The 55,125-nt window shown below is 46.7% G+C and overlaps 1 protein-coding gene and 1 long non-coding RNA gene across 19 annotated transcripts; one reads left to right on the top strand and one right to left on the bottom strand.

Annotated features, from left to right (window-relative positions):
• Window positions 1–12,797: 12,797 nt before the first annotated feature.
• On the bottom strand, window positions 12,798–43,958 carry LOC125742439 (zinc finger protein 438-like). 18 transcript variants are annotated; one of them, XM_049014456.1, is made up of 8 exons: window positions 43,658–43,810; window positions 42,832–42,915; window positions 37,722–37,793; window positions 37,587–37,609; window positions 37,280–37,339; window positions 20,896–20,968; window positions 16,871–18,542; window positions 12,798–14,342 (listed from the first exon to the last, which is right to left on the bottom strand). In XM_049014456.1, exons 6-8 carry the CDS (start codon window positions 20,927–20,929, stop codon window positions 13,754–13,756), a joined length of 2,295 nt encoding a protein of 764 aa, XP_048870413.1. In that variant the 5' UTR covers window positions 20,930–20,968; window positions 37,280–37,339; window positions 37,587–37,609; window positions 37,722–37,793; window positions 42,832–42,915; window positions 43,658–43,810; the 3' UTR covers window positions 12,798–13,753. The 18 variants fall into 18 exon arrangements, 16 of the variants coding, with proteins under 16 accessions (XP_048870413.1, XP_048870488.1, XP_048870401.1 ...); XM_049014531.1 differs by lacking the exons at window positions 37,280–37,339; window positions 37,587–37,609 and adding an exon at window positions 20,181–20,331; XM_049014444.1 differs by lacking the exons at window positions 37,280–37,339; window positions 37,587–37,609.
• Window positions 43,959–44,097: 139 nt separating this feature from the next.
• LOC125742498 (uncharacterized) lies at window positions 44,098–49,152 on the top strand. The gene is made up of 2 exons (XR_007398123.1): window positions 44,098–46,517; window positions 47,544–49,152. It is a non-coding gene; the product is annotated as an uncharacterized LOC125742498 (long non-coding RNA).
• The last annotated feature ends 5,973 nt before the right edge of the window (window positions 49,153–55,125 follow it).

Below are 55,125 nucleotides of genomic sequence, written 5' to 3'. Positions count from 1 at the left end.
TCTCCCAGTTCAAAAATGATGATTAATTGCCCAGGGCAGGCCTAGCGGTTCCAAGGGTGACCTGGCTGGCTTCATATCACTGTTCTATGTATTTTCTTACATATTTTTATTAATTTAGTAGACACTTATCAAAAGTGACCTACATTTTTGAGATTGCAGGGTCTGGAATAATTAGTGGGGCCCAATGCTGAAATCACTCTGCCTGGCCATGGGATTTGAACTGATAACCTTGTGATCATGGACACAGCATCCTAACCTACTGAGCCACATCCCATCCCCATCATCTCTGATTATGATGGACAGCAGTGTTACAGGGTAAGTAAAGGCGCTTGGAAAGTAATTTTTCTGATGACTTAACTTTTCTTCACGATAATCTCTCCCCTAGCATCCCCTGATGTCATGGCGTAATGCAGGGTTGGCGCAGGAAGAGCGAGCTGAGAGGAGCATGCCCAGAAGCCTGACAGCTTACTCCTGAGGCTCACCCTGGCAGGAGAAGCGCTGGGTGTCTCCTTCTGAGATGAAAACCATGAACGGAGGTTATTTCACTGGGAAACGGCGTGCCAAGCGGTGTGTTTCCAATCTTACCACTAAAGTGGCAGCAGATGGACACTCACCCTCCACCAGATAAATCGTCCGACATGGACCCCCCCCCCCCCCCAAAAAAAAAAAAAAAATAACAGGCCTCCTTACCCAGTCATACAGCTGAATGTTCTACTGGGGCAGTTCATGGTGAGTCTCTCGCTGGTAATTATCAGGATTTGAATCCTTAACCTCTGCACAACCAGTAACAGTGTGCATAGTGAGATGGCAGAAGTAAACAGTCCCTGGAGAAATTGAAGATAAAGGGTCTTTTTCAGGGGCCCAATGATGACATCACTATGCTGACCCAGGGATTTGAACCGGTCACCTTCCATCATAGCCACACACCACCTAGCAGGCAGGCAAAGACCTTCTGTGGCAACTGGTCTCACCGATATATGAGCTCCAGGTTTAGAGACCGGTTAGCATTCCAGTTTTACTGTAATCCCTGGTGTAGCATTTGCAGCAGCGATTTGCATTGATATCCATGCTAAGAACCACTGGGGAAATAAGAACTAGTCTGATGAGTACTGAGAGTAGTTTGATTATTTCCTACAGATTTCCTTATCACAAATGCTAAAAGTCTAACAGCCGCAATCAGAATGTAATGATTGGATGCATTTCGGGGCGTGTTATAAGCACAGGCCAAACACACTGCTGTTTGCCAATGGACTGCTTTGTTGCTGGCTGCTGTGGTCCCTCATGAGTGAAAATAATAACCATTCCTTAGTCAGACAGCCAATCTGCATGGACCTTTCCAAACCAGAACATGGGAAACCATGTTCTGTCCTCTGTATCTACGCCGTCGGTTCCTTAGTAACGTAGGAAGATAAGAGGCTCTCCTCTGAAGCACGATAAGTGTTTATTTCTTCAGAACTAAGTAAGATATTGATGTATTGATCTACTTCTCCAACTAACTATTTAGTCAAATGCTAAAGCCAGCAATGTGATTGCAGTCACACACCAAACCCTTTAACAGTAGCAGGAACGCAACGCGCTCGTTACACGATGCAATGTGTTAGCACAGCTTGTGTGGCACCTGTCAGCAAGACGTCAAGATGACTCACTGGGGGTGAAGGACTGGCGTGGACCCACCAGGACCCAGTCAGTACTGCCTTCAGTAGCCTGGCCACTGACTCTGCACCTAATTTATATCAGCTGGGAGCCAAAAGAACGGAAATGGTGTTTGTCCATGAGTAACAGCAGCTGGTATCCCGCACCCGGCACTTTCGAATCTCTTTAGACTCAAACTGGACAGGAACCTAGAGAAGCCAATGGACAGATGGGGCATCCTGGACATCTGTCTGCCTTTTATGTTCCACTTATCACATCAAATTTTTTTAGCAGACACTTTTGACCACAGTAACGTGCAGTTGCAAAAGCAGGGTCAGGCAGTCGCTGGGGCAATTGCAGAGGGAAGGGCCTTGATCAGGGACTAACAGTGAGATCACTCTCCAATCCTCAAGATCTGAACCGGTGACTTTCCCATCACCAGCACAACCAAAGCTGCTGAACCCCACACCGCCCCATGGAGGACACCCACTGACCTCTCAGTCCAGCTAGTAACAGTTTTATTCCTATCATGTTCTCATAGCATGACGCCGAAGGCTTCCATAGCGTGTGGTATTTTGATGATATGAAAGTAAAGGTGGCAGGCAAGGAGGCCTCATCTTAACTTTTTTAAGTAAGTGTGAAGTGATTTAAGAATCTGCTTCAGGGAGAAACGTACAATTAACTGCATTGCGTTTTTGGCAAAAACAAGGGGTCTCTGTTGAGCTCTGCCCTCTCCCCAGAGCATATTTCTCTTATGTCACACTTGGCCCACAGCAGCCTTTTCGATGCGCACATGCAGACAGGAGACCCAGACCCTGGGAGCGTGTCTTTGTTTGGCTACAGCTGTGAGCGGCCGCTGAAAGGTCTGATGTCATGTTTCACAGCGGCCATTGGAGATGAACCCAGAGGAGAAACCATATCCTCTCCCCCCCACTGCTGAGAGCAGAGAGAGCAGCACATCATTGCTGAGCCCACCTGCCTGGCTCCCCTGGGGGAATGTGAGACGGAGAGGAGGAGAAGGGGAGGGGGGTATGTGAGATGGAGAGGAGGAAAAGAAGTGGGCATGTGAGATGGAGAGGAGGACCAGGTGGGAGTGGAGGAGGAGGGGGTATGTGAGAAGGAGAGGAAGACCATATGGGGGTGGAGGAAGAGGGGGTATGTGAGATGGAGAGGAGGATCAGGTGGGGGTGGAGGAGAAGGACGGTATGTGAGATGGAGAGGAGGACCAGGTGGGGGTGGAGGAAGAGGGGGTATGTGAGATGGAGAGGAGGACCAGGTGTGGGTAGAGGAAGGTGGGGTATGTGAGATGGAGAGGAGGACCAGGTGGGGGTGGAGGAAGAGGGGGTCTGTGAGATGGAGAGGAGGACCAGGTGGAGGTGGAGGAAGGTGGGGTATGTGAGATGGAGAGGAGAACCAGGTGGGGGTGGAGGAAGAGGTGGTCTGTGAGATGGAGAGGAGGACCAGGTGTGGGTAGAGGAAGGTGGGGTATGTGAGATGGAGAGGAGGACCAGGTGGGGGTGGAGGAAGAGGGGGTATGTGAGAGGGAGAGGAGAACCAGGTGGGGGTGGAGGAAGAGGGGGTATGTGAGAGGGAGAGGAGGACCAGGTGTGGGTAGAGGAAGGTGGGGTCTGTGAGATGGAGAGGAGGACCAGGTGGGGGTGGAGGAAGAGGGGGTATGTGAGATGGAGAGGAGGACCAGGTGTGGGTAGAGGAAGGTGGGGTCTGTGAGATGGAGAGGAGGACCAGGTGGGGGTGGAGGAAGAGGGGGTATGTGAGAGGGAGAGGAGAACCAGGTGGGGGTGGAGGAAGAGGGGGTATGTGAGAGGGAGAGGAGAACCAGGTGGAGGAGGAGGGAGTATGTGAGATGGAGAGGTGGACCAGGTGGGGGTGGAGGAGGAGGGGGTCTGTGAGATGGAGAGGAGGACCAGGTGGGGGTGGAAGAAGAGGGGTCTGTGAGATGGAGAGGAGGACCAGGTGGGGGTGGAGGAAGAGGGGGTATGTGAGATGGAGAGGAGGACCAGGTGGGGGTGGAGGAAGAGGGGGTATGTGAGAGGGAGAGGAGAACCAGGTGGGGGTGGAGGAAGAGGGGGTATGTGAGAGGGAGAGGAGAACCAGGTGGAGGAGGATGGAGTATGTGAGATGGAGAGGAGGATCAGGTGGGGGTGGAGGAGAAGGACGGAGATGCAGTGGAGGAAGGGAGGTGAAGATAGAGGGGTGGTAAGGATATGAGGTGAAATGTTTGTGCTTCTACCTTTTGGCAGAAGGTGTATTCATGGGACTAAATGATTTAAAGACTTGTTTCTTAGTACTGAAATTAGGGTAAATTCACATATATCATGGTACCAGACATTGTTTTGCACTCTGCAACTTGGCTCATGTTTTATCTTCACATGAAGTGATCTTGTACTGTATTGTGCTGTACGGTTGTCCTTGTGTCCTATCTTGCTTTTATGTTGTATTTATGATGGCTTGCTTATGTTTTTAACACCTGTCTGCAACTAAATTTCCCCAAGTGGGATAAATTTGACATTACTTGATTTGACTTGACTAGAGTGTTGACAGGAACTAAGGCAGTAAAATATCTGGGGTGGAGGTAGAGGTGACCATTGAGGAGAGGGGAGAAGAATGGATGAGCAGTGAACAGCGATGAATGGACAGATGGATAAAAATAGAAGGAAAAGCTACATGGAGACACAATATCTGTCAGAAGAGAGGAATGGAAAGCAGATATGTCAAGCAGGAGAGGATTTAGCCCACAGATAGTAGGGAGGGGCTGGGGGCAGACTTGGGGGATAGCGAGGAGAGCTGGAGCAGTGACATGGCGAGACCTGAGAGGCAGCTACGGGGCCGGGAGGGGTCCTCAGGAGACTTCTAGAGGAAAAGCCAAGCCCCCGCTGTAAGGTGACCCTCACAAGCAGATGGCAAGGCCTGATGTGCGCCCTGAGATTGGCGGAATGCAATTACACTACACCCCAGTGCTGGGTGCAGCAGGAAGAGAAGACTCACGTCGACAGAAATCAGTGTCAGGTTCCCCGCTAATGGATACAGGCTTTTTCCTTTCAGTTCGAGATGTTTTTGTGTGCGTATAAATCTTTTTTTTCCCTCCGTGTAAACAGAACAGGGAGCCTCCAGAAGTAGCTCCAGACTGAAGATTGTTTTCACAACCTGGGGATTTTGAGCCATTACAAATGTGCTGAAGGGCTCTAGTTGCTAGTCGCATCTTTTAAGGGGCCAGTCGTCCTGCCTTGCCGGCAGCAGGCACCATGATCGTGACGGAAGCAGAAACGTCACGGCAGCGTGCGCATAGCGGGTGGGTGCTCACCCACGCTACGTGAATCACTGTGAGAAATGTGCTGCCAAATGCCTCTGAGGTATTTTCCCCTTGCGGTGAGTAAGTGGGCCGCTTTGACCAGCTAATAACATCCCCTGAAAAGTGCTGATGCCGATGACGTTGCCATAAACAAAAGCCGACACCAGACTGCGGTTTGTCCTCACGCTCAGATAAACGACGGCCTGCATGAGGCCCTCTTCCTCCCTCACCTTCCTAAGGCATAGCGCTTGCTTTGTGTGCGACTTAGCAGATTGGGAGGCTGTGTCTGCGATCAGAAAGTTGCTGGTTCAAATCCATGGCTCATCATAGGTCATTTCACCATTGGGCCCTTGAACAAAACCCTTTAACCTCCAGTTGTTCCAGGGACAGTCTGACCCTGATTTCTAAGAAGACCAATATATCGCTATAGACCAGAATGTCTGCTAACTAAATGGAAAATCACATCCTGTTTTGGGATTTCTCCACCTTCACTACACCCGGCATCAGACCCTCGTGGCTCCTCCCTGCCTCACACCTACCTCCCACCGTTTTTTATGCCTGTTGTGTGTTTTGAATTTGATGAGGAGATGAATGCTGGGCTGAGCCTCCCGTAGATCCCCAGGATATCAAAGATGGACTCACATGGATACACTGCTGGCATCTGGAGGTGCTTGATTATGAAAGGCTCAAGTTTCAGCTCCTCAGTTAGAAGATGTGTGAAGTGGGGGGGTGGCCGGTGTCGGCCATGCGGGTAGGAGAACAGCAGGGAGGTGCTGAGGGGAGCACTCACAGTGGAGGACCGGTAACGTTGCTGTCACAATCCCGTCCTCATGGCCACAACCAACGTTTCTGAGCGGTAGTTTACTTCTGGCGTAAATCTGAAAAGTACAAGACTCTGGTCCGAATATGTGAACCATCTAGTCTGGAACCTGTAATGTAACGTTTCATGACAGCAGTCAGAATATAAGTTAATCCATATACAACCCAGTCTAAAATGGACAGGTCTCCTCAAAGTGTGTGAAACGAACTCCCCTGTCAAAACAAAACTGCTTGCAATATGTAGTATTTTCCTGGGTTTACCTCTTCAATATAGCTCAAGGCGCATGTCCCTATCAGCTTGTGGGTGACCTTGCTCTACGTGAAGAAGGATCGGGGCCGTTCCACTCCTACACAAGCCCCCCCTCGCCCCCACCCCCTTAATGAAATGCTGGTCATGTAGCAAGGTCTGCAAGGGGATAAATCAGACAGCGACATCGCACTTTTACTGGTCAGCTGATCCAGCAAGCCCACGTGCTGGGGGTCGTCATGCTTAGTCAGCCCCTTTTCACACCCCCACCCTTACGGAACCTTCCTATCCATTCTGTGCCCCCCCCCACTTTGCCTCACCGTGACAGGTCCGTTTAAATATTTAAACCACTGGAGTGCTTTTACTGGCATCAGGTGTAGCACAGTGCTGTAATGTCAGACAGCGTGGAGCGTGGTAATTATACCGGAGTTAACGGCCCGCGGGGGGGGGGGGCTCAGATACTCAGATCTCAGCGCTCTGTTTTCGGCAAGCTCCAGAGTCTGCGGCCTCACATCAAAGGTAGCAGTTAAAAATAAGAAAATAACGCTGAGGCGACGGCCGTTATAATGCTGCTGTAATATTCTGGGGATTGCTGAGGTCAGTGCTGTGTGCCCCCACCCCCATAAATCACCAGGATCATGGATCCATACTCCACTGCATTCTGATGGCGGTTTGAGTTTCTCTGAATGTAAATGTGCTTCTCCTCCTGTTTAACTTTCCTCTCCACTTTGGTAATGTGTTCACTCTTTGTCAGGCTGCGTTAAACACCCCCACCTCACAGCAGCCATATTATTCTTAACGGGAATGTAATAATTCCATATAATACTGTGGTAGTCCCTGCTGATGGGACTGTGTCTGTGAGGGATGTAATTTGAATTTTTCATGTTTAATGGCGGGGCAGCACGGCGGTGCAGTGGGATTGGGGTTCGAGTCTCTGCCCTGTTTCTATTTGTGGAGTTTGCATGTTCTCCCCGGGTCATCATGGGGTGACCTCTGGATACTCCGGTTTCCCCCCACGGTCCAAATATATGCTAAGGTGAACTGGTGTTGCCAGATTGTACATAGGTGTGAATGGTACCTATCCCCTGCGATGGGTTGGTGCCCGTAGTTTCCGGGTTAGGTTCTGGACCCTCGCGACAGATGGATGATTGCAAGGACCTCAGTCAGCCATTCGCTATAACCAATACTGCCTTCCTCCTGTTTGGTGGTGCTCTGCTAATTATATGATGATTCCTCAATTAACACTAGATAGCGCTAGACCGCATCGGTAGATCTGGGGGGATATGCACAATCATTTCACATTTGCCGATGCCTTCACTTTTTTCACTCATGCTAACGTGACAAAAAGCGCTGCTCAATGGGAATGAACTGTTCTGCAGAATTTAAGTGTTCAGTGAAAATGTATTTGGACGTGGTTAGGACAGCCATCAATGAAAGTGCTGTTTTTAAAGTAATCAAGGGTGTGTTTGCGTTCCCTCTAGCTGGTTCAGTATCCCTCTCCTTGCACTCACGATCCTGATTGGAGTCTATTGAAGCTGCCAAATGAATAACTTATAATTCTAGTTTTACAAGTCCACTTGTAAAAAGGAAGAAGGATTTTTATTTGCCATTGTGCAAATGAGTTACACAAGTACAACATAAATAACATTAAACAACTCAACTATACTGTTCAATACTGTTCTGTACTGTACTATACAGATGAAAACTATACTATATTAAACAAACATATTATAGAATATTAATCTGTGGTAATTCACTGAGAGGATTCTACTACAGAAAACTCCTTTTCAGGTGTTTTCGAGTTAATATAAACTGTTCAGTCCATGACAGCTTGCAGGCTGACACAGATTCACTTGAAATTCAAAAGAAGTTCTGACAAACAAACATCAGTTCCAGAGAATGATGTTTCTGAAATCATATAAAATATATGGTGGTAAAACAAAATGAGGAACTGACAACCCTGGATATTTGTTAAGCCAAAAAACAGGCATTACACAGCTCTGCACTGTAGGTGTGAAGGTCCACGGGGGTTACTCATTTCCATAGAAACAGCCCACGTTGATGGAGCATATATTGATGTGTATGTACCCACACATGTCAGCTTGTACCAAAAACTTTGACCTCTCTTCTCTTCTTTAGTTTGTCCTTATGCTTTAGCTCTCTAGTTCTTGTGCTGTACGCTTCTGCGAGGACCTGTAATCAAAGAGGGAGGCTTACACACCTCTTCAGCTGAATGCCTCCTCTTTCTGCCTTAGTATTTTTACTACACAAGTTAACCACTCGCATTTCTAAAGATGAAGGGAATTTGCTTATCCACTCGCCCTTTCGATCAGTATTATTGATTCTGACTTAAGGCAACACGGTCTAAGGTACATATAGTGCAAATGGGATCTGACAATCAGGGGTGGCTTTGCAAAAAAGTCGAGTGTTGTTCTCTTTTCTGCGTTACCCTGGTACTTCATAAACTTACATTTTGGGCTGTCAGAAACAAGCTGCTATAAGGAGCAGCGACCTGTAATCCGCACGAGCAGGAGGGTGCTGCCTCGTTGTCTAGAGTCATGTGTAAACATCAGGCTAAATCTGAATGTGAATCGGCATAACAAAAAGTGAAAATGTATATGTAATCCACACAAACACACACACAGACCTTTTAAACATGTGACATGTCCTGTGAAGGTCTCAGCCTAATCAGAGGTGGCTTCTTCTGAGGCGGACTGATTTTGGCAGCTTTTTGGTGCTTCTTTTTTTTTTTTGTTTGTGTTTTTGTCTTCCAGGGATACGCAATTTCCAAAAGCCAGAGAGTGCAGTATTTCCTCCAGTACCATTCCGGCCATATCCTGTGTACCACTATCCCGAGGCGGTGGGAGCTGCCAGCACCGAGGACATCCAGCGGGCAGATGAGGCCTCAGGTGAAGGTGATGGATCTGCCTGGAGTCCCCGGCAGACAAACGTTCTTGCTTTTTTTCAGCCTGGAAGCAGTTGAGACCTTGGGTAAGCGATTCAAGGCTCCCACTGGGTGGGGGCGGCGCTCTACGGCCGAATGTTCAAGAACGGCAGGTTGGCACTGGAACGGTCCGGGGTGGACCAGCTGTTCCCGGCCACAGCAACTATGCAGGAAACAGGCGAGGCCAAACGGGGTTATGCAATCGGCCCAGAGTTCGATCCGAGGTTGACCGCAGCGTCTGAGCAAACTTGAGCGCTGTGATCGGGCCGCTCCAAGGACGCTGAGAACTCGATGGAACTGTGCAATACATCATCTGCGTTGCAATCGACACATTTCTTTCTAATACCGGGAATTAAATAATGAAACACAAATGCATGATTTCCCGGGGGGAGTCAGTAAATGCGATACAGGCCTTTCTCTACGAGGGGTCTGTACCCTGAACTGAACAGGCTTAAAGCACATTGCAGTAAACTGCAGCCTGTTCACACCAGCAGACTGACCACAAGCACTGCATATTCGGGTCTCTCACTGGCTTCAGTGTGATTTTTCCATGAATATGGACATGAGCACAACAGTATAAAATCAGCCTGAGGATAAATCTTCTCTGTGGGCAGTTAAAACCATTGAGGCATTTAATTTGAGAAGTATTTTTTATACATAATGTTTTTTTTTTCTATGCAGCTTACAGCGAACACGTGGCATTGATTATGATGGTGGGGGGGGGGGTGTTGAACATGACACGTAGGTGCGTTAAGGGCACATGCACAGCTGGCCCAGCTCGCGTGGCAGTGTTCTTCGCTTCCTGTAGTGTGAGCCGCTTTTACTGTTAATCCCTCATTCTCTATAGGCGCTCCAGGGATGGAGGCAGTCTGGGACATCGTGTTGGGGGGGGGGTGGGGGATGGGTTTGCGGGTGTTCTCTTGCATACCGTGTCATGTCCCCTTTTAACTGCGTCCTCAGTGCTGAGCACGCTGGTCTCCGTCCCTCCTGGCTCCCTCCTCTTCCATATATCTTTCTCTGTTTTATTTCTCAGAATTTATCACCCCTCCATTTTCCTTCTGAGAGCTGCAAAAGAGGAGAATTACTCCTGGGTACTGACGGTCTGCCTGCGAAGCCTAGGGGGTTGGGAGGGGGTGTGGGGGTATGAAAAGGGAGGGGGTGACCTGTCTGCCTGAACTGTGCCTGAAAAATGGGACTCATCTAAATGCAGCAGAGGGCTTAAAAAATGACTTTAATTGATTCTGACTCTACAAGTCAGATCCAAGATCTCCCTGGGGAGACCTGGAGCAGGGATGCCTGTCAGGACTCACCGGGTTGGGGGAAGGTGGGTGGGGGTGGGAGGAGATGAAGGAGCCCCTTTAATTGAGCTACACGATCATTCATTAGCTGCACACCAAGCAACAGGGAGAATTCCAGAAGAGGGAGAACATTCATCTGTACGGGAGAATATTGTCTGAGACACCATACCACTTACGGAAATTAATACCAAAGGATTAACCTAATGTTCGGCTGGGTGGAGAAAAAAATTGAAAGGTAGAATCGATGAGTCTCTCCCTATCTCTGCCAGCTTACCGAATCACCGCTCTATGCCTTATCGCGTGAGGATCGACCATTTGCGCAAGCGAATCATATTACTGAGGTGGAGATGGGAATTTCAAAGCCTGAATACAACACTGCAACACGTGAGGCAAATGTGGAAGTGTGTGCAAGAGTTAGCCTCAGACACTGTCCAAACTGAATGGTTCTCCTCCAGAGGACCTTGGAGAAACTACTAACAGCCCTATATGCCATCCGGTAGGGTGCCTCGTTGCACAGGCTGAACATTGGGCAGCCAACCCTGTTAGTTGTCTGTCTTGGCAGACAGCGTACTCTACATGGCTGGAAGGCTTCTTTCATTAACCTTATTTGTGAGGTTGCTCTGTAAATATAGGTTACCACTCAGGCAAATGTAATTCCCCGAGGGAGGCATTAACATCCTGTTATCCAGCATCTCGCTGACGAGTCACCAGACTGGAATGGACACAGCAACAGTGTTTTGGTTAGTTTGGATACAGCTGGATTTCTCTATGGTCAAGCTGTCTGCTGCTAAGAGCGACCTCATCTTTTAGCCGGGGGGTGGTGACCCCAGAAGAGGTAGTGACTTGTTGGGATATGGATGAAGATGTCTTCTGAAGGCAGGAGAGTGCACTGAATTCTACAGTGGTGCTGATCACGCTGTGGCCTGTAACAGATGGCCCATGTCCCTCAGGGGGGAGCCTGTCTCCTGTGCACCGTATTGAGGCTGTCGACCATCTGGGCTGCAGCCTGATGAAGATCTTCAGAATTTACACCCCAGTGATTTGCAAGGTTTTGCATGCTCGTACTCTACAGAGACGTGCTCCAGCCTGTCTAAGGATAGGTCCGGTCCTGTTCTGTCCAACATCAAGGTTTTGCTTGGACAGGCACAAGAGGATAGACAAGGGTGATTAGATGTCCTGTCCCGTACAAAACTGAGATCTAGCTGAGATCTAGATGGCAAAGAGGATGATAAGATAGTTGGTGAGTTGGCGCCCAACTGTGTGTCAATATCATCATGAGTCCAATAACCATCAGCATTTAAATGCTGTCACTAGCGCACCATCAGGACTTTTCTGGCCAGATCCCATGTTGCAATCCCACACTTACGTCTGGGACCTCTGTATTTCATCTTGATATTCATTCCCCTCAGCGCTAAGAATGGAGCTCCATGTTGGCTAATTGACGATGAGCATTACAGCCCTTCTGTCCATCTGCCAATGCCCCCGTAAACACCATTACATCCCTGCCTCGCCCCGTACCGCCTCCATTAAGGAGCGGTGCCGATCGATACCGTTTCCACCTAATGGTGATTAATTATTTACCCAATCATTTTGGTTCCGCGGTGTTCCATTAGCCAGCCCGTGCTTATGGTAGGCGGTGAGTAGGGCTCGTTGGTGCTGAAACCCAAATTGTAGATGGGGAGGGTGAGAATGGGGAGGGAACCAGTCCTGCAGAAATGCGAGGGTCCAGCACAGCGCCATCTCTGCAAAGTTAAACGATGATTTATGGCTCGGAAGTGATTGCCGGCGCCCATCCGCCGGAGATGTTCTCATCAATACTGTGGCTGAGAGGAAACTGTAAAGAATAAACCAAAAAAGACGCTGACTTGGCTACAAGACTCAGCAACACAGAGTGTGAGTGATCCAGAACTCGTGAACCCAGGATATAGTCTCTTTAACATCGGCGCTTTGTGGTCTGCCAGTACTGTCATACGCCGCAGGGAAGGCACCATTAATAAAAGGCAGAGCGGGTTGGAGACCAAGCTGCCATGACCTGACCCAACTGCATACTTCATGAGGGTCAAAAGGTGCCACCACCGTCTGGACCAGGTTCTGTCCATCAGTGTACCCAGCTGTTTAAGTGACATTTTTATATGATGTTATAATTAAAACTGCCAGTCAGTGCCTTTCTTCCCTGAAAGCAGAACAGACCTTCAAAGCACTGAAGATGCTAGAAGGAAGTTGCACAGAAAACCCAAATTAAGGCACATAGAGTGTATCATTGGCCAAGGAACCCTGAGCCAAATGAGATCTCCATCCCCTCGTCCAGCGCCGCCTTTGATTGAACCTCACCTGCAAATATTTAGCACAGAAGTCGTGCTGTGCTAATTAAGGAGTCTGTGACAGTGCTCCACATGCATCGGGCTGGTAAACACATACTTCATCCATGAACCCCATTCCAGAAACAATGTTTTTCTGTTGAATAATCTTCCACCCCATTAGTCACTTGCTGCCACCATGGTGTAACAGATTCACAAGAGATTAACAGATGCCAGGGGTATTGCCTGATAATTCCACATTCATGTTTTATTGGTTAAACATAGCAGGGAATGGTGAAGGTCTTTAAAAATACACGTTATTTATATTTAAATATATATGCATGTGCTTGTCAGTCTATTAAAAACTATATTACATCAATTAAATATTATACCATTTAGTTACCCTGTCTTTCTCAGATAGGCTTTAAGTTATAGCTACATAAACAAACATACAACTAATTAAAGCTCTTTCACCCACTAAAACGGAATTTTCTCACATTTCCTATGTACTGAAATCATCGACAACCTCTGCTAGTTTAACATCCAAGTCACAACAGTTGCTGGATGCTCCAACCTTCTATTCATTGAAGATCTGGTGAGGCACAATGCGATCTAATTGGTTGGAACCAATAGTGAAGGACAATGACATCTGATTGGCTGGAGCTACAGTAAGCAGGTGCATGAGGTTCTGTGAATTTGGCAGAGGATTGGGCACCCATGTGGCAAATTCCTTGCGAACTGGAAAATGACTCTCTGCTAGTGGTTACACTGGGTTGAACGCTTGGCGTGCCTCTGTTGATTGCAAGAAAAATATTAAACTATCAGTGCTTCCCTGCAACAACTCAACATTATCCCCAGGTTCTTTCAGCTGTAGAGATGAAAATTTCCACACAATGAAAATTCATGAGAATACAACAAGTCATGTGACCACTGGACTTATTACACATTTGCTCTCTTGGTCAAAATAAGAGTAATATGAAACTTTCTCATGCCCTTTTCTATGAATTCAAACAAATTCTTTTCTGTGATAAAGTTAGAATTTTGGTGAATTGGTTGAAATTAAAAGAAGAGTGAACCTGTGTACTTACAGCCAATATAATCATAACCTGAACATGAGTCATTTAAAAGAAAAAAAAATTAACATTTCTGTTATGTATCTGAGTAAAGGAACGTGGGCGTGTTCATTTGGCCAGGTGCATTGTGGGATCAGACAGGCCCCAGCTGTGAGGGACCCTCGGTGGAAAGGTTAGCACCATCAAGTTTTACCAGCAAGCTGAGCATGGTCCATAGGGAGGGCGGATCCTCGCAATTGTGCTGTCCCCCCCAGTGTGCTAGGAGCTCCTCCTTGCTGTCTAGGGAGGCTGAGCATAGCACACAGTGGTAGGCATCACCAGTCTGGAGTGTCACACTTTTAGGAGGCAACATGTCACCAGCAGGCTCCCCAATAGGTTCCTCATACTCCACTGTCACCTCTGGCTCCCCCCGGTGGTGGGAGTAGATGTGCCTCTTCAACTTGGAGAAAGAGAAAAATTCCTCCCCACAGCTACCACACTTGACCCGACTCCTGCGCTCGTTAGTGGCGTGTTTGACCAGCTCGTCCTCAGCCTGCTGGCACCCTCTTGTACCAACTTCCCTTAGGTTTGCCTGAACCTCCTCACCGTGTACATATAGCAGGTGCAGCTTTATGTCAGCGAAGGTGGGCTCGACAGTGTGGCAGCGGCTACACTTTATCTGCAGCTCTGTGGGATCCTCCTTCTCCTGAGTCTGCTCGTCCGTCGAGTGGGGGGGCATCACACTGCAGGAAAAAGTGGGATATGGAAAGATAATGTTCAGCCCCTGTGACAAGCAGAATTACGGGGTATGTAACAAAATAGAGAGTTGTGAGTAATGAGGGTAGCATACTGCTTGTAACAAAAGCACAGAGCATTGTATGAAAAGTACAGTACTATAAGTGTTAAAATGGTAGAATGTTGTGAGTAATGAGGGTAGAGCATTGAGTAATGAAGGCAGAGTACTGTATTTAACAAAAGCGTAGAGCATCATAAGTAAAAAAGTTACTGTATGTGATCAAAAGGCAGAAAATGAGTAAGGGTAGTATACTGTGTATAACAAAAGCATAGTGCATTGTGAGTACGGAGAATAGAGTACTGTATGTGTCAAAAGGGCAGAATGTTGTGAGTAATGAGGGTAAGCATACTGCAACAAAAGCAGAGAACATTATGAGTAAGGATGGTACTGTATACGACAAAAAGGGCAGAATGTTATGTATAATGAGGGAAGCGTACTGTATGTAAAGAAAGGGCAGAGCATTGTGAGTAATGACGGTAGAATACTTCATGTAATAAAAGGGCAGAGCATTGTGAGTAATGAGGGTAGAGTACTTCATGTAATAAAAGGGCAGAGCATTGTGAGTAATGAGGGTAGAGTACTTCATGTAATGAAAGGGCAGAGCATTGTGAGTAATGAGGGTAGAGTACTGTATGTAATAAAAGGGCAGAGCATTGTGAGTAATGACGGTAGAGTACTTCATGTAACAAAAGGAAAGGGCAGAGCATTGTGAGTAATAAGGGTAGAGTACTTCATGTAATAAAAGGGCAGAGCATTGTGAGTAATGAGGGTAGAGTACTTCATGTAATAAAAGGGCAGGGCATTGTGAGTAATGAGGGTAGAGTACTTCATGTAATGAAAGGGCAGAGCATTGTGAGTAATGAGGGTAGAGTACTGTATGTAATAAAAGGGCAGAGCATTGTGAGTAATGACGGTAGAGTACTTCATGTAATGAAAGGGCAGAGCATTGTGAGTAATGAGGGTAGAGTACTGTATGTAAAGAAAGGGCAGAGCATTGTGAGTAATGATGGTAGAGTACTTCATGTAATAAAAGGGCAGAGCATTGTGTGCAATAGAGGTGTAACGGTATAGTTTTCCCACGGTTCGTTATGTGTTACGGTTTTTGACCACGGTAACTACAGTTTCGGTATCTTTGTATATAAGAAGAAAATAAAAACACAACATCCTTTAATTAAACTATGGCTCATTTTTGACAAAAAAATGGCAGCATGACTAATTAGACCTAGTTTGTGATTCTACTGTATAAAGTCAAGCTCCGTAACTTGGTGCTTTGTCTATTCTATTTTAAATTGACAGTGTACATAATATGTACAGTACCAGTACAGGCAATATTAAATTAAAATATAATTAAGTGTAACATCAAGTGAGCTACCTGTCTAAGCTTCGACAATCTGGAAGTGATTCGCCTTTCTCTATTTTATATAAACAGGGTACATACTTGTATATCACTGTTAAAAAGCAACCACAGGAAATCGCAGCACAGTTAGTGTAGATGGACAGATAATCAATATTACAAACTCCACAACCCAAGACAGCGCAGAATGTTTTCGATGCAGCAGACCCACATAAGTCCGCACTACCATGTGCAGCTCAAAAGCACACATGGAGAACTAATGCATGAATTGGCTTTAATGGGGGCGAAAAAACTTATAGTGGCGAGTGGTCAAGCCATGTTAATAAAGGAGATGACAGCTCTTTTAAAATGAAATACTCTCTTTATTAACAGCCACTATGGGTCTAATACTAATAGTAGAAGAAACAAGGAAACCAAGAGTTTACATGAAATGGTTACACGCTGATGAAATGCACGCATTTCATGGCAAACTTTACACAGCTACCACATTTACAATTAACTACACGGATATACTTATAAATTTACACCGTTTAAAGATAAGTGCGGTGCAGTACAAAGCACTACGGCTGCTGACCAACCCCGCAATGTCACATTATGTCAATATTGTTGACAGTGGGTGGGATCACCGCTCATACAATGTCGTATTGCTAAAACGACGTCGATTACGTTTGAGGCATGTGGCTGCCTTTAGACAGGAGGCGGATAATTTACATCATCTGTCGCATAATGACGTTTAAATTCTAGCCCTAGAAAATAAGATGACCCCAGTTTTTTATAAGTATTTTTTGGGAAAAAAACACCATCTTATATTCGCGCCAGTATGTATAGGAAAATCACAGGCATATCATAATACTGTGTATATACTGAACCATCAGGGATGTACTGAACCGTTCGATAATATACCGTATACTGTTACAACCCTAGTGTGTCATGAGGGGAGAATGCTGCATGTATGACATGGACAGAGTATTGTGTGTGCTGAGGGGAGAATGATGTATGTAACAAAAGCACAGATAATTGTGAGAAATGAGAGTACAGTACTGTATTTAACAAAATGACAGAGCGTTGTAAGTAATGAGTGTAGAGGATTTTTTTTCTATAATTAAAGGTAACACCATTACCCTTCGACAGGGACGTCTTCCTCCTGCTGGCTGGCAGATGGCTGCATGGTGAGAATGACCTTATGAGCCTCCCTCAGGTGGCTGAGGTACACCCCCGTGTAGCTGAAGACCCTGTTGCACAGCTCGCAGGACTGGCCCCTGCGGGGTCGGCCCTCGGCATGGTGCAGCTTCATGTGGGTGCTGAGGCTCCCTGAGTGGGCGTAGGCCTTGCGGCACACGGGGCAGGCATGGGGCCGCCGGTTGGTGTGGCTGTTCATGTGACTCTGCAGGTGGTGCTTGAATTGGAAGCAGCGGCTGCAGGTGGGGCACCGGTGAAGCTGCCTGGCAGACAGGTACCCACTCTCAGCGCCAGGCCGCTCAACTACAGGCTCTAAATCCCCCACATCAAGTGTGTTGCTGGGGAGCTGGCGGCCCAAGGGAAGGTCTAGTTCCAGCCGCTTCGTGCTGGAGTGGGGTGGTAGACCCAGCAGCTGTGGCACGGTATCCAGAACTAGCACCGGCTTTGGCCTGATACTCCGGTACTTTTTGGAAATGTCCAGAGTCTTCTCCTTGGGCCCAGTCGCTACTGGGTGCAACTTGTCTGGTACTCTCCTCCGAAAAAAGGACAGAGACCTCTTTTTCCTAGCCTCAAAAGCCAAGATGTCCTCGATGGTTTTCTTTTTCCTGCCCCTCTTCTTGCCAGCCGACTTCTGTAAGGTGCCGAGCCCTACGCCTGGCAAGCAAGTCCCTTTTGCCTGTAGCTGGCTCTGTTGTGATATGTTTGGCACTTGCTTTTGGCACACTGCATCAGTGTCCACAGGAGTCCGGTGAGCCAGACTGGTGGAATTTGCAAGGCCACAGTGAGGTCCAGCAAAGCCCTTCTCAGCGGACTTTGCACTCGTCTTGGCTGGAGGTAAGAGGGAGTTCTTCATCTTGGAGTATGGCAGGATGGGCAGCTTCCCCTTGGGCAGTGAGGGAATGACCTGGACCACTTTGCTGAAGACGGCTGGCGAGAGGACAGTGATGGCACCAGACTTTGAGATACAGGGAGCATCTTGGTTACACTCTTCCTGTACTTTATCCACAGAGGTGAGAGTTTCCCCAGTCGTATGATACAGGTCCCCATCCACCTTGGCGACACTCTCCACCCTGGAGCTAGAGCACAGGAATCTGCTGTCGGACAGTAGGGCGGTGACAGAGATTTCGGAGGAGCCAGAGTCTATTAGCATGACCTGATCTGATGACTCTGCCTTGGAGGGACTCTCCAGAGATTCGGGGGGCCATGTGTTCAAGGTGGCCGCCCCTGTAGTCGGGCTCTGCACCTGCACCGCGGGGGCCTGACCCACTTTCTCAGGAATGCTCCTGCTCTGTGCGGGCTGGTACCTTGGAATTGGCAGTTTTGGAGTTTTGGTGAAGGATGGACATTTCTGAGCCTGCTGCTGTGGTGCAGGAGGTGACACCGACGGGGGCAAGGCAACCAGAGAGAAGGCACCCCCCTGCCCAGCCATTTGCATCAGGGCATAGTTCTGGGCTGGCATCACGATGGACTTGGGGCCGACAGTGGGTGTGGCGTCAGATGGGGTGGAGGGCGTGTGGCAGGAGAGGATGGCAGGAGCAGACACCCCCGATGGGACTTTCGGGGCAATGCTTCGGAATTGCAGGGCCCTCATCTGGTGAAGTGGTCTCAGATCTTCTGCCAAAACAACTGCCGGTGTGAGAAATGGGTCTGCCATCCTATACATCAGATAAAGTCTACACACGCATTGGCTGATTATGAAGAGTGTTTACACCCATTGAGCTGTAATGTAACTTGAGGGGCCCCTATTATTTCCCGCACAGCTGGAAGCCAGGCCTTTGCTGAGACTATGGGAGTTTTCTTAGTAACCTGAAGGACCATTCTCCTTCAGTCCCCTTTACCTAAGAACTCTTAAGGTGACCCTGAAACGCTGGCTAAGCGGTAACACCTCTTGCCTTGCTCATCGGCCGATTCCTCTAAACTAACCTTTATCGTTTAATGCATGCGTCAGCCTCCTGCTGGGAACACACAAACAAAGCATTATATTTGCTGCATTATTTCTCTCAGAACTATTTTGCTTCGTTGTTTATTTGATATTTATAATTGTCATTATTTAATGATAATTTTATTCCTGTATACAACATATTTCTGTGCTCTGTGTATTTCACAACAAATGATGACTGAATCACCGTAACCCCTGTGGAATTGCAAATTCCGGTCCAGGTCATGACCGGATGTCACCAGCATACTGGCATGTTCCTCATAACACAGCGTTTTGGGCACTATCAAAATCAATGCGGCCATCGCTGAACTAGAGAGCACTATGTTTTACATGCATGTAAAGAATATGTACATACAAAAACAAGGAGAATAACAGAGAAAAATCAGAAAACTGATAATTACTCATCGACGAGGAATATCAGTAATTATGCAGTTCCGGAATGAAAGTGTATTTGCCTGGGACAACATCTGTAGATGGAGGACTTTCACTGTGTGTGTGTGTGTGTGTGTGTGTGTGTGTGTGTGTGTGTGTGTGTGTGTGTGTGTGTGAGAGACGATGGAGCACTCAAGCTCAGTCACTCCAGACGATTGGAATTGATCTCGATCACGAAGTACATTATTCTAGGCCCCGGGCAGTTGGGAGGGGGGGTTGTCTGGGCAATCACTGTGGACCACATTAAAAAGACCAACAGATGTTCGCATCTGAACCAAAGCCCATCTCTGTCAGCCATGGAAATACACTCCTCTTATGTCAGAAGGGCTGGGAAAACCTTTATGGTCTAGGTGCACATTAACAAACACCCACATCGTTTCCCGCCTTTCGAAACTCCATGGATACTCCAGTGAGGAGTGATGGTGCGGCACACCTCACCCCACAACAGCCCCCCGCCCCCAGGGCACTTTATAGTGAGGGCCAAAGATGTTCCATCTCCCAGAGAGATGAAGATGTGAAATACACAGGATTCCTGATCCATTAGCAGCGGGGGAGGCGTTATGTAACTTGGCAGGTATGTGATAGTTTTGATTTGCAGCCAAACTTATGCTGTATTCAAATGGAGGCCTATGACCAGTGTATCCCAAAACATCCCTTTGAAAAGTCGGTACAGATGTAGGCTGACTGATAAGATGCTAACCAGAGATACAGTTAGCTTGAAATGACAGTGACAGGATTTCGTAAAGGAGGGCATTTTCAAAGAGAGACGCTGTTTAGCCAGATATTGCTCTATCATCTGCCTTAAAGTGGCCCTTTCTGGGATCCTGGTCACACAGAGATTAGCACTGGACAGGGCTGTAGGGTACGGCAGATGCAAGTACCGGCATCATGGTCGGGCCTGTATCACTCGGGACCAGAGCACGTGGGCTGCACCTCCTCCTCATGGCAGCCATTGCGGTACGTGGCCTAGATCAGTTCCCAACCGCTAGTCTGTAGACTATTCAACCGGGTCACTGAACACTGGGCAGAGGTCTGTTTAAAAAAAAACAATATATTTTCAAGCCATATCTGTTTTATGACCCTTTACGTTTGTAGGTTATGACCCCCCCCCTCCCTCCCTTCGGTAAAATGGAACAAATGTTCCATCATCACCACGACTGAAAGGCTGCGGACCCCCAGCCTATATCGTTTTTCAGGTTGGATCTAGGTCGTCCCCCAACATCCCTTCCTGAGAGTCTGGGATGTTTAAACTTTCGGACAGGATGTGAGGCATTGTTAGACGGTGATGGCTTTCAAGTGCCGCAGCAGACAGGACCTGTGCCTCGCCGGCTCGGACGCTGTGTTCCGTTTCCGCTCCCTTAGGAGGGAAGACTGCCCCTATGCAGCTGGCCTGGGTAACTTTCTACATACTGGTGACAGGCATATTTGCACACAGAAACGCACATCGGTGCATTTCCTGTGCTGCTCTTAAGGCCCGAACCTGCTGGTCCTGATCGATAGCTTTGACACCGTAGACTCTGCCCCCACACATTGTGTAATTCCCCGGCGATCTCGCCACGCCGCCACCGGCATCACTTTTCCGGGACTCGTACTCACTCTGTGCTTGCATCTTTGGCCCGGTGTGATTCATTTCCAGCTTGGCCTTTCCAGTTCGGTCACGCCAGACTTCCTGCAGAAAGAGGGACGCACACAACAGGATGCAGGAACCTTTAAATGCCACTCATATTTCTGCTTTAAATAAACTGACTTAAAACTCCGTTAAAAAACTGATCACACTGCTTGCAGTTTAAGTGAACTAATGGCAGCCTTGTGGAGCACCTGCTGGTGGATAGGGAATGTGCTGTCCAGGTAGTGTCCTGCGGGTGATGTCCTGTCCAGGTAATGTCCTGTGCAGATGTCTGGATCAATTGTAAGACTTGATCAGTAGACATTTACTTTTACATATATTTAGCAACATGTGCCGTACAAGTGAGGCAAACAGCACAATATCAACATATGTGCTGTTGAGTGCATAAGTGTAACCAGGCTGTTCTTCAAAACAATGCCCAGGTGTACGTGGTACTGGACCAAGAGAAGTGCCACAAGTCTTCCAAAACGGGAAGGGAAGACATACACAATCCACATTCTCCATAAACCACAATAATTCCTTTGTCTGATTCACGTCTGATTCTATGACAGCCAGTAATTTTTAGTGGGATAATGATGGTCTGGGTTCATGGGTGGGGATGGGGTGTGAAAAGACCCCCTACCCCACAGTAACATGGCTGTTTGCCCTCCATGGTTGTTGTTATGTGTTCCAGGTGTTCCAATCATCCTGCAGATGAGCTGTCAGAGGCCACCCCACCCCCATCCCCTCTCCACTGAGACAAGCATGGGAGGATGGGGTCCTGCCCCACCCCAGCCTGTGTAAGTGTGAGCGCATGCAGCCAACGAACAGCTCTCCTGGGTTCTGCTCCACCCTTCATATGTAGGCACACTGAATCTATCAGTCCTGTGGTTTAACAAGAATAATCACCCACCTACAAACACAGACATACATTTTTATTGCTTCAGTCAAACACAGAAGGTTTATCTTCTCCCTCTGCCGTGGGACGTTATGTTTTTCAGTGAGCTCAGACTTTATCTGCTTTTGATTGCTTTTCCTGTATGCGGACAACCTGCTCCCATCCATCCAGCTCCACCCCCTGGGAGGGTATGTGGTGCGTGGATGGGCTGATGCATTTTGTGGGAGGTGAGTCACTGTGAGGGGGGGGTGCAGTCTCATCCCTCAGCCGTGATAGATTGGGGGGGAGGGGGATGAACCCTATCAGGCCAAAGACATACAGGTCAATAGCAGACAAAGCTAACCTCTCGTTCACGGTGCTGGACATGAGGAAACATCCTGCCGTGCCTACAACCGCCCCCCCCGCCGTGCCTACAACCCCCCCACAAAGGTGATCTGCTGATGAGTCTGCTGCTTATCGGGACATTTCCTCTGTCTCAGGAGGCAGGATGCCAGTAAGTCTGGTGATGAAGGTGGAATTTGAGCTCTGTTTATGAGGATATGGGTGGACCTGGATGACACTGACTCAAGAGTCCCGTTTGTGGTCACTGGGAAGACGCCTTCTGGGGTATCTCGACTTCACCGTGGGCTCTGAGGACACGGAGTGTGGGTTCGGCACACCGTCCCGTAAAGTGAGGCTGGATTATCGTAATGGGCTGCAGCCCACATACAGGAAATATCTGCACACGGCAGCGCTAACGAGAGCGGTGGCACATAGCTGGCCTTCCTCCAGGCCCCACGCTGAGGACCAGCCCTTCTGCCCCACGCATGATGTGGCCTAAACCAATGTACAGAGAAGGTGCTCTTAGAAGCTGTGAAAAGCAAGGGATAGTGAAAGAGTGAGAACACGGGAGGGATGGTGGTAGAGTGGTTACGGCTGTGGACTGGTAACCTTAAGGGCGGGGGTGGGTTTGTTCTTTCATGGGCCCACTCAAAAGTCATTTTGGGGCCTCTGGTCCCTACTAGTGTAGTGACTATTTGTGGCCACATGGAAGGGCCCCACCACATATGCACACTTTCCGTGTGGTAAGTACCGCTGCTGCTTAATGCTAGAACTGCCCGTTTCCCATACCAATGAATTTCAAACTCCTTTAATCGCCAAGCAGTTCTAGTGTTAAGGATGCTGTATCGAATCATTTGACATCTTTCTATGGTACGTTTGAGGGAAGTAATAAACTGCTTAAGTGAAAACCCAGCAGGATATATTGGTTATATCTGTAAATGCTAAAATCTGACCCCCATCACCCAGTGTTTACAGCTCAGATTCCCGCAGCTTGTCGTACAATTCCATGAGAAAGTTGACCAGCACCCCACCTTACAGGTGGTATCTCCCCCTTTACATCATTAGTGTTGTAAGTATTTCAATGTTTGTTTAATAACCTTATTACTTAAACAAGGTGATTAACAAGCAGATGGATCTACGTTTCATTATGTGACTCTCACCCTTGTTCGTTCGCCGATTTCTTGTAACAACTAGTCCGATAGCCATCTGCCCGTTGCCTAGTAACCGACAAATACACCTTTTTAAACAGAAATTCCCTGAATCGTCTGATTGATCACATCATCACTGACCACAGACCAAGGACTGGAAGCGGGTTCTGCCAAGAGTTTCAGGGTGTTGCATCATCATGTATCACGCTCGTGAGGGAAGATGATGGATTCCAGGAAGGGTTACAGGAAACTCGGGAGGCCAAAACCCCACCCACCCCCGCACCACCTTTCACTTTCATCTCACATGATTAACCATCCAAGCTGATGAACCATTGGCTTTTCCAGTGAAGAACCTCTCTAACCTCAGCTCACTTCAGCAGAGATGTCATGTGGCACATGGTGTTTGGAGGGCGCCAGATAAATGCACTTCTCACCCTGTGACCATGACATGCTAAACACCGGTATGGGTTTATGGCAGGTGCGGCGTGTAACCAGAAGGGTGCTGGTTCAAATCCCACGATCGGCAGAGTGACTTCATCATTGAACCCTTGAGCAAGGCCCCAATCACTCCATGGACTGTATGACCCTGCGTCCTTTTGGATTAAAGCATGTTAAAATAAATAAAGTTTACTCACATAGGGCAGGATTACAGACTCAGTAAAGTCCACTGCAAATAACAGCGATGGCAGATGCATACTCTGAGCCTGACTCCACCTGAGCCTGGTATTCGCCGTCACACCAGGGTGGGACATGGGTGTAGCATCATCCACCCTTGGATGCACTTTCAGATACACCAGATGGCTAACATACACCCATGTGGTACGACTTGGATCCTGAACAGCAGAGAAAGGTTTTGTCCTTTATCTAACTGCACATTAACATCAAGACCCTCTCCCCCTTAAAACGGCCCCTGTAAGCCTGTGGGCCATGAGGCTGAATCAGTGGGCCTGCAGTGTAGTGTTTGCTTTGGCCAGTAGGGAGTGCCATCGAGGTCACGCCAAACTGCGTTCTGTGCAGTCACATGGCACACAAGGCGTCTGTGTCTCCAGGGACAAAATAATAAACATTAAAATAATAAGGCAGGTCACGTTCCAGTGGCGAAGCAGATGGGATGGGGGGCAGATACAGGGCAGGAAGTGACCCCCCTCCCATCATCGCCCACCTGCTCCCCAAACCATGCCGCCGTGTTCCTAAGTCTCTGGCTCCTACCGCTCATCCATATGGTCGATTCTGCTCCATCTAAACCTCCTTCACCTTCCAGCATGGAGGAACAGTGTCTGCTCTCATAAACACAGCTGAATGAGTCCTTTTTAAAGCTAATCATGTAACGCTTTCGGCTGAGGTTGGCGATGTGTGCTGAGAGCTTAGGAGCCAATACAGAAACTCACCACCTGGTCTGCGGGAACGATGATGATTCTACACGGCCCCCATCGGTAACGGGAGATCAGGAGAGTGAAAAGTCGCTGCGCTGAACAACCTCCGGCTGTTTGGCATTTAATGGGGGCTAAAAGCCAGGAATCGGCTTCTCACGGGATCGGAGGGAGTCTTCTGGGGTTCTGCCGTTCAAATCCAGCCCAGGACTAAACAAGACCCCTCCTCCAACTGGTGGATGGATGGAGGCAAACGGAAGCAGGTGTGTGAAGCTTTGCTGGCTGTCTGGATGCAAATTTTCCAGGACCTGGACATGGAATCGGATTTCAGCATATCAACTGAGCACCCGTCCCAGAGAGAAAAGATGAAGACCACCTGCTTAATGAGCTGCTTAAATCAAAACCCTGTTCCTATTTTCACATCTGTCTTTTAACTGGTGGACATTTTTTTTGTTAGCTGTGGAGAGGTTATCAGAGTCTAACTTTGACCGAAGGCACTTAGCACAAGTTTAGATCGAAAAGTGGGTCGAAATGTCAGAAACCGTTAGCTAACGTGACAGTGGCTAAGTGGTTCGCTGTGGCATTCAGGTGACATGCGGACCACCTGGGGGGTTGGCGGGTGTGAAGTTGCTTGCAGGATCTCCACAGGGTTAAGCAGCAAGGTCAGAACGCTGAATGCTGCTACTCGGAGTTGTACAAAATTTTTAAATAATTCTGAAAGCTTCCAGAATTACATATATATTAAATCATTACACGTTCCCACAAATGCATCAGAAAACTTCCTGAACGTTCGTCAAAACATGCTTATTTCTAGAAGAGGAAGAAGGAGCTCTGAAATTGGGCCAGACGGTGACAGGACAGCTCTTTGTTCAGGGGAGTCTTTGCTGTCATGTTGCTCTAATTTAATGCTTTCCTGTGTGCTCTGTGGGCCAGAGGTTTTCTCCACACCAACGCCCAGGTGACACTGGTTTACATCCGTCATGGTCACAGTGACGGTCACGCCATAACTCAACCGGGCCGGAATTGGGAGCTATAATGTGAATGCTGAATTTGACACACATAGATCCGAAGTTGCATCATGAAATGGGTGTCGTGCGATGAGCATAATGAGTAGCGGGAAGCAGTCTCATCGCAACCGTCGTCTATTTGTCGTGAACCCGAGACGTTGCAGAACGAAGCCAACAAGGCTCACTTAAGCTGCTGGCACTGTATTCAATAAATAAAGAGGGGCTGTCGTAAATTATTCATTTTTACATTCTTTATCCTTAAAGGAGGCCTAGTTAGAGAAGGATGCATGAAAGCGAGAGACAGGGAGCCTGTGTTAAAAGACGAGTTGTGTCATTATTCATCAGCGACTCAGTTGGAGCTATCGCTACATCTTCAGCTCCTTTGAACTCGCAGGCCGGGCAGGGAAATCATGTACTGCCATGCTCCGGTTCACTCGGAGCGCTGTTCCCCCTCAGCGCTTTCAAACGGAAGGGGAGCAATCAGCTGGGATCCGGCGCTTTTTGAATTATCTTGAGAGGGGAACTTGTCACGTCGTGAGAGCTCGCGCTCTTGACGGTACGCTACACCATGCACCACCATGGAGGTGCACCATCCCAGGACTCTCCCTCAGCAGCCCAGGATCCAGGGCGACACTCATGAAAGATGTACCACGTTTATCACAAACTTTTGGCTTCTCTCTGATTCACCTTGGCTTTGTATCAAAACACACTTCAAAAAGAAGGTCTCGGTAGAGCTCCAACCAGCTTAATCCTTTCCGTAACCCGACTGAAAAACTTCATTACTAACAAACGAGGCATGACCTCGATCTGACAGACCTTCGCCGAGACCTCCAAATGGGATTTGCTCTCTCAGGAGCATCCTGAAGGAGGACGAAACTGGTTCTGTGAAAAACGACCTTCACAAAGATCCCGAGACTTGTGGAGAGATTTCAGTCACTGTCTAATGGAAGCAGATGATCGAGTCATAAAAAAATCCATCAGAGATATTTTTGATTTCACCAAGCACATTAAAGTTGGGCTCTTTGTAGCCTTGTGACCACAGGAGACTGGCTTCTTGGATGCTGTCAGCCGAGACTGAGTCAAGCGTAAAAAGGCCAAACTGACTAAAGCCCCATCTTTTAATCTGCGAAGAAACCTGCCTCTTAGGGCATGGGTTAGGGCAGAACTGCTGTCTTCAGGGTACAGTTCAGTCAAGCGATGTGAATCACTAAAGGGCGTGATGTTTACTGAACTATACCATTATTGCAGGCTTAGAAAGGCTCACTGTCAAATCAGATTTTTAATATAAAAATGTCTCTTTGTCTTGGTTTTGACATCATGATTCCACTTCTGGTATCCACTGATGTACCACGATCAATGTGAGGTAGTAGGCAGCTTCCTTACTGGCATCACCAAATGGTAAGCATTACTTGTGAAGTCAATGCTTAAACAAAACATCATAAAATGAATACAATATGTAGACCTTCAGTGGGTGGGGGGATATATTTTTCTGCATCGTTAAAATGTTATCTCACTCACTTGGTTTTTATACATTTTTGTCCTTTACTGTAGCTGAGAACAAATATCGTTCTCCAAAGGCCATTCATCTAATTTTCCTACGAACAGGACGTTGAAAACATTTGCTCCAGGCTAAACGGTCTGTGCCAGTTCATAAAGAGGGAAAAAAAAAAGGTTCATTTTGTCGCAGGTAGCATGGAATGAACGTTCCACTCGCACATCTCTGCTACCTTCCGAAGTACTTCAAAATAAACCCCCCAGGCAGTCTGAACACAATCACATACCACAATCCAGCCACCCCAATTCAAAGACAGCTCAGTCCAGCCAAAGACCCTGTTCTCTCTATTAAATAATTAAGCAAAATTTATTTAAGAAGCGCCACACAAAGCTACACAGGAAGTATGTTTTTCCCCTACTTGTAATAAGCAATGACAGGTACTGTTGAATCATGTATCAGCTCTGAATTATTAATCTGTGCCAGTTTTTAAATTGAAGTCAAATGAGCAGGGTGCTTGCACAGGAACTCCTAAAGTTTTCTTTCCTGCCTTAGTCCTTGAGCTGCAGTACAACAAAGATGTTGTATAAATGTAAATATTATTGTTAACTGCTTAGCTTGACACTCCTACCTAAAGTGATTTAAGTTTCTGATCCAATTATAGATCTGCATATCTTCCAAGCCGGCCTGGCAGCAGGGTGCCCAACGGGACTTGAACCCACAGCTTTTAGTCTGGCAGATTGTCAAGACAGCCCAAAACCTGACATGGAGCCCGTCACACAGACCACGTGTTCAGCTGCTTAGCAGTTGCATCCCAGGCCAAATGCAGATGACATGCAAGCTAATCACAGTCAACCACCTGACATAACTGGAAACAGGGGCAAAGGTACGTTTGCTACTTTTGTTGCTCTTCCCCTTCCTTAAATAACAGCAGCCCAGACCAAAATGTGAAACAATTAACCAATTAAATCATTTAAGCATCTTGCATGTACTGGTAGTTTTGTTACTAGCCAGCAAGGTATGTGGTGATCCAAAGTCAAAAATGTAATTAACAACAAATCCTGTTTTGTGGTACACAAGGCATACGAAGCTTCACACCACAGGCTTACAGAGTACACATACCCGAAAGATCAAACATGAAACTTTGGATCTTCTACATCTTGGTTTAAGAAACCCCACCATGAATCATTGGATTTCAATGCTGAGCAAAAATTATATTTTCAAAACTCTGACTTCAAAGTTTTACACAAAGAATAAAGAATAAAAAGATTTTAATTAATGTAGTCAGTCTTATAATAACTACACCATAACAAAAAAATTAGGAGTTTAATGAAAGGTCTTAACGACCCAGTCTGACCAGGGTAAGGATTGGTGAAATGTCTGAGTGCATCTCAGGGCAGCAACTGAGCCTAGAATTAACTTCAAACGAGGTGTATTTCAGACAGAACAAAAATGACACCCCCAGCTTCTATCTGGCGCTGAAGTACAATTAGCATAGTATGTTGACGTTGAGTGCAGAGTGCTGGGGGAAGGGGCTGTGAGCTTCTGGGGCACTAATACCTCTAATACCGCTACTCGGGGAGCACGGAAAAACCGGCAGCCACGACACGTTTGGAGGTATCAGGACAAGTGGCAGCGATGTGTCGCGAAGCCTGGCTCAGGTTTGCACGTTTGCGAGGATATGGACTTACGATAATGTCTGAGGCAGCCCTGAAAAAGGATATTCGAAGTTATAGCCATAATAAACAGAGAAGCACAACTATAACCACAGAATGTAATGTAAGAAGTTGGAACTTCCATGGCCAAGAAGCATAAGAGCTCTTAAATACGGGGTTCCAAACGCGTAAAACCTCAGTACTCACCCAACAGTGCTGGCCATTAGCTCAGCTGGTCGTGAACTTTACAGCTGAGGCTCAAAGATGTCTAAAACAGCCTCCCACAAAATACTGGAATTGTCCTTCTGAATATTACTTTCAGTCCTGGCTGGGACCCCTGAGAGGAAGGTTCCAGAAGCAGCCATCTGTCCTTCTCCGGTCTCCAGGTCAGCCCTGGAGGAAGCAGCAAGGATCTCATTCCTACCATTCCAGAACTGACAAGCCGACCTCGCACCCCCTTCTCCTACATTCTCGGCACACGCCACTTTCTGGATCCATCCAAAACCACCCGTCCTCTCATTAGCGCCTTTTCCACGGCGTAAACAGCATTGCACTTTCCATGTCACCAGTAATTTTGTCTTGACAAAAAAAACACGAGACACTTAAGAGTGCATGATCTAAAAGACCTTCGAGCTAAGAGCTATTAGTTCATCTTAGCCCCCAAAGGAGGAGGATCCCCCCTACTGTGTAACCCACCTGAACCTCGGCTACAGAATAAACCGGCTTGTTCAAAATGATCACTGTGTCAATCACAGCCCAGGATAAAAGCTGGTGTGAAGCTGAAAAGTTCTTTGGGTAAGAAAGGCATGAAAATGGTACAGACCTTGGTGAAGCCTTGTGAACTTCAACAAAAAGCATAATGAAGTGTAAGTAGAGATCTCAAAAAACGGAGGATCAAAGCCAGACCACTACAAGGATCATGCAGAAGACTCCAGTGAGCCACTGCCAGCAAAACCCAAGGAGACCCGTGAGGATTTATGTGAGGTGCAAAGCTGGTGACCTCGATTGGCAGGGCAAGAAATTACGAGGTGGAAAGAGAGCATCCACACCGGGGTCAGGGCAAAGATGCAGGCTGGACAGAGCAAGGCTATGGCAATGGTTCCATCCCAAAGGCCCTCAACTGATGGTTCCACCAATAGAACATCTACTGATTCCACTTAAGCTTTGTATTCTTAAGAAATCAAGGGTTATGCACCCATCCATCTCCAGACCATTTTTCTGAATAAAGGTTCCAAAGATGTATTAGTATATAAGCACACTTTATTATAACTTAACGTGTGTAGACACCATTTCTTAGCAGGCATTACATAAAGCGGTCTGCTCGAGGACATGTTTAAAACGTGTGCACTCGCACGATTGCTGAGAGCAGCGCGCTCCCTGCCAAGCCTCAAGGCTGGCCTGAGATCAGACCCCGGGACAGAATTCCCCAGACGCCTCTGTGCGCCTGCCCAACAAAGGCTGGCCACAGATCAGACCCCCGGAGTTTCCAGGGGTGTGTGTGACGCACGGCAACAACTGCATCTCACGTCCCAATGCACCTTGGAGCTGCCAACTACTCTGGTTGGTCTTTATTCAAAGCTGGTCCAGAGTGGGAACTCATTATTGCCGTTTGATAGGTGCGACCTTACCTGAAGAAACGGACAACTACCTCTCTTTAAAATTATGGCCTCATTGACTTCACGTGTGTGTTTGTTCTGGGAGAAATAAAACAAACGTGGATGTATGTTGGCTGAGATTTGTAGCGATTCATTTTGCCATGTGGGCTTTGCATACATCATCGCGGTGAGGGACCTGTCATCTCAACTGACAGCCCCACCCTTTCTGTTTACTTGGATTACAGCGCTGCTTAGGAATTAAAGTAAACGCAAGTGACTCATTAGAATGAGTCAAGCTTAGATTAATCCTTGTTCTCTGCCAGAAAAGCCCCAAACTCCGTACAGCAGCAAGGAGGCATTGCTGGGAGGAAGACCTTCTGAGAGAGACCGCTTCTGGGGTACCTGCCGAAAAAGATGTTTCCTGAGCCTCGGAGTCAACTACAACATCAGACACCATTGAGTTCCAGTCTGCCGTTGCAGGAAAAGCTACGTCAGGGGCCTTTGAACTGCAGCAACAGCCAGTTTGCCAGCGACTTAGATGGGGAAGAGGAGAGTATATAAGGCCAGGCCTGGAGCTCAGGCAACACACGTGGGACAATGTGGAAGCCATTTCCTCTACTCACCCCTACCGCCCATCCCAAAAAGTAGGGGAAGGAAGGGAGGGGGAAGGGGGAGAGAGAGAGAGAGAGAGAGAGAGAGAGAGAGGCTAAGCAAGGGAAAAACAGTCTGGGTCAGTTTAGCGAAACGCCTGTCCTTCATGTTGAGTTTTAACATATGGAGAACAATTAGCAGCTATAATGAGGGCTCATCACAGACTTAATCAGCACGGTTTCCGCCGGACAGCTTTAACTGTGAGGCCACGCGGGGAATACGAGTCGCTGTAATTGTGCATCGTTTTTTCTCTCCTCACAAGGACACGCCGGATAATTAAACCTACATTGGTGGGGGGGGGGTATGGGAGCCTGGGTCAAGCTCTTACCTGTAACTTGGGTCCAAAGGAACCAAGCAGGAAGACATACTAATGTTACAGCCAGATTTTGGGACAGAACACAGGTTTCGAAGGTAGGGTAGTGACTGGCCCCCTCAATCGCCGACTCAAAACAGAGAACTGATTAATGATAAAGTTGGCTCCTCGGTATTAATTATAGCTTCTCTTATTCCCCCACAATTAAAAAAAAAATCTGAGAATCGCCCCTGAAAGCATCAGATGCATAACTACTGTGATCCTCGCGAATATCCTGCCATTTCAATTATGCACATGCTTGGTAATGAATCCGTTTAATGTATAAGGCGAACGCAGACTGACAGGTGAAACCAGCTTCTGTCGTTTTAATGACTGATTCACAATTAGCCACAGGTGACCTTTTCCTTTTCGGTCTTTTTTAAAAAAAGATGACTCTTGACAAATTGATTGCCAGAATAACAGACTCATCATTCAGGGTAATTTTCCTCTGATAGGCAAAAAAAAAGCCTTTCTCTATAAATGAGACGAGAGGAGATTAGTCACTCATTAGAATTAGAGCACAGAGGTGTAATCAATCTGTTTTTAAAAGCTGACAGCACAGTTGGGCCTCTGCCAGCTCAACCCTACAGTCCCAGGAATGACGATACAAGCGGATCTGGATGTTGATGCAACACAGGGGCTGGGGGAGGGTCAAAAGTCACTGAGGTATGGGTGGTACCTCACCAGATGTGCTCTACCTCAACATGGAGCCCAGGACTGAAGCTGGGGAGATCTCAAACTTCCCACCTTCTTGGCACTGATGCATCTTCATAAATAAACTGCAACCAGTGCATCCAGGGGTGCACGTACATCACGCACCACCCACCCCCAATTCTGGCACTGTGAAGACCCAGTGCCTCCCCGGGAATGACAGAGAGCGGTCGGGAAGGAAGCGCTATCTTGAACTGCCACTCCGCCTACACGCAGCCCCCTCAGCCGTGATCCATCACCCGCTGCCCCGCAATGACATGACCGCTGGGTCGCCCTGGTGGTGGGGGGGAGCCAGAACCAAAAAGGAAGTTCTGGAAGACAAAGAAGCAGGAGAGACTGCTTCACACGCGACAGGAGTCGCCCGGCCTGTGTCCACCATTATCAAAGTCCACATACGAATGCTGGCTTTATCTACTGCTGACTTGAAGGATTCCTAAACACAAGGTTCTCACCAGACATCCCGGAAACTCATTCCAAATCCCACCATCATTTTTGTAAACAAATGTTATCTTTGTTTCATCTAAACTGGTGCTCAACTAGTTTTTTATGGCCTTGTTTTCTTTAATCAAAACTGAAAGCTACAGCAGCCAACGCTGGTCCCCGATTCTCTTAAGGTACCCTTAGCTCATGGCCCCTTCTCTGGTGCCTGAACGTACTGAAAATTAAACTTTGTGTCTCTAACCTACCCTTATACGGCATCTTCTGCTTTTGGGGGCGGGGAGCAGGGGCTGGGGGGGGGGTGAGGCATGAAGGTCCAGCAATCCTGCATACAACTCACCTGAAGTTGCCAGGATCTGACGGGGCCAAAAGACTCTTCAACCAAACTAGGCACGTGAATGACATGTGGACATTGACAAAACCCTTCTTTCTCTGGAATTTCAGGATATCACACGATAAAGACACTGAGTGATGACATAAAAATGAATTAAATCAAAGCAGTGGAGCCTGTACTCCATCCATAACTGTGGCATGTTCCTTCACGTGTCTCTAGAAGCAGCCGCTGAGCCTCTAGAAAATTCACAGGTGTCTTCAGACCTAAATACCTTCAAAACCAAAAGAGTGGATGCATTAAAAAAAGATGAATTTGGAAGCTGTCAATGCATCTGCAATGGCTTTGGGAAAACAGAGATCTGCTGTTTCAAGCTGCATGAAGAAAATGAAGAGAATCAGAAACTAGCTGTTTGATGCTGAGGTCTTCTTTTGGGTGAGTAACTTTTATTACTTCGTACCCTAACCACGTACACAGAAGTGGGTAAAACCTGACATGTAAATTTTAATGATTTGGCCAATATTATTTTCTCAGAGTATCTAGATAAAAACTACCTGAAGAAACCCCCCAAATCCCTTTTAGACTACAATATTAGGTTTTAAAAATGACCTAGAGTGATGACACATAGAGGGTAACCATCCAGTGTTAGAAGGACAGCGTTTCGTCCGCTCTGTGGCTGGGACCCGACCCCAGGCAGCCTGAGAATGTTTATGGCCGATGAAGCCGATTATGGAGAGAGCACCACGTGGCTTGATCCAGGTGGATACGGCGGCTTGGTTTCTGGGTCGAGTCAGGCCAGGTTTTCCGGCCTGTCTAATCGGGACTTCATGCGAACTGTCGGAATTCTGTCAGGTCACACTAGGCAACGGAGCCAGGCAACACAAACAGCTCCAAACACTGCATTATTTAGGTCAGCAAGTGCAGTAGTTAAGAATCTGGACCTGAGACCAAAAAGTTGCCGGTTCAAAGTCATCTCATTTCAGACTGAGATGCAACACTCTAAATGTGTTACATACACTTGCTTTCCAGTTTATTAGGTACATGCTTGCTCTGAACAGCTGTGGCTGTATCTGAAGACATAAAGCACACCTACACAGTACAGCTCTCCTGACATTGAAAAGTACAACGAGAGGCTTGGCCATGGGGACTGGGTCCATCTTTCCTTCCAGAGTAGGTTGAACAGGATGAAAGTCCATTACACCTGCTTATCTGGTCAATACAGATTCTCCGGTAATATGGTCTCGTCTAGAATACCAGATAAGTACCATGTGCTTATTGACTAGGGAGATCTCGCAGGCCACATTTTTCCTGGGGATCTCGTTGAAGGTCCCACTGCACAACACGCGCCCAGCGTAATGTCCATGTGAACACACGGGGGCCCCAAGGCCTTATAATCAACAAGATCGACAGGAATCCACCCTGCAACCTTCAAAGCGAGTGAGAAAGGCAGCTAAGGGGCGCTCCAAAGTAAAGAAGGAGTGGGAAATTCATATCCTGGTAAAACAGAAGGTTCTCCCACGCGCTCACCTGGGACAGTGCGTGGCCTCACAGGCCAACCGGAATGCTGCTGGAGACCTGGAACAGTTCACGTGAGACAGGAAGCAGGAACGTGGTGAGAGGAACAGTGTTGGGTAACAGTTTCCTGATTCAGGAGAACGTGATGATGGTGACAATGACGATGATGAGTGCCCAGCGGGACTACTGCGACCTAATCCTAACCCTTTAACATGAACTGCAAGCTGCAGCACTATAAAAGAAAGAAACACCAATGTTATAGCATTAACTGGGATGCAAACTGCACCAGAAGGCCAAGGGGATGATGGATTTAATGACCTGCAACTGCTTTGCAAGGAAATCCCCATGCTAAGCCCTCCTACGCATTCTTCTGAAGGCCTCAGACCAACCACGAAGGGCCACCTAGCACGACAGATGGCCTCTGCAGCATGGCTGTCCGCCGGGGAATCTGGGAACCTTGACTTGTGAGGTATATGGCCTTATACAACTGACACTGCCTGTCAATTAAGAAAAGCCGAGCAGAACATAGCCGCTAACAGGCTAACAAAAGCAGAACCCAGCCAACTGGAATCTGAGGGGAAAAAAAAAAAACTATATAGTAAAAAAGGTGTAGCCATAAAAGTGGCACTCTGTGTTGGCCTTCTGTAAATCAAATGGTGTAATGGCTCCTGGCAGAGAGGAAACACTTGCTGGTAAAATATTGGGTCGCAGGAAATGTAAGGAAACGCAAGCAGGATCGGAAATGTTCAGGGGGCTCATGTCGCGGGCAGTTCGAGATCGAGTCATAACCCTCTGATTAAAGACCTCTCAGGCTTAATGCAGAAAAATCCCAGCCTTTCCGCGGAGCCAGTATCACGTACAAGGAAGGTTTCTGAACTCATGTGGCAAACGCATTAAGAGCAGTCATACGGAGCAGGCGTGCCTGGTGTGTATTATTCAGGATATCACCGGCTGGGTGTTTTTTTTCTTTTTTCACACCGTGCCATATTTCAAACGGCGCCGGCTGGCCGCTAAGACAACAGCGCAGCACACATGGGGGGGCGCGGGGCTTCGTGGATGAATTCCTGCCTCTGGTATGAAAAAAAATAAATTAAAGTCCAGAGTCGCCCTTTTCTGGTATGAGAACTGCTTCTCCAGAGTTTCTAGACAGAATGATGGAACCAGAGTCTTCATCCCAGTATATGAAGAAACAAACAATCAGACCTAAAAGTGACTCAAGTTTTTATGTTTGAGTTTCTGCAAAGACAATGCAGCCGTATAAAGATTCCGATCTTAATTACGTTCTGAATAAGCACTGGAAATTCCAGTGTTCACATGGGCGACATCGAGGGAGATCGGACACAATTTCTGTTGCGTCGACGTGCCGAAGAACAGCTTCGTCTGTCAATTTTTTATTATAACCGGATCCACATAAAGAAATCCTCACCTTCAGCAAATTGCGTAGCTGCGTGTCTCTGAAATCTGGGCCTGTGTGCACCCCCCCTGCTCAGCACTGGGGGGGGGGGGGGGCTTGGGGGTGGGTAATGTATTCACTGGATTTATGTTTATGTCTTTCAGTGGAAGGAGCTGGACTTTCAGCAGCAATATCATCACGGCTGCGGCGTGCGATAAATGCCATCAATCAGCAGGCGTGTGTCTGCGTGGTGCTTCTTGCGATGGATCGATGGTGGACTGCGCCAATCACAGAAGGGGGGAGAAGCCAAACTCACCAAAGAGCACATGCCTTTACCCAAGCTTCAAACTACTCGCTTTCATCGCTTACATTTCTTTTCTTGCAAGTGGGGGTTAAGGGCCTAATGAACCACACAGTACCCCAAACAAATACATGCCGTTATTTCCACATTACCCTCAGCTACCCCCCCCCCCCCCAAAAAAAAAAAAAGACACAACACTTCATTTCCACTCCTCAGGTTAAATGCGACCAGTTGCGGAAGCCCGACTGACTTAACCCTCGGTGGGACCGTCCAAATTTCCGTGATCATGATGTTGGGGGGCAGGTGCAGGTTGACCCCATCCTTCTCGGTGCAGCCTGGGAGGCGAGTGGTGCGGTGTGATGCAGCCTGGCTGCAGGAGAAGCTGATTAACTCTAAGGAATGGGACCCTCCAGCTGCACCATCTGCACCAGCTGCATGCTATTAGTCCACCTGCACCTCGCAGGAAATGAACAATCGCTTAGTGCTGACAGGAACACGCCAGAACGCTGAATCTCTCCTGGAGAACCCGGTGAATAATGTATCACAGCGGTTCAGCATTAACCTTACGGTCCGCTCAGGTCTCCGGCAAGGGTGCGCCTTACCTCTGCTTACAGAACTGGTTTTTATCCTGTTCCTTCAGGACGATAAAAGATGAAGCGGAACGAAATGCAGAGATCCAAAAAAAAAAATACATAACGACTGAAAAAGGTGCTGGTTCTGGTTGTGCAAAGTGGTGATTTAAGGGTCTCCCGCGAGCCATAAGAGGGATGGCTGAAGCCGGTGTGTGATCCAAGGCCCTGCCTCACTGGTCTGCCAGCGCCCAGCACCGCGGCAAGGAGGCCAGCTGGCTGGAGACTCCAGGGCCAGCAAAATGGGCGAAAACCTTACCATCTGAAACTTATTTGCCATCTACGAGCCTAAATGAAATGCGTCGGCATCACCACGGCTCCGGGCAGGATGGGAACCACGACGCGAGTTGGGGGACCATGAAGTACATCTCAGAAACCAACCAGGGCACCTAAAAAGGCCGTCGTCCACGTTTATCCAGCCAAGATAAAAGATGACACTGCTGCAGCTAATGGGGGAAAAAACCACTGAATACGGTGTACAGTCTTACTGTACAGACGTTTTCATTTCTAACAAAATACGAATATTCTATTTCTGCAGTTGAGCATGCAATTTTCCAGGAGACTTACTCAGTCACCTTAATCATCTTCATCTTTGGGGGGAAAATGGATTTATGCTGGGTTTTGCGTCTGTGGAAAAACAGCTGTAAAATATCTTGTGATGATCTCGTAAAAAAGGCGTGACACTAAACACAGACTTGACTCTCTATAGGTTTTCCCTGAGAGACTGTGAAAATCAGTAACATCACAAGCCTTCAGATTCCCTCCCCCTGTATTCTAAAGTCTACATGACACACTCGCCTGAACAGCTAAATGCAACAAGACACAGCAACCCGGACAGCAAAACGTCAAACAGGAAAAACGAAATGCTGATGACCTGTCGGTTTCTGGCTGTTTTTCCTGTGGGGCAAAAAAGTGCCATTTTTGCAGTTTGCAACATTTCTGTAGATGAGCAACAAATCAGCACACGAAGGAAATATTCAGATTGTAACTGCAAGAGTGCAATACTCACAAATAAGCAGTGGGGGGCGCCACGTCGTTTCACCTATACGTGCTCATCCAGCCGTCTCATCAGGTAAACGACCTAGGAAGTACAATTCCAAGGTCAGAAAAGCAACACTTCCGATTTCCTGCTTTTATCATGTAAATTTTCCCCAGTCTTCTCATATGTGTTTCAGACTCAAGTGTGAAGACGTGGACACCCCCAACACAATGTCTCAAGCTAGTTTTCAGGAAACTGCAACCTTATGGGTGATATAAGGAAACCACTCCCTTTTACTATGTCATGTGGCCTGAAAAGCAACCACCACCACCCCCCACCAGTTAAAACCACAGAGGCCCGACCTGAAATTGACCCTGTTAAGGGGTAGGGCTGCATGTCCTATGGCCATACACAGTGAAACACCACGGACACACCAAGCAGCATGGCAGTCCCTCAAAGTGCTCGCTTCCCTGTGGTAGGTAGTCCCCAGGGCTTCACTGAGAACATCAGTGTCAGATAATCAACTGACAAACACCCAAGCACTGCAGATCCACACTCCGTGCTGGAAGACTGCGACAGCAGCGTGCTCACGCCGGCCTTGAACACAGCATTTTATCAGAAAACCAACACACCACAACTGCAAAACCGCAGACACTGCACTGCTAGCGCTACACATGGTCATCGCACTTTCCCAAAAGCGACTGGTATTTTTTAAAACCCCAGCTGCCTCATTTGAACCAAAAAATAAAAAAGTAGTAAACATCCAGACACTTGTGGTGTAAACTCTCACGGCGGAATGCCCCTCTCTGATTTGTCCAGTGAGACAGTAATTTGGCCTGAATGTGCTGAAATCCCAGGCTGATGTCCCTCTGTGGTATACTGTAGTATACTATGGTATAATGTTACTCTCCGCATGCATCGTCAATGCCTGCTTCGCTGTAACCGAACTGAAAATACACTTCTCATTTACCTGTTAATGTTTTTTACAAGTCCCTCTCAAAACAAACAACCGTGAAGTACCTTTTTTACTTTCTAAATCCACAAGTAGCCCACTTTCTACAGGAATAACACGACACTAAATTCTGCTAAACGTTTCTGAGGACGGCGTGCTAATGTAATGCTGGATCGGACGAAAACGAGCGACGCATTTTCCTGCGCGAAGCCAAAGGCTGATTATTGTATCGCTGCAAGGTAACTGCAGAACAGCACCAGATAATGCAGCAGAGTGTGACCTTACTCTAGCCCTTAGTTGGCGGGAAGGGATGCGTGTTGGGGGGGGGGGGGGCATGTGGAAATCTCGTGCTTTGCTTTCTGGGGGGTGACTCTGGGGACCGCCGGTAATCTACAGGAGGGTAGCCTCTCTGGAGCCTGTTCCCACTAAATCATCCAAGCCACCTTCCCTGCTCTGTCTCGACAGACCCAGTCATCGATAAAACATCCACAGCCCCCCCCCAAAAGAAAACAAAAAAAATAATAAAACAATGGCTTCCTGTTTATGCTACATGTGGGTTCCACATTGGGCAGGCCAGACTGGAGCAGGTGACGCTTGTACGGGAACCAGCCAGCACCCCCGGTGTTTACCTTCTCACAGACCACCGGCGACTTCACTAACGCCCATCCTCCTCGTGTCTGTCAGACCTGGCTTTAAACTTTAGACCGATCTGTCCAAATATTGTCACTACCCGTGCGTGAGAAACTGCAGTGAAAATGTGTTTTTCACTGAAATGTTACGGCTCTAAACTTATTAATTACGGAGTAGAGCTGTAGTTTCAAGGGATCTCTGTAGAAAATCTCTGTAGATCTGCTTTGCCCAATGAGCAAATCTCGCTTCTGCTTTAAATCTAAACTAACACTTAAAAAAGGCCTCGATCGAAACTGACCACCTTCAACTACGAGTGAAAATTCGTACCCTTTACACCATTTCTTCTCATGCCTCTTTTTGATGGTTTTTAAGTGTTACGTTTTCAGTTTTGATAAATTCTGGGGTATGATTATGCAGTTGTTTGGGGCTTCATGGTATCTTGTGAACAGATTTAACAGAACCATCCTGGTCAGGTAAAGTAGGTTTTTATTCATGAAAACAATGCATGATATGACCTGAATATTCTCCCATAAATTATCAGCACACAGCAGCCAAACGGGGAGGCCAATCGTATCCGTGGTTACGAATCAGAGCCAATTATGACATATTAAATCGCCACTGGAATATGCTCCTCCAGAATGTTAATCTCTCCTGCCTTTCTCATGACAAAATGTTGGCTCATATCCTCCCATATTCCATACAGTGATAAAAAAAATAAACAAACAGACATAAAATCCCCCCAATTTGGAAAGGCAGGATTAATATTTTATATGAGGCCGTTTTGTTCGAATATCCCTCCTGATGGTTTTTAAAGCATAATGGCAAATATGGCCAATCTTCACTCTTTTTGCTCATTGTACTCAAGGTAAAACTATTATTTTCATGATCCATGGAGGCAAATGAACAGCAGCCTCAGTCAGGAGCGATCACTTCTGGCATTGCTGTACCCCAAGTTTACGAGCTATTCCAGGATATTAATTTTCTTTTGGCTTTTGTTGACTTTTAAAATGTTTTTTTTTTTTTGAGAAAAAAAAAAGATTCGTTGTGTCACTCATTTAGAGGTTCAAAATACATCAGAGTGTGATGCTAAAACTGTATGTGGGTGCATTTTTTTTCAGTTATGCCTAACAAATGTATTTTTTTTCTTTTCCTTTTCCAGAACGACCCAGATGCCTGTCCTGATTTGACCTGTGATGCTGTATGTGCTACACTGCACACACATGGGCAAACCGTCACTTCAAAGTGACCTGAGGGCATGTTTCAGACAGCGACCTCCCTCTGTACCCCCAGGCGGATGGGCCATGCTGACTCGGTTAAGAGTGACCAGAAACAAACAGCACGGCTTTGGAAACACCCACGACCTCTGGTCCCGTCGTGTGCGAAACCGCAGCACAGTTTTTCAGACGCCAGGATAAACTTTCGTCACTTCCATGAAAAGAGCATTTACGGCACGCGTTGGTTGGACCCCTCCCTGGGGCCATCCCCATCCCCATCCCCATCCCCATCCCCATCCCCATCCTCTCTCCCCTCCCTCCCTCTCTCTCTCAGAGTAACCTCTCAAACGGGATCTACAATCCACACCAGAAGCACTGATTCACCAGAGATTGGCTCTTACCCATTTTTAAACCTTTTAAATCTTATTACACCAGACTACAGCATCTTTAAGGCATGCGCCGAATCACATGGGTTTATTGCCGTCTTCAAAACATATGGATACGTGAGAGTGCAGGGTCAGACAGTCCCTGGATCACCAAGGGCTACAGTCCATCACTCAGCTGAGCCTCAGATCTGAAAAATGGGCAGACTTAAATCATCAGCAAATTGCTGGAAATATTCAGAAGCTTACAGGGGTTACCCTGTATGTCTGCACATTTTGTCCAAAACAATAGTGGTACATCTGCATTGTCTTAATTACACTGAATTCAACTGAATTAATTTCAACTGCTGTACAAGTGAACTGAGACAAATGTACCACTCAATATTAACTCCCCATGACTAACGGTGATATTATCAGCTCCACCAAATTCCACAGGGCCCCAGTGCCCCAATGCCCACCCAGGTGCGTCTAACACTGAGTGTACCATTGCACGCCCCGCCAATCCTAATGCCGGCTTTACACAGGAGAGGTGACAGGAACAGCGGGAGGTTTGGACGTCCGGTGCAGCCGTCACAGCTGGAGACCTGAGCACACCTGACAGGGCACGTGGGGAGGATGACCAGCAGGGGGCGACCTGCATGAACACTCCACTGGGAGAAAAGCCTGTCACATTCCTCTGGACAAAGCATGGCAGATCCCTGGGGAGGATTCACCACCAGGTACGTTCATGACTGTTTATTCACTCAGGCGCGTAAAGAGGCCCCCTGCTGAAATCTCTGTGTGGCATATTACAGCCCAGAGGAACCAACTGACAGTCCAGTTCAATGCAATTTAATTAATTTTTTATATATGGGCATATTTTATATGGGCATATATTTTTTTACAACACAGTCACCAAAAGGCACTTGTGGCAAGCAATTACTACATGATTTGTAGAAGATGGTGCATGAAACAGGGAAACGGGAAATAAAGAAAGAATGCAAGAAGATAGAGCAGAAGGTGAACAAGGCAGGTCAGTGAGTGGGTTTAGCGTGAAGGGCTCTGTAGCAGGCAGGCTCTTTACTTTACACACTGTACTCCATTCAGTACACGTACTGACAGAGATCCAGGGCTCAGTATAAAGTAGCTGCATCCTGCATATAACAATTTGTATTGCGCATTCCAGCTCGCGTCATAAATCCACGTAGAAGAGACAGACTGAACATCGATGCGGCCACCCGCCAGAATTTAATGGCAAGTAAGAACTTAACGCGCGGGTTCTCCATTCAACCAGTGTTGCCAACTAAGATTTAGTGACTTTTCAGAACCTTTTATTCATTCAAAAAAGTGACTTTTTGGACAAACTATTATTGTCAGATTTACATTTTAACAGTCCAGTGCAGCAGCATGGAAATGGCTTGGAAGTGCCTGCTGATTAATATGTTTAATGTTAATATATTTCTTAATGGGCTGCATTTAAGTCACTATTTCAAACTAACTCCATTGTCTGATAACAGAAACAGAAAAAATTGTCAATGAGCTTTATTTGGAACTCAGCTGTATTCAAATACAGTATATGTTAGTAAACAAAGTGTTAAGTCCAAACCAATGTAAAGGTCTGACACCGTCAGACTCCAGACAGAATGCAAATATGATGTAATGGCAACTCCAGTATTATAATTAGTGTATGGCATTATCTAGCAACATTTAGCAACTTTTTGAGCAGGCTTTAGCTACTTTCCATTAAAAGTAACTGGTAACACTGTTCTGTTAAGGGGAAAAAAGGTTGCATTAAAAACTGTGTTTTTCACAATACGCACAACAAATGCATGAATAAATGAAATCCTTATAATCAATGCATGGTGGCACCAATACGATAACAAGACAGCCCTCTGTTTGACTTGATACATTTCTGCAGAAACCAAACAGGCACAGTAATTACTAGGATTATAGTATCTATTCTATGTAAATGACTAACTTACTGGTATCTTATAGTGTAGCACGCCTGGGTGTCCAGTAGGTGAGGACAGCTCCACCAAGGTGCATTAGGGTGAAATCCTTCCCATCTGTGACACACAAATATGACAAATGAGCAAGTAACTTACACCCAAACCGTAACTGTATTCTGCTCACACTTTCAGCCCTTTCATCAAAAATTTTGTACAGGTTTATAGTAAAAAGAAAAAAAATCAGAAATTATGGATAAATTAAATCAAGTTACTTATTCGAAATTTCGGTACACGGAGCAATCTTGGGTGAAATATAGAGTTATAAATGTGAAGGCGGTAAGCAATCCATGGGGGGCGGGGTTGAAGGATTGATAGAACCAGGGCGGCTGGACTTGGTGACTGACGACCCATCTAATGACTCCAAGTAACCTGCGCCCTCAGTGTCTGTGACAGATTAATGGGACCCCAGAACAAGCCATATGCGTTAAGCAGATCTCTGAAAGCGAGCCTGCGTTGAAACTAATCATAAAGCGCCAGACTCCTCCAAAACGAGTCGGGGAACTGCATCAAGCCACTGCCGCGGGTCTGATAGTGACCAGACCAAAATCTCGTCCAGTCCATATCCACGGCCATGCTCACACCCTGTCCATAACTACGTCCACCCTATACCATCGTCCAGTATAATCTCTGATATACACCCGCACCCACAACAGGCCCCAGTGTGTTGTCGTTGCTCACGCTCCTATTGGCTGAAACTACGGCCGTGGTACCAAAACACAGGACGCCCCCCGTGTTTGTGTCATGTACCAAAACCCCGTAACTTTCAGAATCGCTCCTGAACCGTACAAGAATACCTCACCTTTCCGCTACTTCGTATGGATCGTAATCTGATTTCTTGATTAGTACAGCCAGGGTGATTTATTGACGTTTATGATGAACAGCAAATTCGCATAACTGTTTCTCAACAGCCATTTTGAGTTGTACTTATCTGCTCTTGTTAAGAGGGGGTGAAGATGTGACTTGTTAAATTTGTTTCATCGACATTAAAATTATCTGTAAACTATAGCTTATACGAATTATATATATATACTAAAAGTATAATCTTTTGGTAATTATATTACAATAAATATAATTAAACACACAGTGCTCTATTTCAGTAGCCTATGGTCCCTTTTCAGTGTAAAATGGTATGGCTACAAAAAAAGTAAGCTCTGCTCGCAAATGACCAATCAGCGATAAGAAAACACAACCTGCCAATAGTATTGCTGTGACGCAACGGAGTCGGAAATGTAACTCCAGCATGTTGCCGGAAAATACCTTCCACTGCTTTTAAGTGTGAGTGGGAAAGGAGTGGAGCTGTAGTGTGTCGCTTTGACCGATTGTTTGACAGAATTAGTCAAAGTAGTTACAATGGCCATGGTTTTGTATTCTATTCTATTCTATTCTATTCTATTCTATTCTATGGATTCATCGGGTTTTCTTAGTTTACTGTCTTGCTCTGTTATGTTGTTTCACATACTGCATTTGTATTAGATGGTTTTAATGTTAAGTGATTTGTTTAGATCTGAAGTGTTTTACTGTGGGTACATATACGAGTGTTATGAACGGGCATGGCTGAGCAGCTCTACTTAATGGTGAAATCGAGTTCTTTTTAAAAATGGTAATAATTCTCCATCCCTAAAATGACGAACATGGTCAATGTCCAGTTTTTGATAATGAATCGTCTTTTTTTAACTGGTTGAGCGACTTAAGAAATATTTGCATTTAATTGATGGACGTATATAAAAAATCAGAAACTTGGGTGAATCATTTGTCAATAGCTTAGTCAAACGCTTGTTTCTTTGGAGTCGGCCTAGATTTTTTGCGCGTGCCTCGGGATGACCACACACCAAGAATGTATCGTCTCTGGTGTTAACATGAGACTTAAAACAACCGTTGGGATGTGTTCACCATAACAAAAAAAAACCGCTAATGTAATTGTGTTTAGTAATATGTTTCTGAACGGCCTATGAACTAGCCGCAGGAATAATTTAAATCTGCAGCAGAATGGTAATTTGTAGGTATTTTAAAGACCTAGGCACTTCTTAGACATGTAAATTAATAAGAAGCTAACACTTGTCACAGATAACCCCAGTCAGGATTGCTAGGTCTTCAGAATGGCAAATAAATAGTTTTGATGGACATCAAATCAGCAGGATACTTAAAAAATGGCTTCGAGCTGCATTTTTCTGGTGCCTTTTTATAGAACAGCTATGACCTCCTTCTTTCATCCACACTGTCATGTTTAATTCTTCAACTGAAATAGCAATAAAAAGAGAATTCATATAGAAAAATTTTCTATGAAAGTTAATTGCCAAAAACGGTGTGAACAGAATAAAACGTCTTGGTGCTGTTCTTTTATGCCACTGTTTATCAGCATGTGTGCCCACTGGGAGTGGAATGCACCATTTCAGACCTAGAGGTTGTGTGAATGTGAAATCAATTTAGGTGACCTGGAGCCTTCTTTGCATGCCACATGCGTGCGTGTGAGTGTGTGTGCGCGCGCACACACCACTTCCTGTTCAGGACACAGAGTTCTGGAGGCCCTGGGTTTTCCTGGAGGTGGGGTGGGAAATCCCTCTGCCTTTTTAGCCGGCCCCATGCTACTGAGTCTTCTCTTCCCACACCTCGTGCCACACTTATGATGTAATTCCACCAGCTGAAACACCGTCCAGCACGGGCACTTCCCCGGGCTGTCTGCTGACATGCCACCTGAATGGGAGCAGGCTTCCCAGCCTCATGCTCATCACAGCCTCTCTTGTGCCTTTTTCTAACTGAGTAAGGTCTGCCTATCTCCACCTCCCCTTTTTATTCTCAGGTCTTGGTACATTCCAGCCACAGCCCTCAGGCCATCCAATTGGTGGAGGGACAATGCTGGAACTCTTTAGTTGTGCCGCGGACATCCGTAGCCTTTCCGGTAGCAGCGTCAGAGTCGCTGTGGCATTCGACCACGTTCCGGAAAGCCGGACCATCTCAGCTTTTTGCTGTCTCTCTTATCGAAAGCAGATGCAGGTCCAGCAGTACTGGTAAACATGTGTTCTCACCTCCGTACGGAATTCACAGGAAGTGGCTCATATTAGGTATTGTTTATTCTGGAAGGGTGGGAGAAAGACTGACCAAAAATAACCTTTCTTTTGGGTTTATTTGGCCCGAACTTAATTACGACAGCATGGGCCGTAACTTATTGCATCCGCTTTCCTGGTGTGCATGAAGGCCAGACCCACTTCAGCAGCCAGCTCTCTGATCACAATGGGGTTGCTCATGGTAATCATGGACACGGCAATCCACTGTAACACTTGTGAGCCCCCAGACCCTCGCAGGTCACCCCCATCCCCCGCCGTCTGCATCCACTCAGAGCTTCCTGTCACGTGACCTGAGCAGCCCCCATACTGGCTGACAGGGCTGCAGTAGGGGATCAGATACCCTGGCAGATTTACATACCTTTGAATACATAAAATTCTACATAAAATTGGGCGGAGCCCAAAATTTCAAGCTATGCCCCTTCTGGCAGGTCACTGAAAGACAGGTAAATATGGTCGTGTCCGGCCTAAAACCACTCACATCATCCATCCTTCTCCGTGTGCCTTCAGATCCCGATGGTAAAGATTTGGCGGGAGTGAGGGGGACCATGAGATGCCCGTCTGTGCATGTATTTGCTATGAGAAGCAACTTGCTACTGGGTGAGTAATGCATTCCCACAAACTCACGTTTAGTTCTGCCTGTCAACAGGGGCGAAATTTTAGAAACTGCATGGAGCCACAAGTTCAGCTGAAAGTCGATTGGTCTGCAGAGTGCCCCCTCCCACATCACTTATCAGTTCAAAACATCCATCCATTTTCCAAACCACTTATCCTACTGGGTCGCGGAGGGTCCGGAGCCTATCCCGGAAGCAACGGGCACAAGGCAGGGAACAACCCAAGATGGGGGGCCAGCCCATCACAGGACACACTCACACATCATTCACTCTCACACGCACACCTACGAACAATTTAGCAACTCCAATTAGCCTCCGCATGTTTTTGGACTGTGGGGGGAAACCGGAGTACCCGGACAAAACCCCACGACGACATGCGGAGAACATGCAAACTCCACACACATGTAACCCAGGTGGAGACTCGAACCCGGGTCCCAGAGGTGTGAGGCAACAGTGCTAACCACTGCACCACCATGCCGCCCCAGTTCAAAACATATAATTGGCTAATGATATTTGGCCCCTCTGTATGAATTATGGCCACTCATATGGCCCCAAAAAATGCCCTGTCTGCACCAGAGATGGGAGAGGCTCATGGGAGTTTTACACAAAAATGTTCAAAGAAATAACCAATCAGATTGTAGAGGAGGTGGACTCAAGCAACTAAAGGAGGCCGGACCAACCAATCAGATGTCTTGGCCCTGCCTCCTGCAGTTGCTTGGACCTACCTCCTCTACAGTTTGATTAGTTATTTCATGAACATGGCAGAGTTTATTTTTGATGCCCAGGAAACATATTGATTAAAAGAACTCAAGGAGGAGCCATGCTGACCCTGGTGTTTTCTGCTCGTACTGTACTGGTGCGTCTTCCTGTCTGTCTGTCAGTCAAAGTCTCAACCTCTGGCAAAAGCCTTTAACTCTTTACTGAGGAAAAACAGGTCAAGTGGCTTCAGGTAAGCCATCCTAATCAGTACCTGAATCATCACCATGTCCCTTTTATTCACTGACTCATCAAGTGAGGGGTTCAGTGTCTAAGGTCATATGCTGCCTCCGGGTGCTGTTTTGAAAGTGGAACTGAGGAAGAAATGTGGTCAACACAGCTTTGCTGCTCATCCGGCGTGACCGAGGATAGGGCGAGTCGTTAAGGAAACGGGAAGGCCTCAAAGTCCTGGAGGAACTGTGCAGCTGTATCCTTGGGGAAGGTACTCGTTGTTTCAGAGAGACCCAGCTATGGAAATGTATCCGTCTTCAATAACCACACATCCTGATCTGGAGTCGCTCCCAGGAAACACGGGCATGAATACCCATATTCTTTTTTTTTTAGGGGTGGAGAGGGGTTGTGAGGGTGAATTACCTTGTGTGGGAGAAGCATCAGTTACATGACTGTCACCCAGCATTCACTGCTACTGTATACCTCATATACCTCATTGCCACCAACACAGTACCGAAAACGGTGCCGACCTTTTTCACAATCAGGAACTAATTCCGCACGTTTCCACTGCAAAAAAAAAAAAGAACTGGCCCAGGACCAGAAGAAGATGGCTCCAGCGGCACCACAGAAAAGCTGTGTAGCTGGAGCATTTAATCCACAACCGATATGGTTTAGTGTAATATCACTGGTGCCGGCAGTGAAACAACTTGCCAGCTCATTAGTAGAATAATGTTACATCCTTTTTTTTTTATTCTCTGAAAAATGAAAGATCAATTTGCTTGTCAGATTTAATAATAAATTATTAACATGTCACAGTTCAAATAAGGAAAATGTGCTAAAGTGGCAATGAGATTATGAGGCGGACAGCAAGTTTCAGTTTTTAGCAGTTTCTTTTATTGCAGGATCTTTAAAAGGACAGTGGTAAAAGAGTGAGTGAAAATAAACTCACTCACACACTCTGGGGAGAAATGCAGCCTTTAAGGAGCAAAAGTGGATACAGGCAATAAAGACAGAATGCAATGAGTCTTATTCTGAAAACTATAAAACTTGAAGGGCTCTTTTTTCAGTTCGGCAGCTTGTAAAAAATTACAGGTCAAATATAAGCCTCAAAAACAGAATTAATGCAAACATTTCCGTTATTTTTTGAAATAGTGGAAATGCGGGCAGGTTCTCAAAAAGCACCAAGAGAGAACCAGCTGAACACCGGCTCCGAGTTGGTGGAAACGAGACATTAGATGTCTTCTCTATGAAGCTGAAGCACCGTTTGCCTTGTAGTTGGACTCCGCTGAGCAATGCAAGGCTGCCATACACCTAGTCAATCCCACAATGCAACAATCCAGCTCAGCCTGGCCTTACGGCCCTGTCAGTCAGCGTCATGACCTGTCCTGGCCTTGTGACTCTTACTGTTTCTCCTCTTTGGACATCTTTGGCTCAGCTTCTTCATGCTCATGCTGAGGTCTCACCTAACTCTTTAAAATGACATTTTACTTGAGTTTTATTGATTTACTTGAATTTTATTTTTCATTTATTTGTATATTTATTTATATATGTTATAGTGCATTTAATTACTTGATGTATGAGTGGAGGTGGCAGTAGCGTGGGGGGGGACATCCTTTTTCTTATGTAAAGCATTTTGTCTTACATTGTGTTTGTATGAAAAGTGCTATATAAATAAAGTCTGATTGATTGATCGATTGGTTAGTTATAGATTGTTTATCCTTTGTTGTATGAGGAAAAAAGTGGGTTGAACAGGAGTAGATCCAAGGATTTGAGAAGATCCCCTGGAGCAAAATTTTGTGAACGACATCATGAACATTTCACGTATAAAACACAGAATCACCATATGAATAAGACACTGAAACAAAAAGAACAACATAAAAATAAAAGAGCATGTACCCTTTAAAGGTCATGTGCCCCCCACCCCACCTCCTCGTGGACCTTGGTCATGAGGAAGCGAATCTGGCAGCGGGATTCACAGAGTAACGCTTGTGAGATGTGAACACCGATTGTTTGTTGTAACCCCCGACCCCCCCCATGTCTGCTGATCAGTGCCACAGCAAAAAAGCCAAGCTGTTGCCGGGAGGAATGGCCTCTGCATATAAATTGCAGTGCAGTCTAATGGCACAGAGCAGACTCCTCTCCTTTGTGGGGGAGGTACGGCTGATGGCCCCACAAAGAGGAGATGGGGGGGGCAGGGTATAATGTGACCCAGAGTCACTGGGTTGCTCCCCTAAGTCACAGATGTCTATTTGTGTGATTATCAGATGTTCCCCGAATCTGTGGGGGGTGTCAGACATGGTGGTGCAGTGTCCAGGATGCTGCCCTCTATATGTGTGATATGTATGTATACATATGTATGCACAAAACGTGTAGCGGCAGAGAGGTGTAACTGAAGTATACCGATTAACAAAGACTCCCACTTAATTATGAACCTTGATAGATTGATCTAGTTATGTTCCCACAGGCAAGGTATGACAAGGAATCTTTCCAAAGTCATATAAAGTCTATGCCCAAATAAATAATATATCACTGTCATTAAATACATGCTTCACACACAATTGACATCTCTCTTTCATTCAATTTCAGCAACATTCACTCTTTGGCGTACAACACTCGTCACTTGCAGCAGCCAGGTAAACACAATCCCAAATGTATCTTATCTGTTTCTGATAGCCCAACCTCAGCCATGGGTGATGGAGCTGCACAGTCAGTGTCGCCATCTGGAAGGATTCCTGTTAGGGACGTTTCGCCTGTGACTGCAGCAGTTTTACCATGCAGCGGTGACAGTGACACCCCCTGTGACTCGGACATGGCATCTGTGGGCTGCTTTGTGGTCATTTTCAGATCTAACCACTTCTTCCTCACCTCTGCCCTGTTCTCATTACAGGTTACAAAGCATTAGCTGCGCTCTCACCTGTCTACATGTTAGGTCCTTCTCTTTCCTTGACAGGCCAATGGTAAAGTTTCCAAAACAGCACCTACAGCATTATTTTTATTATGTTCAGCTAAACTTCCACCTCATTCTCATTTCCCCCTTTTGCATCTTTTCTAACTTTGTCTTAATAGCAAAATACAGTCGCAAAATAACAATATAAGTGTACAATGCAAAATATATTGCAAACAGGAATAAAGATAGAGTTTCCATTTCTGCAACATGCTCTCTTATTGTGTGGTTTGACGTGTGTTAATGCAGAAGTTATATGCCCATGTATGGTTCATTGATGGCGTTCATTTAAATTAGTCTTGCTGTGCACACGCAGTCATATTTACAATGTGTGATTTATCGGCATTCATTTCATACAGCTGTTCGTACACACTAGTGCTAAATACCAAATTTGCCGGTCTATACCAGCAATTTCTACACACACATTTAGGGCTTGTTTATTCATCGCACTCTTTGATAACTGAGACCCTTGGTGATCCTGGGAATTGTATTGTTTTAAGATAATTTCTTTTAACCTTTTGTATAAATCATTATCCATTTTCTATGGCAGATTCTCCAATGCAGAGTCTTGGATCCTCCCTCAAGAAGCAGAGGGGCGAGAGGACACTGTGGAGGGGGCTGCCTATTCAGCACAGGGACCACCACACATTAGCACACATGAAAGCTGGGGCTGGGCTCAAACCCACAGACCTGGAGGCATGTGAGCACAATGCTAACTGCTATGCTAGAGCGACTTTCTGAAGGTGATCAGCTAATTAAACAGGACCAGCGGTGATAACCAGGCTATGAATACAGTATAATTACTTGCGCCATGTTTGGGGAATGCGATATGAGTTCTACTTGCCGAAGAAAGGACTGAACGCCCAGGGCCGTTAAAGGAGATAACTGTAATTTGTTTATCTTGCAGCCGCTTTATCAGGGGTGTAGCCATAGGGACAGAAAGCTGATTGGACCCCGGAGTGCTCCCTCCCCTGTCACTCACCAATTCATAACATACCATTGATTAATGATGGCCCCTCCGTATGAATTACGGCCCCTTTTAGGCCCCCCACGTAAAAAAAAAAAAAAAAAAATCCCAGAATCACCCCTGCATTTTATTAATTGGTTGGCAGGTCTTCACTGACAGATCACATTAAGGGCTGCAAAATCTGTTTTCGTTTTGTGCTTTTTTAGAGACTTGCGATGGGTGTAGTCATGAGAGGCAGGTTCTAAAAGGGCCTTCCCGGGCTTGCAGCAGGAAAGACACACGGTGATGGGAGTTAACTTCTCCTGAGGCCCTGTTCCAAATTGCTTGTGGGGCAGTTCCTCCTGCAGTCCAAAGACATGTGGTTTAGCTGAATGGGTGTTTCCAAATTGCTTGTGGTGTACGATTGTGTGGGTGTGTCCCGGGATGGCCCGGCACCCCACGCGAGGCCGGCCCGGCATCATCGGATAAGCTCTAGGCTCACTTGCTTGGAATAAGCGGTTATGGAAAACGAGTAAACGGATGGATGTTTCAGAATTGGGCAGAGATCACAGCTCTCGGTGTTCTGGGATCTGTTCCTGGAGGGGGGGTGGGATTGGGCTGGTGGAAGGTGGGACCAAGCTTTCTGAAACCTGGCAGGATGTCAAAGTGAAACGGTCAGCTTGGCCACAATTATCAGGCAGCGATTTTGCTTCTCCGTGGTTTCTGTGCCGGGTCACAGTGGCATCCATATTCTTGGGATCTTGCTCTTGATCCCAGCTTGTAGGAAATTCTTTTCCGGGCAGCTGCTGAAATTATTTCAGCAAAATATCTGTCCTTCGACTCCGGATTCCTCACGCCGCTGGACTCAGCTTCACGCTTCAGCTTCATGCTGCTCGGGAACGTGAAATGGGAATACACAGAGGGCGCTTGCTTCCAGACAAAGAGTTTTTACAGCACCGATTTCCTAGAGAGAGGCATGATTCAAAAGCGGTCGTACATCTCTCCTTGTCGCCGCCATTCGGTCTTCCATCTGAGGTGGTTACAGATGCGCTGTTCAGCTTGGAGCAGTGAAGCACCATTAAACTGTAAGGCAAGACTGGCATCCTGTATGCAGGAAGAGATATAATTAATTCCTTGAAAACCTGTGAAAACGTGGCTCAGTCACATGCATCACATAAAAAGAGGTGTGAGGCTCAGTGGGTTAGGCCTCTGTGATCCAAAGATCAGGGGTTTGAATCATCTTCATTAGAGAAGTCACATTGAACAAGGCCTTCACCCCCTGCCCCTAAAATGCCCAGGGGTGCCAATTACTTGGCCTTACCCTGTACTTGGACCCCAAGGTTCACTCTCACCTGTAAATATAGCCCCTTCCCAGGTTATGATGGGGTTATGTTCCGATAAACCAATCGTAAAGCAAAAATATCATAAGGCAAAAATGCAATTTAATACAGTACACCTAACCTAACAAACATCTTAGCCTAGCCTAGTCTACCTTAAACATTCTTAGAACACTTGTATCAGCCTACAGCTGGGCAAAATCATTAACACGAACCCTGTTTTATAATTAAGTGTTGAATATCTCATGTAATTTATTAAATAATGTACTGAAAGCGAAAAACATTTATTCATTGTATAGTCGAAATATCAAAACACAAACCATTGTAACCTGGGGAGCACCTGCTTATTTGTTTATGTCTCAAAGGAGAGCACTGCAAAGTCAAAATAATTGCTATGTACTCGTGCTAATGGCAAATGAATTTTAATTTCAGGTACAAGCAATCCTCCCCGCTGCTCTCTTCTATGATACCGATCTACATATTGGGGAAGAAGCTTCAGTAGAGCAGAAGGACACCACACTGAGTGAGCAGCACTGGAAACAATGTGGTCCAATGCCATCCATAACACAAAAACACCCGCAGCCAGCCAGCCCGGCTGGCCAACAAATACAATATAAATTTAACTGTGGTTTTGGAGCAACGGCCCCCACTTTGGAAGAGTACGCCTGCAAAAGGCCGTCTGGGCCTAGGCTGCCCTGGCTTCTGGGTCGGACCGGCACTCGCAGAACTCTGGAGCAAGTCTGCCAACGTTCCTGGGGCCTAGGTCTGTAACAGCACAGAGGTTAGCAGACGTTCCTCCTGCCATCTTGAAGGTCCTTTGGTAAGAGTGCAATAGTGCATGTTCCCCCTCCCCAGTTTGCATGGCTTTGGTAAAGCGCCTTGGATCATTGGTCAAACATTTGTACTTTTAGTCACTCTTTTTCCAGAAGTAAGCCTCGATTCCCGCCTTTAAAGGAGGCTGGCAATTATTTTACATTTTTTCCAGTGTTGACATTTTGGGGTTTTTTCTATTATTTTTTTAAATTCCTCTAGGGAAAAGTTTTACGAAATTTGATTGGTGCCACAGTAAGGACCCAGCGTAGCTTGACTGTACAAACCTTTTAGACATGGTTTGCCGCGCGAAACCGTTATGCGACCACAATGCCGTCGTCGTTCTCTGGGGGCCCGATTACACAGCTGCAGTAAGAACATGTCCTCCTGTTTGGTTGAGATCCAGAGGAACTCCATGTTTTTCGGGCACTGTCCTGGAATGTTGTCCTAACTAACAGTGGCTGAGCCTGTCTCGGACTTTATGGCCATGGGGACCACCTCCTCCGGAGGCAGCCCACAGAGGTGGAATGAAGCTCCTGCCAATTTGTGCGGCACTCATAGTATCTGTTTTGGAATTCCTGCCCGGGTGGGGTGACGTCACTCACTTAACCCTACTTCTGCACGAGAATACCATTCAGCAGATGGATCACCTGTAATCCCAGAGCAAACTAGGTCCTTGTGAACGTAATCGATGGAGCAGTCCTCCAAAAAATGAGAACAACTGAGTGAAATAAACACCTTCTGATGTCAGGAGACCTGTCGATGCTCAGGCAGCAGGCAGTGTTACAACTCGCAGAATGTTTGGAGCTGCTCCCCCCCCGGCCTGGGGCATGATGCGCTGCCACAAGCATGAATCCCCCCCTCCCTCCCTTACACGCTTCTCCTCCCTCCCATCTTGCCTCCCGCCTTGCCTCTCCACAGTCGATGCTATAAGCCAAGATCCCAGATGGTACCTCCGCCCTCGACATGTGTCCCCCCTCCTCCCCCACCGCCCCAGCAAGCTCAGCGAGGTGGCCTCAATGAGCCGTCATTAGCACTAATCTCCCTAATGATCCTCCCATTCAGGGGGATCGATACTCGCTTTGAGAAGGCCATATGATGCTGTTGTGTACATGACGCCTTCTGCTGCTGGTCTCTCTATGGGAGCCTGCAACAGTTTTCATTCCAAATCCTTCTCTGTCAGGTTTATCGGTATAGCCTTGCATGCTGAATATAAACTCAGATTACAAATACTAATCTTACACTAATATATATATATCTATATATATACATAGTCAAACCTCAGATTGCGAGTAACTTGGTTTGCGAGTATTTTGCAAGATGAGCGAAATTTTTCTATAAATTTTAACTTGAAAAACAAGCGAGATCTTGTAATACGAGTATTATGTATATGGTTTGACTAGCATCAGGTAATCACAACTGAGCCGATGGTTCTACTCTCTCGCTGCGGGATTGTGGGTAATCATCTCCCATGCTCGATCTCAGTCGGGGTGCCTCACTCGTATAGTCAAAATTTAGTAAAAGAAGCACCACCAGAATAAGGGCGTAGCAGTGCGAGCGATGAATCTGTTTAACAACAATGCAATGTCACATTTCCACGAAATAGAAAAGGAGCCAAAAGCAGCTGTCA

The sequence above is a fragment of the Brienomyrus brachyistius genome, chromosome 1 (genome assembly GCF_023856365.1).
Source record: "Brienomyrus brachyistius isolate T26 chromosome 1, BBRACH_0.4, whole genome shotgun sequence".
NCBI classification, from domain to species: Eukaryota; Metazoa; Chordata; class Actinopteri; order Osteoglossiformes; family Mormyridae; genus Brienomyrus; species Brienomyrus brachyistius.
This window is presented reverse-complemented; position numbering and strand designations above follow the sequence as displayed.

What these genes read in the sequence shown, in the direction of transcription:
- LOC125742439 (XM_049014435.1), bottom strand. Translation starts at nt 18,906, where the DNA reads ATGCTTTGTTTGTGTGTTCCCAGCAGGAGGCTGACGCATGCATTAAAC. An exon ending in GCATGCATTAAACGATAAAG is followed by an intron (nt 18,543 to 18,851) that starts GTTAGTTTAGAG and finishes TTGTTTTGGCAG; the next exon opens with AAGATCTGAGACCACTTCAC. An exon ending in GAAGACGTCCCTGTCGAAGG is followed by an intron (nt 14,343 to 16,870) that starts GTAATGGTGTTA and finishes TTTTTCCTGCAG; the next exon opens with TGTGATGCCCCCCCACTCGA.